The following is a 63,164-nucleotide window of genomic DNA, read 5'->3' on the forward strand; positions in this document are numbered from 1 at the left end:
AAGATAAAGGGGGAATATCTTTTATATACAAAGAGTAACTAAATCAACTCAGAAAAGACATAACAGAATTGAGAACAAAAGATAAGAATAGACAAATTAATCTAGCATTGGAAAAGATGTTCACTGGTTATCAAAAAAATCTAACTTTTAATGAGACATAAGAATTTATAAGCATAAAATCCAGAATTACATGAATATGAAAAGATAAAATATTAACATATTAATAGAAACACACTGAAAGGGTCTTCTTTTTGAGATACTTGTACAGTACTTAGCAAAATTCATCAAGCAATTCTACTTAGAATGCTATATGTGAAAGAATTATTAAAGCAAAACTGGAAACATCCTAAATATCCATTGATAGAACAGTTAAATAATTCATAATTCCAATATAAAATATAAATATGTTAGAATACTTTTGCTAAATGATCATTCTGTGTAACTAACACACACACACACACACACACACACACAAAATGATTCTGATATACTTACTGGTCCAAAAAGCAAGCTAAGGAGCATCGTTTGTCTGGAGACATCAGCTCACTCCTAGAATCATTGATTTGCTAAGAGGGCTTATAGAATCCAACCTATAGCTATATTTATGGCTATCATTTATATGACCAAAAATTTAAAAAAAAAATAGGTGAGGGAAAGTAGTGTCAATGGCAAAACAAAGCAAGCTTCCCAAAGTCCTCTCCCAGGGAGTCCATTGATTGTACTAAATTTCTCCAGCACAGAGACGAGACAACACATGTGAGATGCAGTATTATCAGAAAGGTTCATTAGAAACTCGTTGCCCAGGTTATTCTTGGGTTGGTTAGATAAGCACTCGCTGCTGAGCCTGTCTGGGAATTCTAGACATGCAGAAGGAAAGCAGGTAGATGTCAAACATTTCTGGTACAAGGAGCCACTACCAGTTCTAAGAATGATGGGGTTCCTCCCAAAATCAAAATTCCCAGACACCAGCCAAGTAGTTTCTTTCTATGGTTAAGCAGTCGTGGGCATGCCATGAACTCTTTCCTGTGCAATCATGAAGCATAAATACCAATCACATGATGGAAAGAATATGTATTTAGTTGGTTCTGGCTCTAAGAAAATTCATTTTTTATAAAGTGCTTCAATATTTACTATGTAATATACACTGCTTCAGATTCTGGTGCTATAGGGGCAAACAAAACAAAGCTCCAAGCTCTTACAGTTTATCTATACCAGATAAAAATGAAGTGTGTTTAGTGGTGCTAAAACAGAAAAACAAAGCAGGTCAAGAACCACTAGGCAGAGAGAGAGAAAGAGGGAAGACTGCTATAGAATCATCACATGGTCTGGCAAAGCCTCTGCTGAGGAACGTTCTGTCAAAACCTAAAGGAAGCAAAGAAGAAAAAAATGCATATATACTGGGTGGGGAAGCATCCAAGAAGACATTCAAGTAAACAGCTTGAGATGAAAAGGAGTAGCAGAGTCGAGAGAAACTAGAATGACAGTTTCTTTGGAGTGAAGTGGACTCTTATTCACAAGATTGTGGGGGGACCTACACACAACGCAAGTATACTTTATTATGTTATTGGCAATTTTATTAAGTAGTGTTAATATTGGTCATTTAAGATCGAAGGTAATTTAAGATAAAAGCAGAGAGAGACAGAGGCTGGGATTTTGCTGATGGCTACTGGCTTAGTGACACTATAGACATTGTACCCCTATGACACATGAACATGTACACTCTTGCTAACCAATGCAACTGCAATAAGTTTGTGTATATAAAAATATATTTTCGGGGGGCCGGAGAGATAGCATGGAGGTAAGGCGTTTGCCTTTCATGCAAGAGGTCATCGGTTCAAATCCCGGCATCCCATATGGTCCCCCGTGCCTGCCAGGAGCAATTTCTGAGCCTGGAGCCAGAAATAACCCCTGAGCGCTGCCGGGTGTGACCCAAAAACCACAAAAAAAAAAAAATATATATATATATATATATATATATTTTCGGGCCAGCGCAATAGCACCGCAGTAGGGTGCTTGCTTTGCATGCGGTTGACCCAGGACAGACCTGGGTTCTATCCCTGGCGTCCCATATGGTCCCCTGAGCCAGGAGTAACCCCCTTGAGCATCACTGGGTGTGGCCCAAAATCTAAATACAAAAAAATGTAAATGTGTGTGTGTGTGTGTGTGTTTTGGGGGAAACCACAACCTGCAATGCTGAGAGGTTACTCCTGGCTCTGTGCTCAGGAATCACTCCTGGTAGAATCAGAGGACCAGTCCCTATATACATATATAATTTTCCTCTGATGTTCTATTTTATTAAATTCTTTAATTGCATCACCCTGAGAAATACAGTTACAAAGTCATTCATGATTGAGCTTCAGTCATATAATGTACACTTCAGAAAGCACATTTCCCTCCACCAATGTCCCCAGTTTCCCTTTCGCTCTCCACCTTGCCTGCCTCTGTGACAGACATTTTTCTTTTTCTCCTCTTCCTTTTCTTTATTCTTTTTCTTCTCCTCCTCCTTCTTCACCCTTTCCTCAGTCCCATTTACTTGAATTACTGTGTTTTGCAATACTGTTACTGAAGGGGTGCTTTAATGAATATCACTTTATCTTTTTTTCAGCACCTACTTCTTGTCCAGGGTGCTCATTTCCAACTATTCTTATCATAGTGGTCCCTTCCCTCTGCCCTCATCACAATCCCCAATTCCTTGTATATACATATATATTTTAAAGGCTACCTTTGAAAAAAATACTTTGGGGATGGGAAAGATAGCTGAGCACAAGCTTTGCATGAAGACTTCAATCCCTGACAATATACTATCATCTGTGTACCATCAAGAGTGACCCCAAGCACAAAGCTGGAAGTATCCCATGAGCACTACTAGGCATGACCCCAAAAAAGACAAAAAAAATTATGTTGTAATTCTATCCCTTTTTCTATTTTGATTTAACTCTACTAGATGTACTTCTTATATTATAGACACTGAGAAAATCAACATTATTTAATTTTATATGCTTGAAAATACACCTTTCAAAACTGTTTAATAATGTTACATGTTGAACATTTTCAGATTTCTACATGAAAGCATCTGAAACCCATTAACACAACTATGAATATAAGCATCTTCCAACTGCTGTATTGTCAATATTTCAAATAATGAATAGATTCATCTCCAAAGGAACATTCACACTTTGGAAAGTATTTGTCACACACCAGTCTGATGACATTAGAAAAACCCATGACATTCTTCAAAAAAGTGAATCTGGGGCTGGGAAGGTGGCGCTAGAGGTAAGGTGTCTGCCTTGCAAGCGCTAGCCAAGGAAGGACCACGGTTCGATCCCCCAGCATCCCATATGGTCCCCCCAAGCCAGGGGCGATTTCTGAGCACATAGCCAGGAGAACCCCTGAGTGTCAAACGGGTGTGGCCCAAAAGCCAAAAAAAAAAAAAAAAAAAGTGAATCAGGAACTTTTGAAATTCATTTGGAACAATAAACACCCTAGAATACCTAAAGCAATCATTGGGAAAAAGAATATGGGAGGCATTACTTTTCGCAACTTTAAACTTTACTACAAAGCAATAGTTATCAAAACAGCATGGTATTGGAATAAAGACAGGCCCTCAGATCAGTGGAATAGGCTTGAATATTCAGAGAATGTTCCCCAGACATACAATCACCTAATTTTTGATAAAGAGCAAGAAATCCTAAGTGGAGCAAAGAAAGCCTCTTCAACAAGTGGTGTTGGCACAAATGGCTAGCCACTTGTAAAAAACTGAACTTAGAACTGCAGCTAACATCATGTACAAAGGTAAAATCCAAATGCATTAAAGACCTCGATATCAGACTCGAAACCATAAGATATATAGAACAACACATAGGCAAAACACTCCAGGACATTGAGACTACAGGCATATTCAAGGAGGAAACTGCACTCTCCAAGCAAGTGAAAGCAGAGATTAACAGATGGGAATATATTAAGCTGAGAAGCTTCTGCACCTCAAAGAAAATAGGGCCCAGGATACAAGAGCCACCCACTGAGTGGGAGAAACTATTCACCCAATACCCATCAGATAAGGGTCTAATCTCCAAAATATACAAGGCACTGACAGAACTTTATAAGAAAAAAACATTTAATCCCATCAAAAAATGGGGAGAAGAAATGAACAGACACTTTGACAAAGAAGAAATACAAATGGCCAAAAGACACATGAAAAAATGCTCCACATCACTAATCATCAGGGAGATGCAAATCAAAACAACTATGAGATACCACCTCACACTGCTGAGATTGGCACACATCACAAAGAATGAGAATAAACAGTGTTGGCGGGGATGTGAAGAGAAAGGAACTCTTATCCACTGCTGGTGGGAATGCCGCCTAGTTCAACCTTTATGGAAAGCGATATGGAGATTCCTCCAAAAACTGGAAATCGAGCTCCCATACGACCCAGCTATACCACTCCTAAGAATATACCCTAGGAACGCAAAAATACAATACAAAAATCCCTTCCTTACACCTATATTCATCGCAGCACTATTTACCAAAGCAAGACTCTGGAAACAAACAAGATGCCTTTCAACAGACGAATGGCTAAAGAAACTGTGGTACATATACACAATGGAATATTATGCAGCTGTCAGGAGAGATGAAGTCATGAAATTTTCCTATACATGGATGTACACAGAATCTATTATGCGGAGTGAAATACGTCAGAGAGAGAGAGAAAGACGCAGAATGGTCTCACTCATCTATGGGTTTTAAGAAAAATGAAAGACATTCTTGCAGTAATAATTTTCAGACACAAAAGAGAAAAGAGCTGGAAGTTCCAGCTCACTTCATGAAGCTCACCACAAACAGGAATGAGTTTAGTTAGAGAAATAACTACATTTTGAACTATCCTAACAATGAAAATGTATGAGGGAAATGGAAAGCCTGTCTAGAGTACAGGCGGGGGCTGGGTGGGGAGCAGGGAGACTTGGGACATTGGTGATGGGAATGTTGCACTGGTGATGTTCTTTACATGATTGAAACCCAAACACAATCTTATATGTAATCAAGGTGGTTAAATAAAATAAAATATATTAAAAAATGCAAGTGACAGGCAGTCTCAAGCAGATTCCAGGAACATGGGAAGGAGATACACTTTTCAGGTCCCTGTCTTTGCTCCAGTGCCACCTCCTATCCACTGTCTTGCACAAAACATGCAATCAAGTAAAACAGCAGTTGGAAGCAAATGTATTCACAGTGTTGCATGAGCAATACCAAGTTCCCTCTCAAGATTTTTCAAGCAGAAGAGTGGGAAGGAGAACAAACATGGTGCCAAGAATATTTCAAAGCTCTGGACTCCTAAAAACACAAACTGGGAAGAAGCTGCTGTATCCAACCTCATCTCCAGAAGAGCCCCAGCTGGATGGGAGAGTGGAGCAGGAGTTGCCAAACCCTGGAATAAGACAGGTCTTTCTCTGGATCCCAATGGTCTGATCGGCTGAGTTGCCTCTCATGGAAGACCAATAGATGTGACTTTTCTTTCACTTACAGGATATCAAAAACCTAACTCCCAACATAAATACTCCAAAATACAAAGCAAACAACAGAGTTGGGGAGATAGGATTTATCTCTCGCTTACTCTCTCTCCTCACTCTTTCCTTTCTACTCCCTCTCTCCTTTCTCACCTCCTTCTCTCTCTCTCTCTCTCTCTCTCTCTCTCTCTCTCTCTATATATATATATATATATATATATATATATATATATATATATATATCCATATCCCTATTCCTTCCCTTCAGCTCATTCATTCAAGGTCAAGCTTTAAAATAACACTAAGGTTTAGGGCATGTTTTATGCTTTTTTTGTATTGTTTTGTCTTGTTTTGTTTTAGGGGGCCACACCTGGCAGCTGCTCAGGGATTACTCCTGGCTCTGTACTCAGAAATCACTCCTGGCAGGCTTAGGGGACCATATGGGATGCCTGGAACCGAATATGTGTCCGTCCTGGGTCAGCCGTGTGCCAGACAAATGCCCTACCACTGTGCTACCACTCTGGCCCTGGGGCATGTTTTATTCTTAAAGTATAATCCATAAACTAGAATTACTAGTACCAAGAATAAAATGTGTGTTGCTGTAATGATTTGCTGAATATAATCTGCAATTATACTTTAAATGTGTACATCCATATTAGAAATGCAATTTGTTATACATTTATTGCCTCTAATTAAAAGTCAGATTTAGGGGCCAGAGATATAGCATGGAGGTAAGGCGTTTGCCTTTCATGCAGGACGGTGGTTCGAATCCCGGCATCCCATATGGTCCCCTGAGCCAGCCAGGAGCGATTTCTGAACATAGAGCCAGGAGTAGCCCCTGAGCACTGTGGGGTGTGACCCAAAACAAACAAACAAAAAAAGTCAGATTTAAAAAATATAATAAAATATAATAAAGCTGGATAGATAGACTAGCAGACAGGGCTTGTCTTGCACATAGATGACCTGGGTTCAATCCCCAGTACTCCAAGCACTGCCAGGAATGATCCCTGAGCACAGAGCCAGGATTATGCATTGGGCATAGCCAGGTGTGGTCCCAAAACAAACAAAAATATGCCCCCAAATATCCTGCTTCACTTAATCTGTACATTTCTCTAGCTTTTAGTATATTCACTCCTTATTTACATATATAAATATATATGTATTTATATATACTCCTTACTCCAAGAAGAAAAATATATACCTATTAGCAGTAACTCCTCATTTACTCCCTATCATAGGCCACTACTAATCTATTTTTGCCTCTGTTGTGAAGCTTCTGTAAATGTAATTATATAGTGGTTCACCCATGTTTTATTATATATTAGTACTCATTTCTTTTTACTGCCAAATATTCCATTGTAAAGCTAACATTTATCAACATTACTTTACATTCTTTGAACTTAGAATGTATTTCGAGTAAAATAATGTCTGCCTTACCCTATGTCTTTAGCACTCTTTCCTGTACTGTCATAGGCAATGTGCCCCATGGTACCCTCCCAGAATTGCTAACACAGCTTTCACCTACTGCTGCCATTTATCACTTTGGGGAGGGGTTGGGGAGCACCAGTTATGCTCAGAGTTCACTCCTGGTGGTTTTGGCATTATATATGGTGCCCAGGATCAAACCAGGGGTGGCTGTATACAAGGACCTCAACCTCTATACTCTCTCCAGACCCCATTTAGTGCTCCTTTAGCTACTGGAACTGAATCTCCTTCCTTGTGAAATATAGAGCTGCTCTTGTTCACAAAGCAGAAAAGGCCAGATGTCCCTTTTTCACTTCTCTCACTCTAGAACTTGGGTAATGATCAGAAGGCCAGACTATTCATTAATACTCATTCCAAGTATCTGAGACAACTGAACCAGATTTAAGAACAGAGAGTGCCCTTCATTTTAATACTGCTATTCCTGGTACAACAGTAAGCTCTCTAATACATTCTGTGATGCACCTTGAATCCCTGGTTTCAGTATCAACCTCTGAATCTGGTACTCAGGCCCTTTTAGAGAGGCTATGAGGTGCCCTCTGGGTTCCTAGTAAGTTATTTTTCTGCTTCAATAGCCTCAAGCCAGTTTTTGTGCTTTCAAATAAGACCCTGATTTGATATTTTTTCTTAGCCTTCTAAATTTTACAGTTTGTCATCATATAATCACATTAGCTGTAAGTTTCCCCAAGCATAGATGGGATCCCATGTAAGGAGAAATGTTTAGGAGTGAGGGGGAAATAGTATTAATTATTTCAATTGTGTCAATCTTTACTTATTGACAAATAATGAAAATCAGGGAACACAGCACAGTGGGAACGATGCTTGCCTTGCAAGCAACTGACCTGGGTTCAATCCCTGGCACCACATATAACCCGCACCAAGATCCCACCAAGAGTAATCTCTGTGCACTGCCAAATGTGACCCAGAAACTAAAAAAGAGAACTAACTACAAACCATACAAACATTTAAAAAGATTAAAAAAAAAAAAAAAAAAGCATGAGTTTGAAGTCATAAAAAAACTACCTTTCATTTTCTGTGAACTTTTGTTCACATTGCTGTGAACTTTTAGGGAAGTCACTAACTCTAGGTTTCCATTTTCCCACTGGGAAAATGAGGGTGATTATAAAGATAAGGAGACACTTGTTCTACAGTACTGTTCCTGGGATAAGAGATAATATATATAAATTATCCACTCAGTGTTTTGCGTGCTTTAAATGCTAAATAAACTTTTACTATAGCCCACCCTTCAATGTCAAGTCCAAACTGATCTCCAAGGATTCCTTCTTCCAAACTAAGAGAAAAGAAAGCAAAAGTCATTCCTGGACATAATGCAACTAACTTGCCCAATGACACAACATCCTTCTGTGTTATTAGAGCTACATGCACTCTGTGTATTTATAGATTCTCTCAGCACCTTCTGGACTGTCCTCATAACATGAAGGCAATTATTTACATTGAGTTGTTAATTTTCAATTCAGCTTTGCTACTGAAACCATCCCACAACTAAAAGAATGAGGTCAACCTTCAAGTTATCTAAGAATAGACCCAAGTTTCCTTTGATGCAAGTTTGTGCCTGCTCTCCTATAGCTGTGAGATGGACAGGACAAGGTGGCAAACTAAAGAAATGAACCACATACCTTAGAGTGAGAAATGCAGTGCACAGAATAGCAGAGATACCTGGGTGTGTGTGTGTGTGTGTATGGGAGCACCTTTTACAGATGCATATATAATTTTTAAAAAAAGGCCCAAACCAATGAAATGACTTTATAGTAACAAAGAGTTAGTAAGTAGTGTAAGTTTTAGGACCAACTTCTGTAATGATTCACAACTTATTCCCAACAGGTTATGAATAAAAGGAAAACTGATTGTAAATTTGTTTTTATTTTATTTTAAACTTGATTGATTGGTTGGTTGATTGGTTGGCTAGTTGGTTGGTTGGCTGGTTGGTTGGTTGGTTGGTTGGTTGGGCCACACCCAGTGGTGTTCAGGGGTTGCTCCTGGCTCTGCACTCAGAAATTGGCCCCAGCAGGCTGGAGGACCATATGGGATGCCGGGAATCAAAAGGGATCCCTCCCGGAATCAAAAGGGATCCCTCCCGGTGAGGCATATGCAAGGCAAATACCTTACCATTGTGCTATCTCTCTGGCCCCTGGTTGTGAATTTGGATGGCCCCCACCCTCATTGAGGCATCTGGAGCATCTCTGATCTATTGCCACAAGATTCCAGAAAGCACCATGACATCCTGGCCTCACTTCTCCAACTCCAATTCTCTGCTGACACCTATTAGATGCGAAACTTACTTTCCCAATAGCTGAGATCTCAACAGAGGACACTGGAAACTGGCTGCTTGCCAGCCTGCATTAGGGGGGATTGTCACAGGACAGGGACCTTCAAGAGTCCCATGCTTTCTCAGAGGGGAGCCTGAGACACCATGGTCAATTACTTTGCTTTCTGAAAATATTAAATTTTCTAAGGGATGACACCACCGAAACAAAGCAATCTGCTATATCAACTCATCAAGAGGAAGGAAAGGTGACCTTGCATTAGACCAGCATGTGGTAAAGTCCTGAGTCACACAAGAGGCCTTGGAGCAGATTTCACACTGCTGCATGTCCTTCATTCTCCTTGCCTTCCCCTTCTGACAAGGGAACATAAACTATACTCAATGGTTGGTTCAGAAGGATTAAACAGTAAAGACTGTTTCCAGTGAAAAATAAAACTGCACTAGAAACATCCCTGTTGCACAATTCTAAGCTACAAAATTCCCAACACCAAAATAAATAATGTAGAGCAAAAATGTAAACATTAAGAATGGGAGAAGTGCTAAAAGAAAGCCTGGGCAAATCTTCAAAGCATGCATAACTCAATAAAAGGTAAAGTAGTGATATAGTGAAAACTATGGTGCCAAAAGATAAATGATAATGTAGGGGAAAATGTCTGCAAGTAAATAGACAAAAGAATATTCTTCATCTACTATATGTTCACTTTTCAAATGTCTTGAAAAATTCTGTAGCGATTATTTTTACACAGAGGTCATCACCAGTTGCATGGGGTGGGCACAGGTAAGTGTTTGCAGACTAGAGGGACCCAAGATATTATACAGACTAACCATGTGCACTACCAGTTGATCACTATACCCATTCCAGAGAGTATAAGAACTGAATAGATATTCCTCCAAGAAGATGTGACAGAGAAGCAACAGGCACATGAGGGGTTGAGGAGGAGAAATTGCACTATCACTTATTATCAGGGAAATATAAGCCAAAATGACAGTTAACATTTCATACCAGTAAGAACGGCCTACGTAAAAAAGAAAAAAGATAAAAGATGGGGGCAAGGGTATATAAAAAAAGAAAAAAGAAACGAATGCTGCAGAGGGTGTGAAGAAAAAGGAATCTTCAGTCACTACCAGGGGGAATGTAAACTATTTAAACTTTCAAGAAAATTTCCCCCAAAATTAAAAATAGTACCATCATATGACCCACCAATTCTACTCCTAGGTATTGTTCCAAATAAAAATGCAAATTTGAAAAAACAAATAGAGAGAGGTACACCTATGTTCATAGCAGCAATACTTAAAATAGTCAAAATCTAGTACTGGAGAGAGTACAGGGATGTGGAAATAAAAGAGCTTTCATATGAATAAGACATTTGTCCATTTTGATTACTGTGATTTTCTTAAACATAAATTACTTTATTTAAATATCACATAGTTGGGGGCGGAGAGATAGCACAGTGGCATTTGCCTTGCAAGCAGCCGATTCAGAACCAATGGTGGTTGGTTCGAATCCCGGTGTCCCATATGGTCCCCCGTGCCTGCCAGGAGTTATTTCTGAGCAGATAGCCAGGAGTAACCTCTGAGCACCGCCGGGTGTGGCCCAAAAACCAAAAAATAAAAAATAAAAAACTAAATAAATATCACATAGTTAATCATAATACATCTGTTTCCTGGTAAGTGGGAGTGAATTTATCAAGGAAAATGAGAAAGAAGAGGAGAGGGGAGGAGAGGAGAGGAGGGAGGAGAGGAGGGGAGAGGAGAGGAAAAGAGGAGAGGAGAGGGGAGGAGAGGAGAGGACAGGAGAGGGGAGGGAAAAAGAGGGGAAGGGAGGGGAGGAGAGGGAAGGAAAGAGGAGGAAAAGAGAGGAGGGGAGGGGAGGGGAAGAAAAGAGAGGGGGAGAGGAGAAGAGAGGGGAAGAGAGGAGAGGAGAAGGGAGGGGAAGGGCGAGGGGAAGGAGGATGAGTCGAGGGAAGGGAAGGGAAGGGGAGGGGAGGGGAGGGAAGGGGAGGGGAGGGGAGGGAAGGGAAGGGGAGGGGAGGGGTGGGGTAGGGATAGGAAGGGAGGCGAGGGGAGGGAAAGGGAAGGGAGGGGAGGGGAGGGGAACGGAAGGAAAGGGAAAAGTGCAGCAACAATAAAGTTTGTGAAAATTATTGTATCTCACAATAAAGTCATTAAGTCACCGTTAGAAGGTTTAGTAAAAAAAAAAAAAGAAAGACTGGCCTGGGGGGGGGGGGGCTCCAGTCCCTGAACTCCGGGCTTGGGAGGTCTCTCTCCCTTCCCGGAGCAAGATTTTAGCCGGCATGGACGGCCAGCTGGCAGGCCCCTCATGGGCCAGCGGCCTTTAAGTCCAGCCCAGGGTCAGGGGGGCCCGCAATTGGGTCACACGACCTCCCTCTCCCCCATTCCTCCGGATCTCCAGGTGGGTTTCTGGGAGGAGCTGACGGGGCACCCTGGGTTTTCCCCACCCCCAGGCCGGGCCGGGACACTGGCCTAGGGTTGGGCTTAGGGGGTGGAGCTGGATCTGGTGGGTGGCAGAGAGCGGCTCAGCTATACTCAGTTTGTCACTGGTAATCTCATACCAGTCTACATTTTGCAAACCGCGCGGGGGCTAGCACCCCCGCGCGAACATTTGCTCCTTCCAACCTTCAGTTCCCCCGATTTACCCTTCTTAACTTCAGTAACACATAGTTCTTATCTCTAACCTAAGACATACAGTATATCTAACAAATCCCAGAACTATTTAGAAGGACACAAATTGAACACATATCTTTTGAATATTTTATGGGTATTTTCTTTAACTGATGTAACTCTGTATATATTCTTCTACCATGATGTTTCTATTCACTTTTCATCTTATCTTTTCTTTGTAAGCTGTTAAGTAAGGATTGTTGGTGGAACTGTCCCTCAGTTTGATGCCTATGATTGAACTATGTCATGGAAATTTCTGGTCTTGTCCCTATTGCCTTCAGATGCACCAATAATGCCCCATGGCATTGATCCTTGTTTGCATAGACACATTAAAATGGGAAAAAAAATACATACAAATAAGTTCTTATCTAATAAATCTCAGTACAATGTACCTTACACCCTGAACATTGATATAATGAACTGGCACAGGCTTCAGAAGAATGGGCATTCTCCATACACGCCGGAACCAGGCAAGCTATCTACGAAACATCCAAGGTCTTTTAGAGCAACAGCAGGAAGCAGTCCTCTACCAGGAAAGACACTACCAAGGGTCTGACATCGACCTCTTATAAAGAGACTTCCGTTTCCACCGAGAAGACTTGACAGCAACAATGACCTGCTCTACAGGACATGGTTCTCTCTAGTGCCCCTTAAGTGGGAGGTAAAACGAGAGGATGCTATGCACCATCCTGACTGCAATATGGGACATGCAGACTCCAGGATCTTTTAATACAGAAGCATGATACCAACAACAGAGACTATGTGAGGAATGGAGGTGTATTGCCACTACAGAGGATGACTTGAATTGAACAAACTAATTTGCCTGGAGCCTAGAGTCAATCCTGTGCCAGGAAACTTCAGGGTTAGGGTCTCCTTGTATTTAGATCATAATTTGTCTTTCCATGTCCCTTATGTTTTGGTGGGCCTATGCAAACAAATGCCACTTGAATACCATTTTTTACTATGTTCCCTTGACTCCAACCCTTAAGAAAAACAAGCCACTAAAACTTTTGAGGTTAACTTAAACTAGTTAGTATGTACATGGAACTAGAGAAATGTACTTAGCCCTCAATGTTTAAGGAGCTACACAAGTATAATGTCTTTAGATTATATTGTGTGCTGCTAAGAAATAGTATGTACTACAACTGGGGATCTGAGGGACAAGTAATTGTACTGTACATGGGTTCAGTTTTGTTTTTCTAAATGCTCTTTGGCTGAAAGTTCAAGGCTGGGACATCATCGATGGGACTACCGAGAATTCTGTTTATGGGTGATTGGGCTTCCACTGTAACTTTACCCTGTCCTCTTCTTTACATCTTTGTTGTCATAATTAAAATAATAATAAAAATAAAAAAAAAAAGAAAGAAAAGAAAAAACAGAAGGTTTAGTAAATTCTTGTTGCTAGGTGATCATTCTGTTATTTCCTTAGTTTCTCAACATAAGGTGGCTTCGGATACTCATTGGTGCCTAAATGATGAATAAGAGTATTAAAAAAAATTGGAGCTGTGGCATGGCCCCATATGTGGCAACATGGTTCAGGAATTCCAAGCACTATTGCTGCTATGTGGCTTTTGTGGGGCTTGTTTTCAGCTGCCAGGGCTTCCAGAAGTACAAGGTGAGAGAGGGTGTCCACATTCTCTCCAAAATAGTCCTGGAGATGTTGGCCCAAATACCAGCATACCTGCAGTTTTGGTCAAATTAATGTCTCTGCAGAGAACCGTAGATGAATGATGGATCTGGGCCATTGGGGAAGATGTGAATGTGGGTGACATTTGCAGCTGGCATGGCTTGAGTAGGACAGAGACTTGGCCCACCTCTCCTCCCAAGACTGCCAGATTTTAGCTGTGTAGCCAGTGCTCCCATAAGTTATCATGGCTTGGTTTAGATCTCTTTTGAGAATAGATTGAGTCTACAGAGCTGGCCAAATGTAGACATAGTGACTATGTTCTGATTACTGACTTTTATACTATATGTATGCGATAAAGGGTGTGAGGAAATGCGACTATTTAACAGTTCAAGGCAATCTTTTGTTCCAGTAAACAATCATCTTTGATGTAAGATGCAAGGCTATTTTCCTTGAAGCAGAGCTTCTTAATGGTAGGCATCAATGGCATACTCTTCCTTGAAAGGAATCATTTAGCTTTAGAATTAAAAAATAATCTGGCTGGACATGAAAAGTTTGTTTGGAAGGTCTACATCCAGCTGTGCTCACTCTTAGAGAGGACTGTGTGTATTGAGAACAGAGTCCAGAGTTCCCCCATGCAAGGTATGCACTCGTCTTTTGAGTCATTTTCCTGGCCCTACATAGTTCATTTTCTAATGTTTAAAATCAAATAGACAAGTCAAAGTCAGCGATAATAGAATCAAGAGAACTAAACTAACCATCTAAAGGTAAATGTGCTTGTTATGGGCCCGGAGAGATAGCACAGCGGTGTTTGCCTTGCAAGCAGCCGATCCAGGACCAAAGGTGGTTGGTTCAAATCCCGGTGTCCCATGTGGTCCCCCGTGCCTGCCAGGAGCTATTTCTGAGCAGACAGCCAGGAGTAACCCCTGAGCATCACTAGGTGTGGCCCAAAAACCAAAAAAAAAAAAAAAATGTGCTTGTTATAATGGCAGGCCAGAGGCAAAGGATGGTAGTAGAGGATGCATTCTGGGTTTACTGGTGGAGAGAGGTTGGCACTGGTGGTGGAAATAGCCTTGACTCACTGTATATCTGAAATTCATCTATAAAAGGACTCTGTGAATCACAATGGTTTCAATAAAATAAAATTTAAAAATAAAAGTAATAAAATTAAAATGTTACATAGTGATAGTATTACATAGCAATGGCAGAGTAAAATAATTCAAATGTTAGAAAAACAAAATTGGTATTTCTCAAATAGAATTGCTACAAGTATGAGGCCGAAACAATGGCACAAGCAGTAAGGCACCTGTCTTGCCCACACTAGCCTAGGACGGACTATGGTTCGATCCCCCCAGCATCCCATATGGTCCCCCCAAGCTAGAAGCAATTTCTGAGCACATAGCCAGGAGTAACCCCTGAGCATGCCTCCCCCCCCCCAAGAAAAGAACTGGTACAACTGGGGAGCTTTATAATAATCACCAGAAGCATTTGCTGAAACCAGAAATGGCCAGGTCTACCCTAAAAGCAATTCAATAAGAATCTACAAGAAAATTTTGATGTTGAAAGTAATTTTCCAAGATTTTCAGTATCAATTCCCCTCATAGGATTGAATGGCACAGGTGTGAGCCATATGAGTCCTAAGTCCTAGTTGGCAAGTACCTCAGCAATCTTTGGCTCAGAATAAAACATGGAAGGAAGAGATGGCCAAGCAAAAGACACTTTCTATGTGTGGGCTGCTATTCCCAAACTATAAGACTTGATATATACAAACCCTTTTTTGGTTGGATTTATTGAGGAGTGAGTGTGTTTGTGTGTGTGTGTGTGTGTGAGAGAGAGAGAGAGAGAGAGAGGGAGGGAGGGAGGGAGGGAGGGAGAGGGAGAGAGAGAGAGAGAGAGAGAGAGAGAGAGAGAGAGAGAGAGAGAGAGAGAGAGAGAGAGAGAGAGAGAGAGAGAGAGAGAGAGAGAGAGAGAATTGTTTTACGGTTGTACCCAGTGATACTCAGGAGTTACTCCTAGCAGGTGGTTGGGGACATGGGCTGCCAAGAATCAAACCCAGGTCAGCTGTGTGCAAGGCAGGCACCTTATTTGCTGTACTACTGTTCTGGCCCCTTCACAAACCTTTTCATTGATCACGAATTTTATTTGAATAAAATTGAATTTTATTCTCTAAAAGTCCTAATCTGACTCCTTCCCTATCCATACTCTGATGCCTTAATTAACTGACCACATGGGTTATTTCTCACTAGTACCCCCTAATTACTTCCATACTAGCCCACCAATACTCTAATCTTGGATTCATGATATGCCTGCTTCTATATGCAATAGAATCTTAAAATTAACTGTTCATGCAGTTTTCTACCCACAGCTTTAAAATTATGTCAAATACTGGGGCCAGAGAGATAGCATGGAAGTAAGGCATTTGCCTTCCATGCAGAAGGTCGGTGGTTCGAATCCCGGCATCCCATATGGTCCCCTGAGTCTGCCAGGAGCGATTTCTGAGCATAGAGCCAGGAATAACCCCTGAGCACTGCCAGGTGTGGCCCAAAAACAAAACAAACAAAAAAAAAAGTCAAATACAATAAAAAAAAATTATTTCAGGGCCGAAGAGATGGCACAGTCGTGAGGTGTTTGCCTTGTATGCGGAAGGTTGGTGGTTCGAATCCCGGGATCCCCTATGGTCCCCCGTGCCTGCCAGGAACGATTTCTGAACATAGAACCAGGAGTAACCCCTGAGCGCTGCCGGGTGTGACCCAAAAACAAAAACAAAAAAATCATTCCATTTTTTTTATTTTTTTATTTTTAATTATGAGAACAATGATGCAAAGAAAGAGGACAAGATAACGTTACAGTGGAAGGACAATTACCCATAAACAGAGTTCTCAGAAGAAATCCCCTTGCTGACGCCTAAATTTTGAACTTACAGTCAAAGAACATTAAGAAAAATAAAACGAAACCCATGTACAATTACTTTGTCCAAAAGTCCCCAGATTGTAGTACATTTAAACATTTCTTGGCAGTACACAAAGCAATCTAAAGCCATGAAATTTATGTGACTCCTTAAACATTGAAGGCATTGTATTTTTTTACATTTTCATGCACATGCATATTAGTTTAAATGGTAAATCATTCCATTTTTAAATATTCATTTCATGCAACCAGTGTGCTAATCTTATATACTGCAAAACTGAAACTATGTGTTCGGAGGATGATTCAAAGAAACGAGCACTTGCTTTAAACATAGTAGATCCAGTTAGTCCTTGTGACAGAAAAGGCCTCAGAACACCACCAGGCACAGGTTCCCTACCACCATCAGAAAAGAAAAATGAAAATAAAAAACCTAAAATCATGTGCTGTTTAAACAATTTCCTAGCACCCGCACAAACTGCAGCACTCTGTCCACATTCTACTTTCTGACTGATTATACCTCATACATGTGGAATTACACAGCAATTGTCTCTTTGTGACTAGCTTATTCACTTGGTCATGCCTGTTTCAATACTTACTGTTTTTTGTGCATCATATTCAACTGCATATAGGCCTTTTCCTAGCTCTGAACTCAGGAATCACTCCTGTAGGAGCTTGGGGGGACCATATGAGATGCCAATGATTGAATTCAGGTCAACTGTGTGCTAGGCAATTCCCTACCCCATTATACTGTCTCTCTGGCCCTTACTTTCTCTTTACAGTGATCTCATTCCTAAATCACATTTATATTTTAACAGACAATACGGAAGAGTGACGAACCCTTGACAGTAAATTATAAAATATAACTGGGGGACAATGAAGACAGAACCCGAGGTGTCATAAGGACATTGGTGGAATGTCTTGCCAGCACGAGTGGCACTGGTGTACAATAACTTTGAACATCATCATTATACATTTAAGCACAATTAATAATCTTATTACCTAAACTTTAATTTATTTTGGGGGGGTCACACCTGGCAGTGCTCAAGGGTTACTCCTGGCTCTACACTCAGAAATCGCTCCAAGCAGGCTCGGGGGACCATATGGGATACTGGGATTCAAACCACCATCCTTCTGCACGCAAGGCAAACACCCTTCCTCCATGCTATATCTCTCTGGCCCCAACTTTAATTTTATTTTTATTAAAATTAAAATTAAAAAGGAAAATAAGAAATGTAAAGGGGCCGGCGTGGTGGCTCTAGAGGTAAGGTGCCTGCCTTACCAGCGCTAGCCTAGGACGAACCGTGGTTCGATCCCCCAGCGTCCCATATGGTCCCCTAAGCAAGGAGTGACTTCTGAGCGCATAGCCAGGAATAACCCCTGAGCGTCACTGGGTGTGGCCCAAACACCAAAAAGAAAAGAAAAGAAAAGAAATGTAAAAAAAATTGGGGCTGGTGTGATAGTATAACAAATAGAGTAGTTTGCTTTACATGCAGCCAACGCTGACATCGCCGAGCACTGCCAGGAATAATTCATGGCCACAGAGTCGTGAATATAAAAGGGTGTATCCCCCACAAAAAATAGACTGAAATGTAAAAAAAAAAATTAAATAACAAATGGTTCAAGAAAAACTGAAAAGCTACATTTAGAAGAAGCAAATTGAATCACTGCCTAATACTATATACAAAAATCAATTCGAAATGTTTTATTTTTTGAGCTGTAATGACTTTATTGAACAAAATGTTTTAAAGACATAGGAGACTGAACCCTTCAAACACTTTTTTTCAAATAAGTTACTTCTTGCCTTGTTAGAAATTAAGAGATAGGCTTCCAAGGTAGGAAGCTTGTCACAAGAGTGGTGAGTGCAGGTAGAGCAGAGAAGAGTCCACTATCACAATGATAGTTGGAACTGACCACTCTGGACAAGAACTGAGTGCTGAAGGGGATAAAGTGACATGCCTAGCACCCCTTCATTAACAATAGTACAAACCCAAAATAGAGGTTATTATGCTAAGTAAATAAGACAGACAGAGTCACACAAACACCAGATGATTTCACTCCCATTTGGCATATACAGAAACCAAACAAATGAACTAAGTAAAACAAGAAAACATGTTTTTAAACTCAAAGACCAATTTAGTGTTTACCAGAAGGGAAGGAGGAAAGAAGTGGGCAAATCACATGCACAGCATCAACTGCATGGAAGTGGAGAAAATTGAACTCTCAGTGGTGAACTTAGAGTCACATTGATTTGTTTGTTTTTACTTTGGGAACCATGCTGGGCAGTGCTCAGGGACTACTTCCTTCCTGCAGATCAGAAGGCACTCCCAGCAGAGCGTGGGACCATGCAGTGTGGAGGACTTGGCCTGGGCTTCCACCCTGAAGGCCTGCACTACAACCTTTTGTCATCTCCCTAGCTCCACCTATTGGCTTTGAAAATCGGTGAAAAAAATTTTTTGAAAAACTGAACCAAAGAATTGAGGGGAGGGGCTTTGGGGACCATACCCAGCACTCAGAAATTACTCCTGGTAGCATATGTCATGCCAGGGATCGAACCCAGGTCAGCTGTGTGCCAGACAAATGTCCTACCCATAGTACTATCACTCTGACCTCTGAAAAATCTATTTTTTATTCAGTAGCATAAATACCTACGGCCTCAGAACTGATCTTCAAATAAAGTCAACATCTCTTGAAGGGGTAATTTCAGGAATCCGTCAAATTCTCTCAGTCATGATGTCATCCAGATCAGCCTTTCTTGCAAGACATCTTTAAAAGTAATTATTGGCTTTTAGCTTTCGTATCTCAACAGTGACAAAGCAGCAGCTGCTCTATTATTTGTCAGCACCACCATCTATTCTACAGACTTCACACATCACTGTTCTGTCACAGCCATCACATATATTCCATGCTATTATCGTCCCATTTTACAAATGAGGAAACTCAGAATCATTTCTGTGACTCGTGTACATGCAATGCTGTGCCCCCACAGTTGACACAAGTTACAAGGTCCTCACCGTAGTCCCTCATGCTACTTCCACAATGTGGCCTCGGGCAAGAAGGATTGCACTGATTTCAAAAACAAAGACAAACTATAGGGGGAAAAGTGTCTTGCCAACTTGAAGGGGATACTGCCCATCTGCTATCAGTCCAGCACTCTCTCTACATACACGGATGTGTCCTGAACTCCCACTCTTTGCGATGCTATCTCCGTCCGTATCTAAGAACCTGGAGTAGACAATAAGTCCACAAATAGGAACAAAAGTTCCGAGAAACAGTGGCAAATTATTTGTATTTCAGAAAACTGCCAGCAGATTGTACACCAATAGTCAAGAACAGTTTTGCAAACAGGTGAGTATTGAATTGGGGATTAAGAGAGTAGAAGTCGGGCCCGGAGAGATAGCACAGCAGTGTTTGCCTTGCAAGTATCGATCCAGGACCAAAGGTGGTTGGTTCGAATCCCGGTGTCCCATATGGTCCCCCGTGCCTGCCAGGAGCGATTTCTGAGCAGACAGCCAGGAGTAACCCCTGAGCACCGCCGGGTGTGACCCCCCAAAAAAGAGAATAGAAGTCAATAAATAGATCAGACTGGATAAGAAAAGTAGGGGGAAGAGAATGAACCACTTAAGAGAGAATGTGCTAGAAATGAAGGAGAAGGGGAGACAAATTAGAGGTATAGATAGTTCCTTCTTGTTGGCAAGGATTCTTGAGGAAAATAGAAGCTATGAGAGTTGGAGAGATAAACTGGGCCCCACCTGTAACAACCCTGAAATGGTAGGACAAGATATCTGGTGACAGAAGGAATATTAAAAAGGCAACAAAAGTGAAGAATAAGAAAAAGCTCCATTTGGGCACTTCTCTTATTGTAAAAATACAAAGTGCAAGAATCAAACTCAAATTTTAAGCACATCCACAAATGTCAATGAATATTAGAAGGGCATCCACAAATGCAGTCTCCATATTCACGAGGCCAGCTCCATAGACTAACCCTTTTCTCAAACGAGATGTAAACCAAGCTGTGAAAAATCATGGGTACGGTAATGTCAGTCCAGAAGTATCACAGGAAATCTAATGGGAAAGACAAGTGTTAGCTTACACCTTGTTTTACCCAAAACTAAGATCATCCCTGGGTCCTTTGTATCTATTTGTTTACAACTTGGTTTTACCTCAAGTAAAAACATGTAGGTAGAGATAAAGTTATTCTGGTTTTTATAAAGTTTTTTTTATAAAGTTATGGGTTTTACCCAAACATTGTCTTACATGTAAACCTGAGCGGGACTGGCTTAGGATAGTCTGAGCTATCTGCCCTTCCTCTGTTCTTACTCCCCCACCCAGGGATGGTCCCTGTATTAAATAAAAACAACAGTTCTGGCAGGCAGCTTGCCTTCAATATGAGGTAGAAGACTGCCAGACTACACGTATTTCACGCTCAGCCTGGTCTGAATTATTTCGTGCAGCAACCTTGCTTCAGACCCGCTCACCCATGGTTGGAAATGCAATGCATGGGGCGTTTTTACAGACAAGCATCACACAAACCAAGAAATCCTGAGAATGACTTTAGTAACACCGTAGTGGAATAGAAGAGTTATTTTAAATTGACCTGTATTGATCTAAGCTGTGATAAATCCAATTGCCTTTGCATTGTAATAAGCAACATGAAAATATGTTTGTGCCTGTAAGGAAGCAGGCTATGGTGGGGAGTGGGACATTTGGGACACTAGTGAAGGGAAGTTCACATTGATGGTGGGATTGGTGTTTGCACATTTAATGCCTGAAATTATTAACTATATTAAAAAAAACTGGTATGATCAGGTGTTACGATAAAAATGATGAGGGGACTAGAACAATGATCTGCGTTAAGACCTAATACTTTGAACCAAGTAGCAGCATTCAGTGAAGGCCCCTATCTATTTCTTACCTCTCCATAAAACCTTCATTTTGCCCAAGTGGCTTCAAAATCTATATCCATAAATACTTTATATGTATATACATACATATATGATATATAATTAAGGTAATACACCTGATATGTAATTGATTTGTTCCACTAACTTAACAAGAACCTAAAAAAAGAGAGAGGTTTCCTGTAGCTGGCAATCTTATCCTCATTGGCATGTTGGGACTGTTAGCATCTTTGCACAGTATTAATAGAGCCTAATACAGGCTGCAATCGATGCTTGTGAGTCTGATTTTCCAATCTAATCCTGATGTTTCCTTCATGAAATGTGTATTACGCCTCAATGTTGATACTTTTGCTATATTGTAAGGTTATGTATGAGCATTTTGGTGATGTGGAGGGCAGTCATTTGGTTCATTAATACCATAAACGTCAATGCTACTGCAACCATAGTACCTAAACTGTAATAAAATCACTTTGATATTAAATGTAAAAATGATAACTAGCACTAACATTATGTGAGATAATAATGCAGGTTTCAGGACAGAATATGTAACTTATTCTACACCCAAATACTTAGGATGCTCACAATTCCCAGCACAAATTTTTTTCAGAAATGAGAACAAGTGCTGAATTTAAATCTTTACAGACATGTTAATAAGTATCAAATATATGTTTCATAAATAACAACTGAAACCTCATGGCTAGGGATGTGGCTCAGTGGTAGAATTTGCTTTGCATGTATGACACCATGGCTCAATCTTCAGTAATACACACACATACTGGCTAATGGGCTTCATCTTAGGCTGACAAACTTCACATGTTTTAAGGATGCATATTTTATATTATAATTAGAAAGTTTTCTTAAGATCAAGGCAATTAGTAACATATCGTTAAGTCAAACATCACTTTACCAATTCAAGGAATGATTATCTGGGCATTTATTCTATCCCCGAAACAGGTTTTCAACTCCCATAATATTAACGATAATTATATGTAACCTTATGATAATCAGCAAGCAAATGCATTAATGAACAGGAGTAATCAGTTACTTCATCTAAGCATATTAATTGATTCATTCTGTGACTTTCAATTTGTAAGGTACGCAACTGTTAGAACTTTCAATGTTAGAAATAAAAAAGCAGAGAATGAAAAACTGTGTGGGGCATAAAAGAGCTAATTAGGATATATTTTATGCTCTGGGGTTACATAGTCTCTGTAGTAATTATTCAACCCTTGTTATAGTGTAAAGGCACTCACAGACAATAAGGAAATAAATGGGTGAGGCTTTATATATATATAAATATATATATATAGCTTTATAAATTTAGACAATAGGCAAGATCTGACCCCCAAGTGGCAGGCTGCCCATTTATAATGCAGAATAACTTTATCTCTACCTACATTTCACTAAATGCCTAAAGCACAGAAGGCATGTTGAGCAGCATTTCTCAATACTGAGGACCATATAGCCCCCTTTTGTTCCCTCTCAGATATTCCAAGGTGGGAAGTAGCTAGAAGTAACATGTAGCTAGGAGTCCAAACCAATAGAACAGGGTTAACAAGAAAGAAGCAAGGTTAGAAGAGGATCACAGTCAGTCAGGAAAAGTTTGCAAATACTGATATAGAGACCAGTACAGCTTGGTTCTGCTCAAGAAAGCAACGAAAAGCTATTCAGTAATATATTGCCCAAATACAGAGAATAAATAAGCTGAAATGAGGTGGGATTTAGACCTTGGAAAGCAGAGAGGGGCTGTGGGAATGCTACGAGTTGGCACAAAGCACAGAAAGCCACAAAGGATTTAGATCTGGGATCAATTTTGAAAAATGCCAAAGAGGTGAAGGAGTGTGGATTATATGATTTACATAAAAAGGTCATTTAAACCCCTAGAAATTGGTCCATAATTATTTGGGAATGAGAACAGCTGTTAGAATTAACACAACTCTGAAAAGCAGTGCTATGTTCAACAGAACTTTCTTCAATGACAGAGATGTCCAGTAGTGTCCAGAACTAGTCAACAAGATTTTGTGAGACTCCTTCAAAAGCCATTTATATGCCCATTTACATTAAGTCGTGTATAAAATGAGAAAATCATGTGCATCATAAATTATATAACTGACTGTGGTTGAATATATTCTTCAAAGCTGAAGCTGCCTTATTGTACAATCACTCCTGTTATTAAAAAAAAAAAGGCATTAAAATTCATTGTAAATTAGGGGCCGGAGCAGTGGTGCAAGTGGTAAGGCATCTGCCTTGCTGGCTCTAGCCTAGGATGGGCTGCGGTTTGATCCCTGGGCATCCCGTATGGTCCCCCAAGCCAGGAGCAATTTCTGAGCACATAGCCAGGAGTAACCCCTGAGCGTCACCGAGTGTGGCCCAAAACAACAAATATATATATAGTAAAATTAGAATCAAAATCCATGCCTCATTAAACTCAGCATCAGCCATATTAACTTTCATTCACCTTCTGACTTAGAGAGCAACTCAGTGAGGACTTCACACAGCACTTCCTCCTGATGATTCCCAACCATAATTGTCCAAAAAGCAATACTACTCTATATCAACCTAACCATAATTTTTGCAAAGTCCCAGAATGACATTGAATGCTGGCAGTGATGGAGAGAAATGGGCACATAATTCCTCACACCTTTGCAGAAGGCAAAGCCAGCGCTGTCACCCGATTCCAGGAGGTGACAGAGGAAACTGGCTATCAAGTAAGTGTCCAACACCCATCTGACACCTCAAGGAAGTGGAGGTGGTCTACTCCAACTGTCGTTCACTTCCCTGTTCTCCAGTCATTGTGAATAACAGAAGTGCAGTGGTTCTACTGATTAATGGAGGCCTAATGTAGTGATTTTAATATGAATGTGTAGGCCAATCGCTGTCAACTACATAAGATGCTTGAAATTAATGCTTGTTCTTAAGCACAGGTGGGGAATACATAAAATAAACTGGAAATAATGCCATAAATGAGGAACATAGGATTTTGTTTTTGTTTTTATTTTTGGGGGTCATACCCAGCAGTGCTCAGGAGTTACTCCTGGCTCTCTGCTCAGAAATCACTCCTGGCAGGCTCGGGCACCGGGATTCAAACCACCATCCTTCTGCATGCAAGGCAAACACCCCAACTCCATGTTATCTCTCCGGACCAGGATTTTTAATTTAAGTACCATCTCAAAGATAATTTATATAATGTGTCCTTTGTTAGAAGGAGAACTCTGAGCCAGGACTAGAAGTCAATCTCTACAATTTCGTGTCAGATGAAAAGCTTTCAGTCATATATTACATACCTTCAAAGACTGAAATTCTGTTCTTCATTTTGCTGCGCTAGTCTAGCTTTCATTCACAAAGCATTTCTTGGGATTAGAGAGACTTACATAAAGGGGCTAAGGTGCCTGTCTTGAATGTGGCTGACCCTGGTTCGATCACTGGCACCAAGTGGTTGTCTGAACATTACCAAGTTTACCCCAAGCACTGCTGCAGTGGCCCAGATTATCCTCAGCAACATAGGGCCAGAGCACCCACGAATCCTCTTTCTGGGAAATGCATAGCCACCTGAGCACCACCTGGGAGTACACCAACTCCTACCCCACAAAAAAAAAAAAAAAAAAAGCTTTCCTTATATCCCAAATTTCACCTATACTATTTAACCTATTTTTCTCCATTCTTCTTTTTCAATAAATGAAAATATTGGTCAAGTCTTTTTGTAACAGCTGTTTATATATTGTTTGTTTTGTAAGATACCACTATCATTTGACTCTTCCATTTAAAAGTAGCTCGTCAGATGTGGGGGAAGTGACATGACCTCATCACTTCTACACATCTATATCATGTTACTGCCAAAATCATTTCAATGGGGCTGGGGGAGAGACTAAGTGATAGTACAGTGGGTAGAATGTTTGTCTTGCATGTGTCCAACCTGATTGATTCTGGCAACCTATATTGTCTCTCATGACCCTACAGGAATGATCCTTGAGGACAGAGCCAGGAGTAAACTACAGGGTGTGGCCCAAAAAATTAGTAACAACAACAAAATAATTCAATGTGGAAACAAAGTACTTTCTAAGATCTAGAAAATAGTAAAATTATATAGCATTCAATAGTTGACCTTTTCCAACAGTTAGAACTCCTCCTGTGTTTTCCTTAAAACACCATCATTTCTTTCATCATGTTTTTTCTTCTATGAACCTTTATCCCCACAACTTTCTGACAATGGGGAAAACAAAGAACATGCACACGAAGCACACGGAAACTTACTCTGTCCCAACCTTGTAGGTGAGGTCATGAAAAACTGCCCCATTGGGAACCATGAGGCAGCACCCTGGGAACAGGTATGCAGGCTGTGGGTGAACACAGGACTCTGGACTGAGCTTGAAGCCAAATTCAACTATTTCCTGGCTGTGGCAATTAGTTGATGTCCCAGTGGCTGAGCTTCCTCCTCTTTGAGGAAAGAGAAAATAACAATGCTACCTACTCAGGGATATCCATAGGGTTAAAAGAGAGAGCACAATTCTTCACCCAGTTGTAGGATACAGAAATAACTAGAGTTTCTTCAAATTCTTGGCAATTGTGAATAGTGCAATGACCATGACAGAACAATGTCTTTTCAAAATAGTATTTGGGGGGCCCTTTGGGGTAGCTGCTCAGAAGAGGAATTGCTGAGTCATTGGAAGTTCAATTCCCAGTTTTTTTGAGAAGTGTTCATATTGTTTTCCACAGAGGCTAGAGTAGTTACCTTTCCCACCAAAAGTAGACAGGGGTTTCCTTTTTTCCCACATCCGTGCCAACACTGGTTGTTTCAGATCATTTTTATGTGCATCAGTCTTATTGGAGTGAGGAGTTAACTTATTGTTGTTTTAATCTGCATTTTCCTGATAAGTGATACCTTTATTTTTTAACATAGATATTGTCCATCTGTATGTCTTTTTTAAGGATGTTTTCATCTCTTCTCCCCACTTTTTGATACTGTTATTTGCCTTTTTATTGAGTTTTACAAGAGCTCTATACATCTTGGATATTAACCCCTTTTGTCAGATGAGTGGTGAGCAAATCTTTTCTCCACTATGCACAATGTCTTTTTATTCTAGTCCTCATTTCTTCCACATTTCAGAAGTTTCTCTTTCCCATTCCCTAGCCCCCAATCCACATGTATGAAACAAATGTATGCCTGGTACTTTAGAAGGTTCCATGAGATCAAATTTTTTCTCATCAAATGTGTTATTTTAAGGGACTAGAATGATAGCACAATGGGTAAGGTATTTGCCTTGCACGCAACTGACCTGGGTTCAATCCCCAGCATCCCATATGGTTCCTGAGACTTTTTTGAGTGATTTCTGAGCATAGATCCAGGAGTAACCCCTGAGCACCACCAGGTATGGCCCCAAAACAAATAAACGAACAAATAAAACATAAAAAGGGGGTGCTTAGGTATAGAAATGTTAATCAATTTTACAATTTAGATTAGTAGATTTAAAAAGAAACACAAAAACTTCAATTAGGATGTTCAACCACAATGATCAATTCTGTTCAGCACATCACAAGTACAAATTTTATTACCACAGCACCGAATTAGCTGTCTGGCACATTCTGTTTCCCACAATCATATTATTCCCTCCCAGATTTTATGTTGATTTTTTTAATCACTGAGACACAGAAATACAAATCCTGGCCATACAGGGAGTCTAAAGTCAGACTCCGCCATATTTTGACGGTAGCAGACTAGCGAGAGTGAGACAGGAAGATGCTGGAGGGCTGAACCTGGCTGGGGTCAGCCTCGGACTTCCTGAGGAAAGGAACTCACACTACATGTAAGGCTGCCAAATAGCTGAGAAGGCCCATCAGACTGTAAGTGTCCAAACAAGTCATGAAACTAAAGTAAAAATTCTCTACTACCATTAAAAAGTTACTATCTGTTTCAGCAAGCAACCTAAATTTGCACTCAGAATGAAAAAGGGTGAAAAAGCCATTACTATAACTAATTACTCTTTATCTTTCTTTTTAAAAATAGATCAAAACACTCTAACAAATGTCAATTTAATTTTATTGCTAAAGATTAGCAGCAGGTGACAATGGGAAGCACAGTGTCCCCAAATACCACTGAAGCATATCAGTTTAATCTTGGCATATCATGAAGGAAGATTTATTCTGAACAAAAAGGAGCATAAGGCATTAATCAACTAGGGACGTGAATAAAAAGTCTGTATGATAACAGACTGAGGAATGCAAGTGAAGTGTGCTTGGTTATAACTGGCATAACTTCCGCAAAAGTAAGAAAATCTTCATAATTGCTGCAGATCAATCATCTGCTTGAGACACACTGATGAGGTCCTGGAAATGTACCAGTGTCCTAGTGAACAGATTGGAAACTGTCTTCCTCTGACCTAGGCAGTTCCAAGACAACAGGAAAAATGAACATACCTTCCATTGGTCCACAAGTCATGTTTGCTATCTTTCTCAGTCCCTCAGTCTATGATTTTCCGATCTTTCTCAGGAAGCAAAGCATCACACTAATACTATTTTGAGTCTGTTTGAAACTAAAATGACTTAAGTAATCCTGACAGTTGACTAGCAAAATACTAATTTCAGATCCGTTTAAGTCAAGCAAAATTTGGGACCTATATACAATGGTACTTCTTACCAAAAAATGTTAGCACAAATAAAAGTATACATGAAAAATACATAATGTTCTCTCAAAGATTGGGTCAAATTTTGCATTTCTTCTGATACATGACATCCGCAAAATGCTTACTTGTTACATGTAAAAATGCTATGAAAATAGCCTTTGTGAGCTGAAAGTTAAGATTATAACATAAAATATAAAATTTTGAATGAAAAAGATTCTGCCATAATTAGGAGGGCTAACAGAGGGCTGTCTGCATGCTTTCTATCAGAAGCCATGTTTCTTTTGTGGGGAGTGGGGGTTTAGGCCATACCCAGAGGTGCCAAGAGTTATTCCTGGCTCTGCACTTGGGATTTACTTCTGGGGAACCCAGGGATTGATGATAGGTTGGCTGAATGCAAACACCTTACCTTCTGCACGGTTGCTCCAGTCCCATCAGAAGCAATATTTCACAATTTTTACACATTGCCTTTCTTCTAAGCAGATCTTATATTTAACATATGCTACCCACTCAAAAAAACCAAATTTCCCATAGATGCATTTTTATTTTCAGAATTGGTAGAATGACTACCAAAGACAGATATAATATAAACAGTGTAAATGGTAGAAATCAAAACACTATTCTTCATTTAAAAACAGGTTTTAAAAACTGAAACTTAAATATTTAATTCCATTCATTTTATTTTTTATTTTGGTCATCATATTATATAATCTCAAATTAAAGGATTATATGCATGTTATTTACATTGCTAATTTGTCAAAAAGAAATGCAAGTTTTCAAAATATTATTATACAGTTTCAGAGCTGAGACAATAAAATTCATGTAGTAATGAATACAAGAGTTAATTCATTAAGATTATTGAGGCCGGGGAGATAGTATGGAGGTGGGCATTTGCCTTGCATGCAGAAGGACAGTGGTTTGAATGCCGGCAGTTCAAATCCCGGCATCCCTGCCAAGAGCAATTTCTGAGCATAGAGTCAGGAGTAACCCAGAGTGCTGCCAGGTGTGACCCAAAAACTAAAAAAGAAAAAGATTCCTTCAGGTAAAAACTATAATTTGTGATGAAAAAAGCATAAAACACTCAAGTCTTAGCACTCACTCCGATGGGCCTGATTCAAGAAAATAAAACACAACGAACAAATATTATCCAGCATCATGTAAGATTTAGTTTGAACAACTCCTGCCCTGTAAAAATTAGCAAAACTGGAGGGCATGGTGTAAAGCATGTGCTTCACAAGTACAAGGTCAGGGTTCAAAAGCCATATATGTCCACCAAAAAATAAAGCAAGAAAAATAAGAATGTCTCATCAGGTTAAGATGTAGAACACCGGGGCCAGAGAGATAGCATGGAGGTAAGGCATTTGCCTTTCATGCAAAAGGTCATGGGTTCGAATTCCGGCGTCCCATATGGTCCCCAGAGCCTGCCAGGAGCAATTTCTGAGCATAGAGCCAGGAGTAACCCCTGAGCATTGCCAGATGTGACCCCCCCCCCCAAAAAAAAAAAACCACACAAGATGTAGAACACCATGAGTATTATCTGTCAGCTACAATACTGACGCAAATAAGCAGAAACTGGAGGAATAGTAACAAGTTCTAAAAACCTTCGGTCCCTTTAGCAAGATTCACTATGCAGAAGCATATACCCAAAATTGTCAAAATATACCCAAATTCTTTTTTTTTTTTTTTGGTTTTGGGTCACACCCAGCAGCGCTCAGAAATCGCTCCTGGCAGGTGCAGAGACCATATGGGATGCCGGGATTCGAACCACCGACCTTCTGCATGGAAGGAAAACGCCTTACCTCCATGCTACCTCTCCGGCCCATACCCAAATTCCTGTATACTATTTCCAAATCAACAAAATAGTTTGGAGTTCCTATTTCTACCATTCAGTACACGTGTGTTTTAAAAGTCACACAAGAACAGATGGAAGAGAAGGGAATAAAAAAGGTGAACTAGAAGTGACATGGGGTAGCAGAAGGTCTATACTGTAAATCACTGTAAAGATACAGCAATTTTATATACCTCAGCCAGAAACACCACGATTCTAACCATGTTATCTAGACAAAAAGACATTTCTTCAAATGTTTTTTAAGCCATACAAGAGGGGCTGGAGAGATACCACAGCGATAGGGCATTGGCCTTGCAAGCGGCCAACTCGGGATGAACCCTGATTGGATCCCTGACATTCCATATGGTCCCCCGAGCCTGCCCAGGAGCAATTTCTGAGCACAGAACCTGGAGTAACCCCTGAGCACTGCCAGATGGGGCCCAAAACCAAAACAAAATAAAAAATAAAGCCACACAATAATTGGTTTTGTTGTTTGGGCCCTACCTGTACTCTAGGATCATTCCTGATGGTATTTGGTAGGCTCTAAGTGGTGCTGGGGATTGAATCCATCACACCTGCATGAAAAGTAAATGCAGTATCCTCTATATTATCTCTCTAGCCCATCTTACAGTAATTTACAAGTGTGTGTAAAGATAAACACGGGTCCCAGGAAAGTGTACATATGTTGACATTTACAACCAACATATTTTTGAAAGATTACTTCTCTAAGAAAGTTAAATTAACAAGAATTAAAAAGCAATTAAGAAGGAAAATATCAGGTGATTACTTTCAGTCAGAATTTATTTTTTAAATTGCAGGTCTTGACACACTGGCAGCTTATTATCACTTATTAATCAACAGTGTGTCAGCATTTTCAAACAAAACAAACAATAAAATATATCAGAGATATTAAATGTAGTAAAGTTAAGATTTATTTCACGAATCTTGTTTTTGGTACAAGGATGTTGAATGTATGCAAGAGATAACAATAGACACTTGGATTCTCGTTAATAAAGTTTGAAAGCTTTTACAAAACAGACATCATCTATCAATGCTTGAGAAGAAAGGAATGCTAAAAAGAATCAGGATCCCTCTCACACTGTGGCAGTCCCAGATCACAATCATTTGTGTGGGAATCTATATTAACTCGACTTATTTTGGTGATCATCCATCAATATGGACAAATCCATATCAAATCATATGTTGACACCAATATAAGTAAATTTTATTACAGTGTTGTAAGCTAAATAAGATCCACAGGAGCAATGATATTTATGACAGTGCTTCCTTTTCATAAAAAATGATGCAAATTTGTTAAATATGCAGACCAATATACATTTTTGTGACTATACACAATCCATCACAATAGCAGATCATTTTTGAAAGAGATAAGAATAAAGTCTCTGGGGCCGGGCGGTGGCGCTAGAGGTAAGGTGCCTGCCTTGCCTGTGCTAGCCTAGGACGGACCTCGGTTCGATCCCCCGGCGTCCCATATGGTCCCTCAAGCCAGGAGCAACTTCTGAGCGCATAGCCAGGAGTAACCCCTGAGCGTCAAATGAGTGTGGCCCAAAAACAAAAAAACAAAACCAAAAAAAAAAGAATAAAGTCTCATTCAAAAGGCTGTTTGAGAAGACAGGCCTCAAAAAGAAGTCAGGGCAGATGAGCACATGTAGGTGCTCACTAAAGCGAAGAAATCAAAAGTACAAGATCTCAAATTGGGCAGACCTAAACAGATCATCCATCATCAGTGGAATTCTGCTTATTTCTACACTGTCCTTCAAGTAGAAGCCTTTGATAACCAAAGGTTGGTAAAAACAAAACAAAACAAAACAAAACAAAACAAAACAAAAAAAAAAAAAACTCAAAACCAAGGACCAGCCACAAAACTCCCTTCCCCACCCCTGTCACCATTTGAAAAAAGGTCATAGCTATCAATTTTGAGGATCAAAGAATTGTACAAAACTCAAACAGACATGAACAGGTACTTTCCTATGTCATTTTGGATAAGTACATTAAAAACTCTCCCACGTCACCCATCATCCCAAAGAGAAAGACAATGAGAGTTCAAGCATAAAACTTTTAAATATAATAAACAATGTTACTATAGCTTATTATCTTTCTATAATAAACCCCATTTGATTATGAAAAAATTAGGTTGGTTTGTTTGTTTGCTTTTTGGGCCACACTTGGTAGTGCTCAGGCATTACTCCTGGATCTTTACTCAGAAATCTCTCCTGGCGGACTCATGGGACCATCTGGGATGCCAGATATCAAATGCGGTTTGGACATGTACAAGGCAAATGCCCTACCCACTATGCTATCATTCTGGCCCTAATTTTTGATTTTTTTGTTTGTTTGTTTTTTTGGCCACATCCGTTTGATACTCAGGGGTTACTCCTGGCTAAGCACTCAGAAATTGCCCCTGGCTTTGGGGGACCATATGGGATGCCGGGAGATCAAACCACGGTCCTTCCTTGGCTAGTGCTTACAAGGCAGACACCTTACCTCTAGTGCCACCTCGCCAGCCCCAAAAAATTTTGATTTTTTTAAAATCATGAAATCAGTTCAGTTATTTCCATATGCAATGAAAATATAACAAGTTATTAACTATACCTATTAGCTTATGTTCCACTTATCAAGCATACTTAAAATTATAGATCAACATTAGTAAAAAGGGGGAACAAATCCACAGTGAAAAAACACTGGTTTGAGAAAAGGAATTTATTTGGCAAAAGAAAATTCTCTTTTCTTACGGCTGATTTTTTAGTGAAAATACTTAATTAAATTGAAATAATATAACAATATATCAGTAGTTCATCAAAGCAGTTCTTCCAGGAATCCAAAGAATAGAAAAGAACTTGCAAAGGTGACACAGGAGAAATCACAGGGTTAGGTTATACCTTACGTTACCCAAAACAAAGATCATCCCTGGTTTCTTTGTGTCTGCTTGTTTACAACTTGGTTTCACACAAAACAAAGGCTGTCTTATATGTCAATCTGGGCAGGGCAGGCTCAGGACAGCTGCCCCAGCCAGGGGTGGTCCCAGTACTCAATAAACTCAGTTCTGGCAGGCAGAGGTAGAAGACTGCCAGACTACATGTGTTTCACCCTTAGCCTGGTGTGGATTATTTCATGAGAGACCCTTATTCAGACTCGTTCACCTGGGCTTGGAGATACAGCTTATGGGTTCGAGGAACAGCGAGCGTCTAACCCCGGGGCGTGTAGCGCTACCTGTACCTGGATAAGTAATACCCCGCTCCAGCTCCTTCGGAGAGGCGTCCCTGAACTTGAATTGTGGCTACCGAGACCAACAGAGCACAGCCCCCACCCCCAGGTTCTAATGGATGAGCAGGAGGCCTGGGGTGATTTTGCAACACAGCGTCACCTATCCTTGGGGTTTTTTGGGTTGTTCTAACAATGATCTCTGTCCAAAACCATGGATAGTCACTCTGAGCAATAAAATGTCAGCAGGATCACTTTGCTGGATCTTTTCAATGAAACCTCTTTTATGTAAGTTCTCTCAACAGTATATTGACTTCCTCACTAAGGTTGACAAACTGGTCAGTAATGCATCTATTTCACTCTCAGCAATATGAAATCAATACCAAAGCAATGTGAATATAGTTTATTTACCTAATATCCTGGATACATTTTTCAGGAAGGAAGGAACAGTGAAAAAAATATGGGCTCTAATAGCAGAAAATTCCAGCTCTAAGTTTCAGCTCTACCACTTTCTACCTGTGAAGAAGCCATGGAAGTTACCCTCCTCATTCTAAACCTCAGTCAGTTCCATTGTAAAGCATAATGAAAATACCTAATTCATAGGCGAGATAAGAGAAAGGCCACTTCATAAAATAGATAGCACGGTAACTGGTCCATTTATATTCAAAGTTATTCATATTTAAAGCAATAATCATGACTATCGCAAATCCCAGAAAGCATTTCTATTTTACAAGTTTTTTCATCTACAATAAAGGGATCTGAAATAAATATAACTAAGTCCCCTTGAAAAAAATAACAGGATATACCAATATAACATGGAATCAGATCAAAGCAATGAAAAATGTTTTAGAGACATTAACTATCTGACATAGTCAATGTATTGGATACCTATATTTCTTCTCATTTTAAACTATAAATGCACAAAATGAAAAGTTTGAGACACAAGTTTGCCACAGGTTAGAATAAAAATAATTTTCAAGGCCGGAGCAATAGTACAGCAGGTAGGGTACTTGCTTTGCACACAGCCAACCCACATTCAATATCTGGCATCCCTTTTGGTTCCTGAACCCATCAGGAATAGTTCCTGAGCACAGAGCCAAGAATGAGTCCTAAGTGCCACCGGGTGTGGCCCATAAAACAAATAATAATAATAATAATAATAATAATAATAATTCTCAAGACACTGGATGTATAAGGTATAGCAGAGTTTTTCCCCAGGAATACAGGACATAAAAATGCTAGCACAGTAGGTGAAGAATGTACACATGTATGTGTTCGAAGTCTATTATTACAGTAATCAAAACTGACAGAGAGAGAGCATTGCAGTATTGTTTACAGTAAAGTACCGCTGTAATTCATGGAAATAACCTATGCACCTGTAGCAGACAATGAGTAAAGAAATTATGGTGACCGCTGGTAAAGCAATAAATGCTGGCAAACACATCTCCCATTAATTACAACCATTTATTCACTACATAGCACAGAATAAAGTCCCATTTGTTAAACTACATTAAACTAAGAAGCTTCTGCCCTTCAGTGGAAACAGTGACTAGGATACAAAGGCCACCCACAGAATGGGAGAAACTATTCACCCAATATTCATCTGATAAAGAGTTAATATCTAAGATGCAAAAGGTACTGACAGAACTTAACAAGAAAAAACACCTAACTACAACAAAAAACGGGGAGCAGAAATGAACAGACATTTCCTCAAGGAAGAAATTTAAGTGGCCAAAAGACACATGAAAAACTGCTCCACATCACTAATCATCAAGGAGATGCAAATTAAAACAAGAATGAGGTACCATCTCACGCCACAGAGACTGGCACACGTCACAAAGAACAAGAACTATCGATGCTGGAGGGGATGTGAAGAGAAAGGAACTCTCATTCACTGCTGGTGGAAATGCCAGCTAGTCCAGCCCTTATGGAAAACAATATGGAGATTCCTCCAAAAACTGGACATTGAGCTCCCATCTGATCCAGTAATACCACTCCTAGGGATATACTGTAGGACCACAAAATACAATACAAAAATTCCCTCTGCACTCCTATGTTCATCGCAGTTCTATTTACAATAGCCAGGATCTGGAAGCAAGCAAGGTGCCCGACAAAAAATGATTGGCTAAAGTAACTGGTATATCTTTGTGTAGATTAGAATACTGGGATAATGGAATACTATGTAGCTGCTAGAAATAATGGAGTCATGAGATTTGCTTGTACACAGTTGGATATGGAGATTATTATGCTGAGTGAAATGAGTCAGAGGAAGAGGAATAAATATAGAATATTATCACTCATCTGTGGGATATAAGGAAAATAAAAGACTGTGGGGATGATATCCAGAGCCAATAGAGATGAGGCTTAGGAGGACCTAATGGTAGGCCGTTAGCCACAAAGAGTGGAGAGTGCAGTTAAGAGTAAAGGGTTTACTATGAAAGGGACATGCATGGCACCCTCATTAACAGCAGTACAGGGGCAGAGAGATAGCATGGAAGTGGGGCGTTTGCCTTGCATGCAGAAGGATGGTGGTTCGAATCCCAACATCCCACATGGTCCCTGAGCCTGCCAGGAGGAGCAATTTCTGAGCATAGAGCCAAGACTAACCTCTGAGTGCTGCCGGGTGTGACTCAAAAACAAACCAGTGTCAAAAAAGGTGAGAGAGACAAAGAAGTAAAATGCCTTCCCAGAAACAGGCAGAGGAGAGTGAGTGGGAGGGAAGAGGGCATCAGGGAGGGTAAAAGGGAAATGATTGACACTGGCAGTGGGAAATGTGTACTGGTGAAGGTTGTTGCCCAATGCACGATGCAACTCAATCATAAACACCTTTATCTATGAACAGCATTATAACCATGGTATTTAAATTTAAATTAAAAAAACTAGTATGGATGACCTTGTAATGATGGTATTTAAATTTTAAATATAATTAAAAATAAAAGAGAAAATAAAGGAATAAATTTAAAAAAGAAAGAAAAGGTCACTTGCTCACAGCCTAGTTGTTTGCCTGATGAATATAATAATAGTATCTATGTGTCTGAAGGTAAGTGATAATGATATAAAATAGAACCAGATGGACCCACAAAGAAATCCCTAAGTGATACCTAAATATCATGGTGTGTACACCAGCTGCTAGTCTGTGGGTCACCCATGACCTAGCAGGTGGAGGGCCACAACTTGGAGGGGGAAAAAGATTATGCTACTAGCAGAACCAAGCTCTTGGAAACCCCTGAAAGAACATCACCTAAGTCTCCATGTTTCAGAAGAGCAATGACTGGGCCAACTGATGATCACAGCATCCATATAGAACCCAGAATAGAGACTAAGGCAGGAGCAGAAGTTGGTTGTACAGCTCTGGAAGCACCCAAGCTGTCAGGTGAGACCCTCCACACTACTGGGCCCAAGTGATAAAGCACTATGTGTCAGCACTCAACTGTCTGGCAGATTGTGGAGAATTGCCAGGACAGCCCTGAGGGAACTGAGCACTTCCTGAGAGGCCCAAAGATCAATCAATAAATAAAACAAAATAGTTCCCAGCCTTTGTTCAGGGAGCCAGCCAAGTAAACTGGCATGTGCTGTCTCCCTTGTGTACAAACTTACAAACAATAAACAGCCCAAATTATTCCCTGGGCTCATGTTCATTTCTATTTACACTGACAGTCAAAAAATGTACCATAGCTAATACACTCAATTGCACAGAATATCATAAAATCAAACATAACATCATAGCAATGGACAGAGGGAAAATTAGTATTGGGGGAAATGCAGAAATATCTACAAAAATCATCAGATTCCATTAGTGGGTCAAATAGCACAGGAGTAGCTAAAGGTGAAAAGAGAAGGAGCAGAGGCCACATTTCAACCACTGAAAACTTCCAAACTAAGAATCAGTAAAAGATATTCTGGAAATTGAATGGATGCCTTAGCTATTCTGTTTTTCATCAAAAAGGATCTATATTAGGGGCCAGGGCAATAGCACAGTAGGTAGGTCATTTCCCTTGCACGCAGCCAGCCTCAGTCCAATCCCCAGCATTCCATATGGTCCCTTGCTAAACATTTTACCTAACAAAGATTATCCCTGGTTCCTTTGTATCTGTTTGTTTACAACTTGGTTTCACCCAAAACAAAGATTGTCTTCTATGTAAACCTGGGCAGGACAGGCTTAGAATAGCCTGAGCTCTCTATCTACCCTATGTCCTTACTGCCCCACTGGTCTCTGTACTCAATAAAAACAGTTCTGGCAGGCAGCTTTGGGAAGATACGAAGTAGAAGACTGCCAGACTCTATGTGCTTCACTTTCAGCCTGGTTTGGATTATTTCATGTGTGACCCTGATTCAAACTCATTTACTTGAGGTTGGAGATATGGCATGTGGAGTGATTTTATAGTCCCCCAAGCCTGCCAGGGGTAATTTCTAAGAGCAGAGTCAAGAGTAACTCCAGGGACCGGAGAGATAGAATGGAGGTAAGGCGTTTGTCTTTCATGCACAAGGACCGTGGTTCGAATCCCAGCATCCCATATGGTCCCCCGAGCCTATCAGGAGCGATTTCTGAGCATAGAGCCAGGAGTAACCCCTGAGCACTGCCGGGTATGACCCAAAACCAAAACAAAAAAAAAAAAAAAAAAAAGGAACTCCAGAGCAACACAGAATTCAAAAACCAAAACCAAAGGGACCTATATCAAGATATATCATTGCTGGGTCGGGCGGTGGCGCTGGAGGTAAGGTGCCTGCCTTACCTGCGCTAGCCTAGGAGACGGACCGCGGTTCGATCCCCCGGCATCCCATATGGTCCCCCAAGCCAGGAGCAACTTCTGAGCGCATAGCCAGGAGTAACCCCTGAGCGTTATCGGGTGTGGCCCAAAAACCAAAAAAAAAAAAAAAAAAAAAAGATATATCATTGCTAAATTATCAAAAGTTCATAACAAAAAATACTAAAGCCAACTTAGGAATATAATAATATCTAACCTACAACCACATCTCAGGCTTTTATGTAACTTCCAGCAGAAAACTTGCAATCTAGAAGAGAGTGGGTGACATATTCAAAATTCTAAAAAATTAAAACTGCAAGCCATGGGCTGGAGAGATAGGAGAGTCGGTATAAGATCTGAGTTAGCTTAAAAGCTAACACAGTTTATCCAGCCCCAAATTAAAATAATTGTTTAAACTGCCAGACCAAAAAAATACAATTTTTATTTGTTTGAGGGCCCCACCCACCGATGTTCAAGAACTATTCCTAATTCTGTGAGCAGGCTTCACTCCTGCTAGGGCTCAGGGAACCAGGGTCAAATTCAGGTCTGCCACGTGCAAATCAAGCACTCTACCCACTGCACTACCTCTCCAGCTCCAATTTGATCTCGTTCAAATATAATGAAAAAAAAATTTTAGATAAGCAAATGCTAATAGAATTTACCATCCCAAACCTTATATATTAGAAATATTAAGAGGAGTTACTCTACATGAAAAGAAAAAGTCACAATATCTTGAGCAATGGAATAATTACTAAAGCCGTAATATACTAAAACAGCAGGTTATGAAGTATAAAACTCAGATTACCAAGCAGTAGACAGCTGGGGGAAGATTGCAAGGAGGGGATAAAAATTAGTCTGGTAGTTGGGGCCAGAGACCTAGCACAGCGGCAGGTCGTTTGCCTTGCATGTAGCTGATCTAGGACAGACGGTGGTTGGAATCCCGGCATCCCACATGGTCCCCGTGCCTGCCAGGAGTAATTTCTGAGCTCAGAGCCAGAAGTCATTCCTGAGAGCCACCAAGTGTGACCCAAAAACAAACAAACAAAAAAATCAGTCTGGCAGTGACACAGGGAGCATGTAGAATTTCTTTTACTGTTTTTATAAAAGTCAACAAAGAATGTCAAGAATAAGGCTCAGTGGTAAAGCACTTGACTTGCATATGTGATTCCCTGGGTTCGATTCCTATCATTGCCTAGAATTAAGAAAAGAATAATAATAAAAGACCCCGGAGAGCACACATCACCACCATATGAGGACAGAAAGAGAAGGGAGATAGATGTCTGCAATCCTAAGAGTCTCCACCAAGCACCCTACTGGGTTAGCACCCTGGCCTTGGACTTCAAATCTCCAGGACCATAAGAAAAAGATTATTTTTTAAGCAACCTAGTCTGTGATATTTTGTTATGATGGCTCCAAAATAACTAAAACAAATGTCTACTTGACACATACACACATGTACACATATACACAGCTTAAAGGATGAAATACTAAGATTGAGAAATTAAAAGTGTAAGGTATTCAGAAGACTTTGAAATACGGAAAATACCCATAGCAACAAACCTGAAACAATAAAGGGAAAGGGTAATACTCTGGGTCCTATAACACTTAAAACTCTAATACAACAGAAGTTGTCCTATCCCAGCATTTGTGAACCAGGGGCCATCTAGTCTCCAAGGGGGAAGTCTGGGAAATACATATTTACTCGATGAGAGTTGGGGGTCAATTAGTAGGCAGGGAACTCAAGGAAGGAAACAAGGTGGGAAGACGGCCATGGTCAGAAAAAGGTTGAGAAACAATGGTCCAGTCAAAGTGAACTACAGGGCTTCCTCTTTCCTCCCCATGAAGCCCACAGCCATGAGCTGTAAGCGGACTCACTAGAAACAGCTGTGCGGATCTGTAATGTTCGATAAACATGAAACACTTTTATTTTCCTTTTGCAGTTTGAGCATTTTGAGTGAATATATCTACACAATATCCAGTTCAAGGTGCCAGAGATTTATTCCTGATTCTGCTGAGAAGATTTACAGTCACAACATTCATTTTCAGGACTACAATCCTGGGTTTGGAGAAGAGAGGAGAGAGTTAGATCACATCTACTTGTGCTGGGCTTACGTCCGGCTCTGAATCAGTCTAGTAGGCAGGACTCAGAATCATGTTCGAGTATTGGGGATGGGACCTGGGTCAGGCATTCAAGACAAATGCTTTATCCTCTGTATATCTGACTCCTTATTTTATTGAACTTATTAAATTGTTTAGGTTAGGGGCTGGAGAGAGAGTGCAGCAGTAGGGCATTTGCCTTGCACGTGGCCAGCACAGTCCTGACATCCCCTGGGTCCCCAGGCTTCCAGGGGTGATTTCTGAGTGCAGGGCCAGGAGTAACACCTGAGCACTGCTGGGTCTGGCCCAACAATCAATCAAGTTAAAAAAATTTAATTGTTTAAGTTAAAAAATGTTTATTCAAGTTTTAAAAGATGGAAAAATATAGTTTCACACATGAGACCAAAAAGATCAACATCTAGAATATACAAAGAATCCCATTACACATCCAAACTATTGTTGAACATTTATATAGCACCTCATTAGCACTCTATGAACATGCCATATTATTCAATATATCTAATTGAAGATTTATCAATTATATAATCAGAATAAAATTATATGGCTGAACAGAAAAGAGGACTGAGGCTAACAAGGAAACAGGTGGGGGCTGGAGCAGTGGCACAAGCAGTAGGGCATTTGCCTTGCACGCACTAATCTAGGACGGACCTGGGTTCAATCCCTGGCATCCCATATGGTCCCAAGCCGGAAGCGATTTCTGAGTGCATAGCCTGAACGTCACCAGGTGTGGCCACAAAAAAAAAAAAAAAAAAAAAAAAGGAAACAAGGTGGAGGAAGTGTGAAGAGGTTAAACCTAGGACAGTGGAGAAGGCTTATGGACACTCTAGAGGTGGGTGTGGTACATAAAACACTAATATTAATATCACTGTGCGCCATGATACTGTGATAAAAATTAATTTTAAAATGAGAAAATTGTAACTTACAATAAATTAGATGTCTGCCAACCACAGGATTAGATAAGCATATTTCTTTTATGATACAATATTATTCTCTAAAAGCTTAAAAAATCAGAGTAGTCTTTGTTCTTTCCTTCTTTAAAGTTTCTCTGAATTCATAATGTTAACAACAAAATTTTGTCAATTTTTTATGGTTTGTTATAATTCATGAATCGCCAGTGTGGAAAAAATGGTCCCATTTTAGGAGATAGAGACAGGATCGGCAGCCAGAAGTGAATGTCTATAGAATAACATGTACTACGTTATGAAACAGGCTAAGCATAAAGTTCCCTCCAGAAGACTGCTCCCTGAATAGAGTTAAGAAAGATAATTCATTGCCCCACAAAACAAGGTGCAAGATGCATGAAAATAAGTTCAAATCAGGATCCAGATCTGAATTTTAGTCTAACTACTACCACAGCCCAGCTGTGAATTGAGTGAGTTATATCCTATCTTTGGCCTCCAACTTCCTTATCTCAAAAAAATATGAAGCTATGATTGAAGTTTTGGGAACTTGACAATTTTATGGTCTTTTAACTTTTCACACATGGGAAATGTGAAAAGTGAGTTAAAAATGATTCGAGCAGGTAATGTCAATCAGCAGCTCTGTTTCTTTTTAACTACCTGAAAAGCTATTAAAGCGCTTACATTTTTTTCAAAATCAAGTAATACCAAATGTTTCGGGAATACTTCATTCTATCTTCTTCCTACCAACATTTTCATTCCTCCCAGTGTTGTGAAATACAATATTGCAGATACTGACTGATAGCAGATCTGGCTCCAGAGTTATCTGTTCCCAAACACATCTATGTCATTAGATCACATCTGTGTCATTAGTCACATCCATGAAGTTGAGGGGACATATCTATCAGAAATATCTATGTGATCTCTAAGGTTCTCACTTGAGGGGTTGGAGAGCACACATTGTAAGGCTGGCTCCTGTATCTGTGTACAGAGATCACTCCTGCTTGGGGAACTATTAGGGAGGTGGTGGATGGAACATATATGAGCTGCATGCACAAAGCAGTTTGACCTGCTGTGCTGTCTCTCCAATCTCACTCCAATTAAGATTCCTTATCTCTGAGGCTGCTTATAAGAAACTCAACATCATTTGGAGCACACAACACATCCATTTTAGGTACCCTGCCCCAAAACTTTGGCTCATGTAACTACCATTCCGTCTTTCAGCTGTTTAGTCTCCAGATAAGTGCTACAGGATTCTCTATGAAAAAAATGGCACAAATGTTTTAGAAATTCACAACACTGTACCTCAGTCTTGAGCAGTCCACAATAAATACGCAAATGCTAAAGTTACTGAGAGCGGGGTGGGGGGGGCCTTTTTTCTACCAAGAGTCATTCGGATATTTATTACATCGTAACAGGCAGATGGGTAACCAATGAAAAACACATCTGTCCTGGCATGAACCAGAAAAAAATCAGACCACAAGAATTTGTGAACTTTATACATCTCATGAGCTGGCCAGTTCTACCTCTGTTCTAGCTAGAGTAAAGAAACCTGATTCAGGACCACGGAGACAATCAAGTGGTAGGACAATACCAAGCATGTTCCGGACAATGAGTTTAATCCAGGCACCAAATAGCCCCCCCATCACATGTGGGTATAATCTGAGTCACCCCAGCACCAAAAACAACACTGGGGGAAGCACCTATATGAAAAAGAAAGGAAGGGAGGGAGGGAGGGAGGGAGGGAGGGAGGGAGGGAGGGAGGGAGGGAGGGCCAGACTTATATCACTATCATCAAAAAACAATTTGTCATAGGAGATTAACAAAATGGTATTTATCAAGCAGTCTTAAATCCATCCTAAAAATTGTGTGATACAAATAATTAGTCTTTGAAACCTAATTTTCAGATCTTAAAGAAAAGCGCAACAAAAATACTAACCCTGTTTTCTCAGTAAAGAAATTCTAATTTCAGCTCCCAAATCTAGTAGTCTGCCATTACTACAAAATACAAACAAAAGCACTGAATAGTAGCTCTCAATGTCAAATTTTGACTATATAATTAGAAATAAAATCACATTTCACTTTACATCAGTGTGTAGTCTTCTTACTGTGGATTCATGCTACCTTTCATCAAGCTCACACCCCAATGTGTCATTTTCATAAAGTCTATTACTGACATAATTAGACTTCAGTCCCCTGCTAACTGCACTGACTGTTTCAAGATGGAGTCATTCTTGGTGGCATGCTGCTTTGAGCTGATCTGCTTGATCTTCATGCATGTGTTTCTTAATTAAACTATCCTCAGGGTTTCTTTCATAACTCAGGATTTTTTCTTTACAAATATTTCTACCGGGGCCAGAGAGATAGCACAGTGATGTTTGCCTTGCAAGCAGCCGATCCAGGACCTAAGGTGGTTGGTTCGAATTCCGGCATCCCATATGGTCCCACGTGCCTGCCAGGAGCTATTTCTGAGCAGATAGCCAGGAGTAACCACTGAGCACTGCCAGCTGTGGCCCAAAAACTATACATATATATTTCTACCGAAATAATTTTATCTACAAATTCACCACAAAAATCAAATTTTATTTAAAATATTCTATTTTAGGAGCTGGAATGATAGTACAATAGGCAGGGCATTTGCCATGCATGTAGCCAACCTGGGTTCAACACTCAGCATCCCATATGGTCCCCTGGAGCTGCCAGGAGTGATTTGCAGAACTTGGAGTAAGCACTGAGCACTTCTGGGTTTGGTCCCCCCAAAATATTCTATTGTAGGGGCCAGATGATAGTCCAAGGTCTAAGGCACATGCCTTGCATAAGGCCTGACCCTGACTTGATGCCTGTTCTCTCCTCTTCCCATATCTCCCTCTACTCCCATTCCCCCACCAACAACAAATGATACCTTGAGACAGCCCATAAGCACCACAAGGCATGGTCCAAAATGCCACCCAATCTCCAAAAGAGGTGCTTTTACTTTTTTTTTTTTTTTTTTTTTTTTTGACTTTTGGGTCACACCTGCCTGTGCTTGGAGGTTGCTCCTAGCTCTCTGCTCAGGAATCACTCCTGAAAGTGCTCAGGGGATCATGTGGGATGCCAGGGATTGAATCTGGGTTGGCTGCATGCAAGGCAAGTGTCTAAACCACTGTATTATTTCTCTAGCCCTAAAAGTGCTTTTTTTTTAAGCTCTACTTTACCTTTAAAATATACTCAAAATACAAGATGCATCCTTACAGATGCATTATTTTAACATAAAACAAATAATTTTGTATTGGTCAGGATGTGGAAAAATTGGAACCCTTGTAGATAAGACTATAAAATATGGGGCCAGAGTGGTGGTGCAAGGAATAAGGCATCTGTCTTGCCCGCGGTAGCCTAGGACGAATTGCAGTTAGATCCCCCGGCATCCCATACGGTCCCCCAAACCAGGAGCAATTTCTGAGCGTATAGCCAGAAGTAACCCCTGCGCGTCACCAGGTGTGGTTCCCCCCCCCCCCGGCCAAAAAAATGACTATAAAATGTAATTACTATGAAAAACAATATAGAGATTCCTCGGAAAATTTAAAATAGAACAAGGGCTGCGGAGTCAGAGCTGGAGTCGAGGAGTTGGAGAAAATTTTGGGTACCTGGAGTCAGAGTCATAAGTACAAAAAAAAAAAACTGAGAAATCAGAGTATTTATCTACTGACTTGGCAGCCCTGAATAGAACTATCATACGATCCAACAATCCTACTTCTGGATGCAGACCCCAAGAACGGAAAGCAGAGTCTTCAAGAAATATCTGCATGTTCATAGTCCTAACAATACTAGAAGCAATCCAAAAAAAAAATTTTTTTTTTTTTTGGTTTTTGGGCCACACCCTGTGACGCTCAGGGGTTACTCCTGGCTATGCGCTCAGAAGTTGCTCCTGGCTTCTTGGGGGACAATATGGGACGCCGGGGGATCGAACCGCGGTCCGTCCTAGGCTAGCGCAGGCAAGGCAGGCACCTTACCTCCAGCGCCACCGCCCAGCCCCCCAAAATTTTTTTTTGTTTTGGCTTTGGGGTGAGGTGGAGCTGGGCAGGTTAGGTCCACATCCAGTAGTGTTCAGGGCCTATTCTTGTCTCTGTGCTAAGGCAATCATAAGGTGCCAGGTATTGAACACAGGCATGGGCATGGCAAGCACCCCATTCACTGTACTCACCCTAATCTCAACCCATTGTATTCTAACAGATGAACAGATAAAGAAAATATAGTGTATATATGTACACACATATATGTATACAATATATAATGTATATATGTATACATAATATATATGTATATAAATGTATACACACACAAAATTGAGTTTTACTCTGTCCTTCAAAAGGAGAGGTGCTACTACAGAAATGAACTTTGAAATCATACTAAGTGAAAGCCTGAATGCCACCTGCTACATACACACACACACACACACACACACACACACACACACACACACATATACTGCAGGCGTCCAATTATATATGGTATCTAAATCTGTCAAAGCAGAAGCAGAATTACCTGAAGTGAGAAGAGAAAAACAGGAAGCTGTATGAATGAATATCAAGTTTTAGAGTTGCAAGGTGAAGAGTTCGAGAGATCTATTTCACAATGATGTGAATATATTTAACACTATGTAAGCATACACATCAAAATTATTAAGATGGTAAGTTTTATATGATTTTTACCACTGCAACTAGTGAATTTTTAAGGCATGCCTTTCATATTAAATCTCAAGTGAAAATGATGCTGCCGAGTTACCTATCACACACAAGCACCAGGTCAAGTTACCTAAAAGTCTACACAGCTCTAAATGTGGCTTACAGAACTAAACCTACTTTTTATTTTAATTTTACTTATTTTATTTTATTGAAACCATTGTGATTCACAAAGTCCTTCAGAGGTAAATTTCAAACATACAACAAATCAGGGCCAATCCCACCACCAGTGTCAACATCCCTCGACCAATATTCCCAGAGTGTATCCTGTACCACCACCCTTTGCCCTATGGCCTGCCAGTATAACAGGTCCATTTGAAGTTTACATTGTTATAGTTTGGTCTTTTAATCCTATTGTTGTTGACTTTGACTTGGCTATTTGGTTCTGTCCTTTTTTTATCTCCACCAAAGTGCTGAGACCACTTGGCCCCTGGCCCCCATCCTTTCTTTTTACTCCCCCTTCTTAATTTTATAGAAAATTGCAGAAATATGAGGTAGAACAAAGTAATTTGTGCCCCAAGGTTCTATGAAAAATACCAGAATCCCTAGCTAAAAATTTAAAAAAAAAGAAGAAAAGAAGAAGGAGAAGGAGAAGGAAAAGGAGAAGGAGAAGGAGGAGGAGGAGGAGGAGGAGGAGGAGAAGAAGGAGAGAGAAGAAGAAGAAGAAGAAGAAGAAGAAGAAGAAGAAGAAGAAGAAGAAGAAGAAGAGAAGAAGAAGAAGAAGAAGAAGAAGAAGAAGAAGAAGAAGAAGAAGAAGAAGAAGAAGAAGAAGAAGAAGAAAGAAGAAGAAGAAGAAGAAGAAGAAGAAGTAAGAAGAAGAAGAAGAAGAAGAAGAAGAAGAAGAAGAAGAAGAAGAAGAAAGGAGCAAAAGTTAGGAAAAATAGAAAGAAAAAACTTTAACCTAAAAAATAGTGTCCCTACCCATGAAGCATCCTGCCGTAAGACCAACTACAGGCTCCAGGCATACTAAGTTTTCAAACCCCAAAGTGTCTCTCCATGGTCCCAGAAAAAGTTCTCCTCAATCACAGTTGTTGCAGTCAGTCTTCAATAATTAGAAATCTTGGGTTTTGTGCAGATGCTATTGTAGAAAGTCAGGGTGTCATGGAGAGTCTTCTGGTTTAATCTCACCACTTGGTGGCAAGGCATGAAGCCAGCCCTGAAAAGAATATGTAGCTGTTTCCAAGTCAGTCATCAGGGTGTCCTATGAACCTAACCTGGAGCAAGTTGGTGCCAGTAAATAAGCCGTGAGTACACCAAAAGAGAGAGGGGAAAATAATGCTATATTACAAATATGGTCCTCTAACAGATCTCATTATCTGCACATTCCATCCATCTCATTTACTAATGGGTCCTGTTATTTGAACAATCTGGCCTGTTCTATAGATAAAGGAGAAGTATGTCACAAAAAAAAATATAAACCGGGCCTTGAGTTTCAATAAATTGGAATTAGATTTGGAAAAACATATATGTGTGTGTGTGTGTATGTATGTATGTATGTATATATATGGTCTCTAAACCTGAGAAGGTTAGAGAATCCAATTGCATATTTAGTTCAGGGTTGAAAACATTTATCTGTGTAATGAATTAACCAAGATTATGGTTCTACATAATTATCTACTAATTTATAGCATCAAAGTGATATTTCTTAGGGTCTGACTACAGAATACTCTAGCTTAGCTGGCTAGAGAGTAAGTTTTATATGCTCTAATGTTCAATCTTCAGCATCATTGGCAAGCCCCAAGTACTCAGCAAGTGTACCCCCAATCATGAGGCAAGACCCCCCCAAGATAAAAAAAAAACACACAAAATAAACAGCAACAAAAACAAGCAAGTGCCATATGGACAAAGTCCCTATAAAAAAATAAATAAAAGGAGAACTTAGGTTTTGCAAGCAAGATCCCAGCACCAGATGGACCCCCAAGCACCACCAAAAGACTCCTGGGTTTGCCCCCAAATAACAATATATACAAAAAACAGTATCCTATTTGGGACAGATGCCAATGTAACTTTTGTTTGTTTGGGGGCCACATGCAGTGGCAACACTGGGGTCACTCCTGGCTCTGTGTTCAGAAATTACTCTTGGCAGGCTGGGGGGATCATATGGGATGTCGGAGATTGAACCTGGGTTGCTGTGTGGAAGGCAAATGCCCTACTGACTGTGTATTGCTCTGGCCCACCAATATAACTTTTAAAACGTGAACCTAAAGGTCATTTGCCAGAGAATAAAAGGTGTGAATAAAATAATCTATTTCCATCCTTTGCACTATAGCAGATCTCCAGAGAACCCTTGTGGTACACATTATTAACCAAACAGAACAGGGACAAACTCTCCATAGCAACAAGAGAGAGTCATGAGTTTTTCAATGAAATAAATGTAGGAAACCCAACAGAAAATTCATAGCCGAGATAACTCAAAAGAAATTTATTAGTACCAACTCCAACATTTTATCTATCCCTTCAGCTCTGGGCAATGCCTCATAATGACTGTGCAGAACTGTCCCTGAAGAGTAATAATCTGCTACTTTCTGGTGGTTCTTTCTGTCTTCTGTGGAGCCAATGCTGTCATAAATCCTAGCACTTTTGTCTCTTGGTATACAATCAAATGAGAAACACTTAGGCTGTAAGAATTAAGCTTACTTTCCTTAATAATATCAGCAGGCAGAGTTACCACAGAAACAGCTTCTCCTCCAAAGGAATCTGATAAAATGAGCATTATGGGAAAAGCTGCTTTTCCCCATCCTCGTGTCTCATCTTCGGCCCTCATCATTTCTGGATTATTGCTAAAGCCCTCTGCCTGCTCTCCCTCTTCCTCCCGTCCGACACGCTCAGAACTCATTCTAGTTTGCACTCAGGGCTAATATTTCAAAATCCACAAAATTGATCATGGCACTCCCCTAATTCAAACCATCAAATCTTCCCAAAGCCTTTAGTTCTCTGGTATGGTTTGGGAGGCTCAATGTAATTAGCCTCTGCATGTCACCTTTAAAAAAAAACTTAGTTTTAGAATAAATTCAGACTGGACAGAAAAAATTGTATGGCAGGAAGGATACTTGCTTTGCATGAGGTTAATACAGATTTGATCTCTGGCATCTCAAATGGTCCTCTGAGCCACATCAGGAGTGATTCCTGAGTGCTGAGCTGGAGTAACCACTGAGCAGCACTGATGTACCCCTAAAACTGAAGTAATTAATTTCAGGCTTGCAGAAAAGAATTAAGAATATTAAACACCCCTTTCATCCAAAGTCACCACCTATTAAGTCTCAGTGAGAGGAGGAATTAGATATTTTATGCATGCTGTCTAATCCAGAATAGGCTAAATTGTAGAAGAAATTGATTTGCAGATGAACAGAACAGGAATTGGTGAAGTACCCCAAGTTTTGGTTAGATAGAAGATGGAACATAAATTTTTACCTTTCCTTCTTCAAATCTCACTTGAATAAGTGATTCGCACACACGAACACACGAACACACACACACACACACACACACACACACACACACAGAAAAAAGTAGAGTCGCCTCAAAAAATATAAAAAAAGAATTACTATATGATCCGGCAATTCCACTTCTGGGTATTTGTCCAAAGAATAATGAGGTTAACTCAAAAAGACATACGTGTAACCAAATTCACTGCAGCAATAGGAGTAACAGCAACATTTGGTCAGCACCAGCAGGAAAACAGCTCTAGAGAAATGTGCTCAACTGATAGCCAGTGAACAAGTTCCTCTGCCAGTCACATCAAGACTCAAGGGGAAACCCAAGCAAGCAGTCTTTGACAGAGAAGAACAGTAGCAACTGCTCTGAAGACAGGTTAGCTGAGCAGGACTAGGGAGTAAGATGTCATTGCTAGAAAAACTAAAGAAAATGAAAAGGGGGCAGAGCAGTGGCACAAGCGGTAGGACATTTGTCTTGCGCGTGCTGACCTAGAACAGACTGCGGTTGGAACCCCAGCATCCCGTATGGTCCCCCAAGCCAGGAGTGATTTCTGAGCGCATAGCCAGGAGTGACCCCTGAGCAGTGAATGTTCTAAGCATCTAGCATGGAAAAGCCCAACTGCTGCAGAAATCCTTAAAGCTAAGATGCCTCCCCCCCCCCCCCAGTGAATGTGACATAAAAAGTAGCAACAATCATGAGAAGCCAAGACGAAAAATGAGGTAAAAGGAACTGTTTGTGTGTTAGGTGCATTTTGGGACTACATAAATGAATAAGGAATTGAACCAATAAGTAAAACCACTAATACTTCCTTGGAGACAATCACTTATACTACAAACGACAGCTATGCTATAGGTGTGATGCACGAGAAACAGTGATATGTTTAGAAATAGTGTATAACCTTGATGCTAATTTCTAAATATTTCTATAAGCTTGAATACATTTACATCTTAGTTAAAATTTGGATTATATTTTAAAATGAAAAAACCTTAAAAGCAGCTTTAATTGTTAGTGTATTTTCTATCTACCAGACTCTCATTGTTTCACTGTTTCTCGTGCTAACTTTCAGTGCCTAATATGGTAGAAAACCAAGATCACTAGATACACACAAGAACACCGAGTCTGATATGACATTGATCAGACTTCTTTTTTGCGGGGGGAAGAGAGGTTGGCCTTGGGGCCAAAATAACCAGTGCTCAAAGGCTAGTCCGATGCAGTGCTAAGGAGCTACTTCAGGTGGTGCTTGGAGGGTTGTGGGGGTTGTCAGGGTCAAAACTTCCTACATGCAAAGCATGCACCCCAGCCTGCTGAGTTTGCTCCTACTTCTGAAACTCAATTTTTTTATGAAATCTTTATTTAAGCACCATGATTACAAGCATGATTGTAGTTGAGTTTCAGTCATAAACAGAACACCCCCCTTCACCAGTGCAACATTCTCCCCACCAAAGCCCCCCAACCCCTGCCTGTATTCAAGACAGGCATTCTACTTCTCTCAATTTTTGAGATAAGTAATATCTCAGTTATCAAAATGTTCATCCATTAGATTTTATATTTAGGAAATTCCCCCAAACAAGACCATTGAAAAGTATCTTTCTGCAGATTTTCACTTGAAAGACTACAAGATGTCTTGGGTCAGCTTTTACCTATTAAGAACTCAATACAAATTTAAAACTCACTTGCAGATACCATAAGGAATATTCTACAGCATTGTCCTTTGACAGCCTTGTCTATCAGAAAATACTATAGCTCTAACACTGATCAGCATTCAAGGGACTATATTGGGAGTATCTGTTGCTTAAGCTTTTGCCTTAGTGATTCAAAGGATTTTGGAAATCTAGTTGGGTGCGATTTAAAAATTCTTAAGTCTGGAGAGCGAATTTTGAGTGAAAAGGAAAATGTAAATCGAGTTAACTTCTTAGCTTGAGCATATAATTACATTCTTTGTTAGGAACATAAGCAGACAAGAATCTCATTAAATATTTGGTGCCCTATGTGCCCCTAATACTTTTAAATCTAAAGGCATAATCCACGATACGCAATGCTTATGACCATAATATACTGCTGCAATAACATCCTAGACCAAAAGATATCTCAAGTGCTTATCTGATCTGACCTTTAGCCTTCAATACTAAATTAATCATGGAAATGGTAGTAACCTCAATTTAAAGAGCAGCATGAATTTTAGAGTTCTGAGAGTAAGATGAGCAATGAAGTCAAACTAATAAAAGGGGATCTGTAAGATGGGGGTGGGGTGCTGAGGAGCAGAATTAAATGCTCCATTCTGTAAAATTACATTCCTTGTTTTTCAAAAGTAAGTACTAGTAGTTTTTTTCCTGATTATCGTAAATCGTTAGCTTTTCCTTGGCAATTAAATAGTCCATCCGCTGAGTGACTAATCTACATAGCCGGTGATAAAACATCACCCATCGTAAAAGGAAGGAATAATAGGAGACAGAAGAACCCTTCTTTTAAGCTTAACGCAGATCAAAGTGGTGAGATTCACACTGGAGTGAGAGACATGAAGAAGGCCCTCGGCATAATTCATTCCCCCCAAAACATCTAGGGAATGCTTGCCCTCACTCTCCGACTCTGGGCTCCCATGAAGACACAGCTGATTCAGGAGAAGCTGACTAATCAAGCAGCTAAGTTGGCCAACAAGGAGCCAACCTGTGCTCGCTTCGGCAGTACATAGACTAAAATTGGAACGATAGAGATCAGCGTGGCCCCTGCGCAAGGATGACACGCAAATTCGTGAAGCCTTCCATATTAAAAAAAAGTAGTACAACCTGTTCTGAGTGGTCTATGAGAAAGTGGCCAACCCCAAGTCTTCCAAGAGGGACCTCTCAAGCACCATGAGAAAACTGACACGGGAGGCTAGAGTGGGTAAAGCATTTTCTTTGCTCACATCCGGATCAGAGTTCGATCCTTAGTATTCTATATGGTCCCCTGAGCTTGCCAGAAGGGATTTTTTTTTTTAACAACAAAAACAAAATTTACTCATAGTTATAAATTCTATCACATAAATTCCCATGTAATATTAGTGATTCTTTTTCCTCTTATAAGACTCGTTATTGTGGACTCGAACTCGATGGTACACAGAAGATGCTATTTTCATGCTTTCTTTCTTTGTAAATGTCTTCTCTTTTGCTTCAGGTTTCCAGAGTAACAACTGCGCATCTTCTCCTCCAGTTAGCAAAGAATTGTCGTGCATATTCCAAGAGAAAGAACGCACAGTAGCAGCATGTCCTCCTCGAAGGCTGGCTACGTGGACCAGTCCTGAGGTAGTGCAGTTCATTAAGTGAATGCTTCCTGTGTTGGCTCCTCCAACAACAAACAATTTGTCCATTTTCTCATGATACAATCCACCAATCAAATAGTCCAAAGGACCTTCTTTCACTTTAATCACTTCCCTAACATCTTGGATGTTCAAACAGGTGAGAGGTTGATCAGTATCCAGATGATTAAGATCCCACCAATAAAATCCTTCATCATGTGTCATGCAGAATATCTGTTTATAATCCTTCCCAGACCAACCGATACTGCTTACTGAGGAAACTGAGTTACAGGTGGTCACCAGCGCGTCTTCTTCATTATCCAGACTAATATCAAAAACATTCACCGGGCTGTCAGTTGAACCCGAAACCACCATATTGGGATTGGTGGGGTGGAAGCACACGTTAGTGATGTCATCGCTGTGTGTCTCTGAGTAGGCACCAAGTGGGTCTTTAGTACTAGATATATCCTGAGAAGTCATTCTCGCATCCCAGAATATCAACAATGCATCATCATCAATTTTTTTCTGTGCCAGCACAAATAACATGATCGTTATGGTTGATGTCAAAACTGATAAAAATATTAGAAGGGTAACCCTTGAACAACTGGATAGGTTTTTCACTGGCTAATCGAGCGTCCCAACATTTGACAGTGCCATCAGTACACGAGGAATACACGTGGTCACAAGAATTTGCAAATTTGACACCATTGAGAAATCCAGAACGTGCACTAAATTCTCGCAGTACCTCTAACCTTTCTTTATCGTATATTCTAACTGACCCATTAGAGCATAAAACAGCCACCAAGTTTCCTTTCTCTGCTTGCATGGTCTTGGACGTGTCTATGCCAAGCAGGTTAAGTGGGCTCTTCCTTTCCCGAGGAACGTTTCACAATGTTCAGATTAGCCAGCTGTTTCTCAAGCATCTCCATAACAGAAATGTCATCCAAGGGGTAAAAACAAAAAAGAAACTCTGGTGGCCTGGAGAGATAGCACAATGGGTAGGGCACTTGATTTAGCAGACAGCTGACTCAGGTTCAATCCCAGGCGGTTTCTCTTATGTTTACACTCTTGCATGCAGCCAATCCAGGACAGACAGTGGTTTGAATTTCGGCATCCCATATGGTCCCTCAAGTCAGAGCAATTTCTGAGAGTGCATAGCCATGAGTAATCCCTGAACATCACCGGGTGAGGGAGGAAGGGAGGGAGGGAGGGAGGGAGGGAGGGGGAGAGAGAGAGAGAGGGAGAGAGAGAGAGAGAGAGAGAGAGAGAGAGAGAGAGGATTATTTTTTTTTATAATATTGATTGTGGGGCCAGAGAGATAGCATGGAGGTAAGGCGTTTGCCTTTCATGCAGAAGGTCATCGGTTCAAGTCCTGGAATCCCATATAGTCCCCCGAGCCTGCCAGGAGCGATTTCTGAGCATAGAGTGATGCCAGGTGTGACCCAAAAACCAAAAAAAAAAAATTTTGATTGTGACCAAAGTGAATTATGAATCTTTCACAGTAATATTTAAGATATATAGTGACAATGAATCAGGGCCATTCCCACCACCAGTGTTGTCCTCTCTCCACCCCTGTTCCCAACATGCATCCCATATCTCTTTCATTGGGCCCCCAGAATGCTAGTGTAACTGCTCCCCTGTATAGCTTGTTGTAGATTGGGTATCGATTCTGTTGTCATTGACTTTGGGTTTGGTGTTTGAGTCTGATCATTTTTCATTTCCACTCAATGTTCATATGACTGTTTGATCCTGGTACCCTACATTTTTATATCCCCTCAATTCATGAGGCAGAACAAGATTATTCAAGTTATGTGGTTCTTTTGAGGGAAAAAGAAAAAGAAAAAACAAACCAGCAACATCAAAAAGCAAAACTAGGAAGATTCCATCTAAGGTTATAAAATATCAATTTAAAAGAAGAAAAAAAGGGGTGGGGAGGCATGGAGAGATAGTACAGCAGTAAGGCATTTGCCTTGCATGCAGATGATGCAGGATGGATGGTAGTTCTGCCCAGTCTATTTGTCAAAGTCAGTTTCTATAGTTAGCGATCTTGGTTTTTGCACAGAGCAAAGGTCACAGTGTCTTCCGATTTCATCTTACCATTGGGTGATGAGATAGGGCAACCCTATCTTAGATCGAGTTGTTGCCATTTCCTCATTGTCAAAATGTCATATCAAAACTGGTTCAAGTTGATGCCAGAGAGGTATTAGGAATTTCCCAGGGGGCAGTTTGGTTCCTCGTGCTGTTGCAGGGAACTGTGTTGGTTCTACATCTGGGTTCTGGGATTCTGGGTTGGACAGTCGTTGTCCAATCACATGGAGTCCAAGTTGGGTCCACATGACACATGTTCAGGTGGGAGATACCCCTGTATTATAAGATGTATGGGTTCTTATTCCTAGTACATAAGAGCTTGTTTCTGTGCATAAGATTTCCTCTTTTTTAGAGTGCTTATGCAAAAGGGAATGGTGCCATATGCATTGGGGGGGGTAAGAATGACAGGCTACTCAATCTCAGTGCCCACCAGAAGGGATTTCTGAGTGCTGAGCCAGTAGTAATACCTAACCACCTCCTGGTGTGGATCAAAAAAAAAACATCCAGGGGCCAGAGAGATAGCATGGAGGTAAGGCGTTTGCCTTTCATGCAGAAGGTCATCGGTTCGAATCCCGGCATCCCATATGGTCCCCCGTGCCTGCCAGGAGCAATTTCTGAGCATGGAGCCAGGAGTAACCCCTGAGCACTGCCAGGTGTGACCCAAAAACCAAAAAAAACAAAAAAAAAAACATTCAAACAATGATGCAGCGGATGAAATACATCTAGTATTTATTTAAATCACTTCTGCAAGTGACTGTTTTGTATTTTGCACTCACTCACTCCCTAACTACTCTTAGGAGTTTTCTTTCAGTAAGAAACTTTTCCATGCTTTTAATGTATTCTTTTGGTTTGTTTGTTTTTGGGCCACACCCAGCAACACTCGGGGGTTACTCCTGGCTCTCGACTCAGAAATTGTTCCTTGCAGGCACCAGGGACCACATGGGATGCTGGGATTTGAACCATTGTCGGTCCTGGGTCTGCCACTTGCAAGTCAAATACCCTACCGCTGTGCCATCTCTCCAGCCCCTAATGTATTCCCCTTTTTGATAGGAATCCAAAAGTATCTAACTAAATTAAAAAAAGACATTGAAAAGTTCCGGAAAAAATAAAGAGTTCCGAGCTAGAGGTCACAAAGTACTATATCATATGTCATGGGGCCCTTGTGTCTATGTGACAACAGGAGTTTCCTTACCCACTCTTCATCTGATGCTTCTTAAACTGACTTCCCTTTCTCAGTAAAAAGTCACTTATACCTTCTACCTTCGTAGCAAGCTGCAACCAGAGTACAAAGATTGCTTTCAGCAAAACAAACTACGAATCACTCCTTAATACACTGGAAATGGAAAATAAAGACACAAGCTTAAGTTTAAAGACTTAGGAGTTTTCCATGAAAATATGTGCACAAGTAAGAGAGTGAGCCTTTTATCCAAGTATGTTTTTTTGCATCAGTGTTATTTAACCTTTCTCAACCATGGGCCCTTTCAAACCTTACTGCCTTTCCTGTGTCAACTGTCCTACCAGTTGACCCCCTAGCGCCACCCCTCCCCCAGGTACATGAATTTCCTCCCTTGGAATGTCCTGGTAGCCTACAGAGGGCTATATGGTTGAGAAGAACTGGTTGAAAAAGCTGGACCATTCAAATTAATGTTTTTGTTTGGGGATATAGATGCTAAGAAGTGATAATGCTGGATCATATGGGAATTTTATTCCGGTGTTTGGGAGAAATCTCCATATTGCCTTCCATTGAAGTTGCAAACCTATGTTCATCACTGTACTTGATACAATAGCCAAAATATGAAACAACCAAATTTCCAACTACAGATCAATGGATCAAGAAGTTGTGGTGTATATATACACACAATGGAATACTATGCAGCTCTAGAACAAAAATTTTGTAATTTGCAGCAACATGGATGGAACTTGAGGATATCATGCTCAGTGAAGTTGATGAGAATGAATGTGACAGGCACAGAATGATTTCCTTCATATATGGTGCTTAACGATACACAGCAAGGTAGCAACAAAGATCCCAAGGCAACATAACAGAGGAACTAGCCCACAGAATTGAGTTGAGGGATGATCTAAGAAAGGGATCCCTGAGGGAGAAAAGACAGGTACACTAGTGATGGGTATGGTATTAAAATTATGTCCATGAGAAACATTAGTAATATTGTAAATCAGAAATTAAAAATATATGAATTAAAATAAATTTTAAAATGGACCACTGCTCATCACTATAGTCCTCAAATCATTTGTGGAAATGTTATGCCCTATGTAACAGCAGAGTAACAGGAAATAAAATCATATTTATAGATTAAAAAATAATATGTAACTAAAACCATTAGAAAATGTTTCATTTATATAACATCTGTCAAATGTTTACACATATAATTGAACTAGAAATGATAGATCATTTTCAAGTGCATTCTTTCAGTGAAGTGTACTTCATAAGATTGTTTTTGGTGTTTGAATTTGGGGGGGGTTGCTTTTTTTTAATTTATAGTGTGCTAGGTTTGTTTACTTTAAAACTTTAACAGTTTTCTAAGTAGCAAGTGTTGGGCATGATGCAGAACATTAACCATACCACACCTGGCAGTGCTCAAGCTCCTGGCTCCGTGCTCAGAAGGCTAAGGCTCCTCTGCATTATGCTAGCATTTTCTACTTACAAGAACTCAGAACCTGGCTCTGGTTAATCACAGTATCGACACAGTTGTAGAACTGCTGGCCCCCAAGGCAGCAAACAGGTAACTTGCCACTTTGATATGTGTGTCTGCCCTCCTATTCAGCTCCCTGGACACTTACGCTGTCAGCACGTGTTCTCGTCAATATATTTGCCCCAACCTTCCTGGTCCTGCTGCAACCTGTCAGTTCTCTTTTCTCCCTCTGCCTCCTCTCCCTCTCCTCAATCCAAAGGCCCCTGTCCCCCAATTCTACTATGCAGCCTCACCCTTCCAATACAATGCTTCAAGTTTTCTTATCTGTCAATCTGATAGCTGAAAATTTGAATTTCAATTCGCATTTCTCTCACCATGAGTGGGTTGAGCATGTTTTTCACATGCTTGAGAGACATCTGCATTTTATTTTCTGTGAACAGTCTGCTCATAGTCTGTTCACCCATTGTAAACAGAGTTGTCATAAAGGTTTTATTATGAATTTTAAAGTGGTCCTCTGAGTTCAATCTATCCCACCAGTCCCACTACCTGAATGCACATCATTTGGTTCCAGTTAAATGGGGTTTACGTGCAGAAACTGGAGAATTCTTATCATCAAAGTTAATGGTCCTTTTTTTTATGGCTTCTCAATTGTTTGTGCTATTTATAATCTCCTTTTCTTTACACTAAAAAGGCATGGCAGTGATTTGTATTAATACCTCGTAGGATCTTAGAAGAATCTAATTCTCTTGTTTGTTTTCCATATTTAGTAGGAACAAGCCCAGCAGAGATAAGGGTCTACTCCTGGATCTGTGTTCAGAAGTGATCTCTGTAAGTCCAGGGCACCAATGTGGTGCCAGGGATAGAACCAGGGTTAACTGCATGCAGGACAAGCATTTTTGTTTTTTGTTTTGTTTTGTTTAATATCTTTACTTAAGCACCATGATTACAAACATGTTTGTAGTTGGGTTTCAGTCATAAAAAGAACACACACACATACCCTTGCAAGTATTTTATCTACTTTACTGTCTCTCTGGTTCTCCAATCCTTTTATAAATTTTGAATCTACATTAAATTTTATTTCTTTTCTTTTTAAATAATATCCTTATTTAAACACCATGATTACAAATATGATTAAAGTTGGTTTTCTACACAAAATTTTGGCCCACATAAACTTCATTCTTATCTAAGACGTTTAAATCCAACTTTTTTCCCCATTTAGCAGGGGTCTCAAATTCAATTTACCTGGGGCTGCAGGAGGCAAAGTCGGGGTGATCCTTGAGTGCAAAGTCAGTAGTAAGCCTTGAACATTGGGGGGTGAGGCCCAAACAACTAAAACAAAACAAAACAAAAAGAGATTCCTCTAGGGCAGGGCCACAAAATGTTGTACGGAGGGTCGCAAACGGCCCGCGGGCCACGAGTTTGAGACCCCTGACTTAAAGCAATACCACTGGGTATGATAAATGCATCTTTTTACCAATAATTTGAATCACTAAAATTATTTCAGATTTGGGGGGGAGTTGTTGTTTTGTTTTGTTTATATCCTGAGTCTCTGGTTCTTAGAATTTCTAGAAAATAATATTTGGATTAAAATAAAATTAAGAGTAGTTCAGACTTAGACTTTACCTCTTTACAAAAAGATGGGGCCAGAGCGGTGGCGCAAGCAGTAGGGCATTTGCCTTGCATGCACTAGCCTAGGACAGACCAAGGTTTGATCCCCTGGCATCCCATATGGTCCCCCAAGCCAGGAGGAATTTCTGAGTGCAAGTCAGGAATAGCCCCTGAGTGTCACCAGGTGTGACCCAAAAACCAAAAAAGAAAAAGGTTAAGAATTTTTCCTGTGAACTCCTCAAGCCTGGTTAGAGACAGATGTACACTTATGACAAGAACCCAGTGACTACTTAACAAATGTTCTTTGACTGAATAGTAATTACTTTTTAATAAAAAGCATAGATTTAAATTATTTTATGGTCTGAAGAAGAGTTGCATCACATCTCTTTAGTCTGCTAAAGTATTCTGTTTCAAAAGGTAATCCTATCTAGTTTCCTTATTCACTTCAATCCCTTCTTTGACAAAAGTTTCAGTCTAGGGATGGAGTGATAACACAGAGGGCAGGGCATTTGCCTTGCATGCAGCCAACCTGGGTTCAATCCTCGGCATCCCAACTGGTCCCCTGAGCCTGCCAAGAGTAATTTCTAAATGCAGAGCCAGAAGTAACCCCTAAGCGCCTCAGGGCATGACCCCAAAAACAAAAACAGTTTTTTGTTTGTTTTAAAAAATAAAGTTTCAATCTATCCCATAGCTAGCAACTTCACTAAAATTAATGAATTTGGAGGAGAGGATGGTGGGGAAGGGGTGTTGTTGGAAGCCATACCTGGCAGTGCTCAAGGGTTACTGCTCAGGAATCACACCTGGCAGTGCTCAGGTGACCGTATTGGATGTCAGAGATGGAACCCAGGTCAGCGTATACTAGGCAAAAACCCTACAGGCTGTACTTTCACTCTATTGCTCCAGATCAAAAGCCAGTGAAAATGTAATCCCAATTTGACCAGTTACATTAAAACCACAAGCAGTTACTGGAAAATGAACATAAATCTACCCTCTGGCCCAGCTTCCTACTGAGGTTTTGATCTAAGAAAAATGAAAATGCATGACCGCAAACAAACTTGCACATAAAAGTGTTAGTCGTAATAATCCAAATTTGGATTATTAGTACAGTGGGTAAGGTACTTGCCTTGCATATGGATGACCTGGGTTCAATTCCCAGCATTCCAAAAGGTCCCTCAAGCCTGCCAGGAGTGATTTTTGAGTGCAGAGCCAGTCACCATCAGGTGTGGCACAAAAACAAAACAAAACAAAAATTTGGAACAAAAAAATAACAACATTATGACATGGAGATTATAAAAACTAAGTGTTCTATATACATATGATAAAACAAAGTACTTAGCAATAAAAGGAACAAACTACAAGAAACAATAGGGGTGAATCTCAAAATTATATTCTGTGTGAAGAAAGCCAGACAAAAGAATATAGCTTGTTTGATTCCATTTATACGTCATTCAAGAACAGGCAGACTAATCAGGGTCAGAGAACTTAGACTGTGGTTTCCTGGGGAATGAGGGAACTGAAGAGAACAGCCTTTCTACAATCACAGACATGATTTTATATCAGAGGCTTTCAAGGTGCTGCTCCAAAAAAATGCAATACCTAGGAATTATGAGAAAAATAAAATCTCAAGTCCTGATTCAAGATCTATGGTCTTCCAGGTGCTTCTCTGCCCAGTAAAGGCTGAGAACCACATTCTAAGCTCGGTTTTAGGCGGCTACTACACAGGTGTATGTGATTTGTCAATGCTTATTAAAGTTCACTTAGGAGATGAGCATTTTATATGTAAATTGTAGCTCGATCTGTTAAACTCCTTAAATATTATCTTTCATCCAAAGCTGCCTTTTTCATGACTTAAAAAAAGAGGGTAAAATAATCCAACTAGAAGTCTGAATGAGAATAGCTCTCCTTCGCTCTGTGCACTCAATTACGACAGCAGAACACTTGACTCTAAAGTATCTCTCCTCTTCTAGTTCTACACTCCAGTTCTGAACTTTCTAATCCCAGTACCCCATTTCACGAGACACCTTCATTTTTCATCTTTTTAAGAGAGTGGTATCCCCTCACCTTTCTTTAAACAAGGTCTTCTCAATCCTTCTTACTGCTCTTTTAAAGATTAGGGCTTCATTTTATCAGAGCACAAAGTCTACAGCCCTCACGGATCTGTAGATCCACTCGGAGACCTGGTCTTAGCACAGCAAATCCTGTCTCATCTCAAGCCACTGGCCTCCTTGGGCCCTAGACTGCTCCACCATGGGCTCAGTCAAGATCTTCCTATTATGTCAAGCATGCTCTTACCCCCAGTTCCTAGTTCAAGCTGCTCCTCAGATCTAAAATGTCATCTCCCTCTCTTCCTGGCCTGCTGCAATCCAAGCTACCCATTACTATATCCATCTGGAAGACTGCCCCTTCTGAAAAAATTCCCAATCATCAGACTCGAGGCAGAACCCTCTCTTTCCCTCCTTTTGTAGCAAACAGCAGAGAGAGGTCCCCATTATCTGCTCATAGCAAGTTTGCCTTCAATGCTAGTCTATCATTATGGATATTTACAGCACTTTAACCTCTTTCAACACCCTCGGTGTTTTAGTCCAAAGGACAGTCACAAAGCACCTCTTAAATTTCCAGGTATTTCAAGTGCTTCCCTCGGAAACCATTACTGCACCCTCTTTCCCGATCTTCTCCTCTCTTGTTCTCATGTAGGGTGCTAAGAGCACTGATAAAGGGCGTTGTACAGCATATGACTAAAACTCAATCATGAACAAGTTTGTCACTGAAAAACTAAGAGCAGCTGTATTATGAACAACTTTGTAAACCACAGTGTTTTAAATCAAGTGATTTTAAAGAGTCAGACAAACCAGCCACAGGTCTTTAGGAGGCCCAAGAACCAGGAAGACACAGCAGGGAAGAGGAGGAGCCAGGGACCTGAAATTAGAACGAAAAGGGAGAAGACACAGAGCCAAGTTTTCACCAGCAAGAGCCGGTACCATCATGAGACAAGCACGTTGTCTTGAGAAGCTCAGCCAAGTGGAGATCAACAGTCAAAAACATATTTCCACGATGCACCATGTGGCCAAAAACACTACTACATGAGAAAGGCCATCCACTAAATATACAGGGAGACACATTTACATCGAGTGAAGGCATGTGACTGAGACTTAATGAAGACCAAAGTACTAAACCTGTGATGCTGACCTCTAGCACTAGTGGCAGAGCCATAGGTGAAGGACTCCATTCCTGTGGAATCCCCTTATGCTGCTTGAGGCATTTAACCCTGCAGAGCTCAATTGCCTCCTCAAATAACAGAGACATGATCCAATATGAGGTCTCCTTTAGCAACAATCAGTCATACTCAGAAGCAAAATCCTTGATACTGAATATATGAACTTCTGTAAAATATGGAGAGAGAAAAAAGAATTTTGGAGTACTTAACTATAAGGTGATGTAAAACCAAGAGACAGAAATTTATATGTCCCTTCATTGAATGATGGTGAATTTTACAATCTTGAAAGCTGCAGTTGAAAATGGAACCGCTGACACAACCTCAACCATAGGAGCAAATTCACTACCATAAGCAGGTTGTTATGGAAACGAGAATAGTCCAGCAAGAAAGTAGGAGAGGGGGTGCATGTGCTCTGCAGATACTGCCACTGTTCCCATTAGAACGTTTTGAGTATTTTCCATATAATCTCAGAATGGCTTGCACACAACAAGTCTCTTTTAAGGCTTTGAGACAAATGAAAGAATGAAAGGAATCTCTTTAAAGGGTTCTTCTGGAGGGATTCCAAGAGCGCCTGTATGCATTGTTCAATATACCTTCCTGATAGCTCCCCTGAAACTAGCTCTATTCTCCTAATGGATTCCCCAGTCTAGACTCACTTTAGTCAACATCACACTGTGACGGGCATCATTCACATTCTCGTCTGCCTCAGCTGCTTGAGAAACAGTATTTGTCCGTTTTTGACTTTATCTGTGTACCAACTCCGTAACTGAAACAACCCCAATTTCTTAGTTGCCCAACTATTTAGCTGAAAATTCAGCTATCTTTTTTTAATTAATTTTTATTTTGACCACAGTGAATTACAAATCTTGCACAGTAATATTTTAGGTACATAGTGACATTGAATCAGGGGCATTCCCACCACCAATGTTGTCTTCCCTCCACCCCAGCATGCATCCCATATCCCCCACTTTTGCCCCTCACCAGGCTGCTAGTATAAGGGGTACCCTCATGTCTAGCTTGTTGTAGATTGAGTATCAATTCTATTGTCACTGGTTTTGAATTTAGTGTTTAAGTCTAATCATTTTTTATTTCTACTCAATGTTCATACAACTGTTTAGTCTTGGTACCCTCCATTATTTCCTCCTCAATTTATAAGCAGAACAAGATGGTTCAAGCTATGTGGTTCTGTCTGAAGGGGAAAAAAGGGGGCAAAAATCAAACAAGCAAAAAATGTGAGGAGTCCTTCTAGACGCTATAAATATTAATTTAAGAGAAGAAAGGGAAAAAGGAAGAAAAACATAACAATAATACAAAAAACTCAAACAAACGAAAAGAAAGAAAAAACAAACAACAATAACAAAAAATTAAT

General features: G+C 40.3%; 1 protein-coding gene and 1 non-coding gene across 2 annotated transcripts; one reads left to right on the forward strand and one right to left on the reverse strand.

Annotated features, from left to right (window-relative positions):
- Positions 1-51,626: 51,626 nt before the first annotated feature.
- On the forward strand, positions 51,627-51,728 carry LOC126033179 (U6 spliceosomal RNA). Its single transcript, XR_007504321.1, has one exon. It is a non-coding gene; the product is annotated as a U6 spliceosomal RNA (small nuclear RNA).
- Positions 51,729-51,922: 194 nt separating this feature from the next.
- LOC126032091 (WD repeat-containing protein 89-like) lies at positions 51,923-53,160 on the reverse strand. The gene is given in 3 exon segments (XM_049789798.1): positions 51,923-52,753; positions 52,755-53,087; positions 53,089-53,160. Coding segments are annotated over 3 exon segments (1,164 nt in total). The 3' UTR covers positions 51,923-51,994.
- Between the last annotated feature and the right edge of the window lie 10,004 nt (positions 53,161-63,164).

This window comes from Suncus etruscus, chromosome 16 (genome assembly GCF_024139225.1).
Source record: "Suncus etruscus isolate mSunEtr1 chromosome 16, mSunEtr1.pri.cur, whole genome shotgun sequence".
NCBI classification, from domain to species: Eukaryota; Metazoa; Chordata; class Mammalia; order Eulipotyphla; family Soricidae; genus Suncus; species Suncus etruscus.